This window comes from Achroia grisella, unplaced genomic scaffold (genome assembly GCF_030625045.1).
Source record: "Achroia grisella isolate CSIRO2021 unplaced genomic scaffold, CSIRO_AGI_Agris_v1 utg146, whole genome shotgun sequence".
In the NCBI taxonomy this organism is placed as follows: domain Eukaryota; kingdom Metazoa; phylum Arthropoda; class Insecta; order Lepidoptera; family Pyralidae; genus Achroia; species Achroia grisella.
In genome coordinates this window covers 3012889-3084977 of record NW_026712636.1, presented here as the reverse complement: position 1 = coordinate 3084977, position 72089 = coordinate 3012889, and the positions used below count along the sequence as shown (strand labels likewise).

The 72089-nt window shown below is 32.0% G+C and overlaps 1 protein-coding gene across 1 annotated transcript; it reads left to right on the top strand.

The window, feature by feature from the left end:
• The first annotated feature begins 25309 nt into the window (after nucleotides 1–25309).
• LOC131855643 (connectin-like) lies at nucleotides 25310–56070 on the top strand. The gene is made up of 3 exons (XM_059206941.1): nucleotides 25310–25442; nucleotides 48978–50042; nucleotides 55443–56070. The coding sequence occupies exons 2-3, from the start codon at nucleotides 48992–48994 to the stop codon at nucleotides 55895–55897; spliced, it is 1506 nt and encodes a 501-aa protein (XP_059062924.1). The 5' UTR covers nucleotides 25310–25442; nucleotides 48978–48991; the 3' UTR covers nucleotides 55898–56070.
• The last annotated feature ends 16019 nt before the right edge of the window (nucleotides 56071–72089 follow it).

The window sequence follows — 72089 nt, the reverse complement described above, 5'->3', positions numbered from 1 at the left end:
TAAGTTCATCTCAAAAGTTTCTTTATAATTCTTCTTGTAATGTGTATATGTTCCAAATGAGATGTAGAATAAAAAAATATGTCTATTCAAAGGTATTTATAGTAACTTTATTTGAATAAAGATTATTTCTATTTCTCTTTATGTCACCTTCCTAGTTAAAGCATTTATTTATCATAAGCTGAGTCTGCGGTTTCACCCGAATAAAGTTTTTAGCCTATACGTTATTCTGATGTATAAGCTATATTGCTGTTATAAGTTTCATCCAAATACATTCAGTATTTTTTGCAGGAAGAGTAACAAACATCCATCCATCAATACATACAAACTTTTGCGTCTATAATATTAATAACGTTTTATCTAATCACATACTAAAATATGTAAATATTATGTATATTTGAAAAATCGTATCGTTTTTCTAACATTCGCGTCATTCGGGAAAAAGAAAAGAACACTTGGGGAAGTTCTACAAGCAATTCAATCACGAACATGGCCACTATAAAACTTTTCATACAATGTATAACTAAACACATTTATCACATGCCACGCATCTATCCAGTAAATTCAGCAAGTGAATTATGATCCTGTAATGCACGCTAAATGTTCACGCTTGTTCTTTATGCCAGTCACTCACGCACGCGCCATATATAGAGGAGCAAATGGCTGTATACACTGCACTGAGCAGTTGATGTAATTGTTGCATTAATGTAACAACTTTTGTTACAGTGAATGCAATAATATACACACGTCTGAAGAGAGCGTATCTTCGTCAATTTTGTCTATATTAACAAGTTTAATACGAACTTTTGTTACTATTGAGATTGACGTAATATATTATTGTAAAGATATGTTTGTGCTTGTTTTTTTATACCAGTCACTAACACACGCGCTAAATATAGAGAAGTAAACGGTTGTGTATACTACAGTGAAGAATTCATAGGGTAGAGGGAGATAGAGATAGTATTTTTGATACTGATATTTGGTATTCTCGATATTAAGAAGATTAATACGAACTTTTGTTACTGTTGACGTAATATATTATTGTAAAGATATGTTTATGCTTGTTTTTATATGCCAGTCACTAACACACGTGCTAAATATAGAGAAGCAAACGGTTGTGTGTACTACACAGAAGAATTCACAGGGTAGAGAGAGAGAGAGAGAGAGAAGCTTTGATACTGAGATTTGGTATTCTCGATATTAACAAGCATAGTAGGTACAAATTTTTATCAAGTTGGTATGTTCACGCTTGTTTTATTTGCGTATCACTACGTACGGGTCATATACAGAGAAGCAAATGGTTACGAACTACACTGAGACGTTTACATGGTAATTTTTGTTGCACTTGATGTAATTGTTGCATTAATGTATCAACGTTTGTTACAGTGAATGCAACAATGTACACACGTCTGAAGAGAGTGCATTTTCGTCAATGTTGTCGATATTAACAAGTTTAATACGAAATTTTGCATTAAATGTAATAATCTAGAAACGTCTGAAGACAAGTGTCTTACTTAAAATATTATGTGTATTAGTGTATAAACAACAATGTACACACGTCTGAAGAGAGTGTATCTTTGATACTGATATTTGATATTCTCGATATTAATAAGCTTAGTACGAACTTTTGTTGATGTTGGTTACATAAAAATAATATAATATAGCTACAATCAAGGTAAATCCAAGCTTGTTTTGACTGGTATAAATCAGTCACTCATGCACGTGTCATATATTCCTATATGGAGTAGCAAATGGTTGTGCACACCGAGTATTTTAAATGTTTACTTTTGTTGCATTTAATGTAATAAGGTACAAGCATCTGAAGTCAAGTGTCTGATATTAAATATTATTTCAATCAATTTTGTGTATAATTTATGCAGATAAGTAAGTATTTATTATATTACAAACTTTTGTAGACGTTGAGTGCAATGTCGGTAACTCACTGTTGCAATATATGTAACGTGACCAGACGTCCCGTTTTAAACGGGACTGTCCCTTTTTATAACAACAAGTCCCGGTGTCCCCGAAATTAACCCTGGGACGCAAAATTGTCCCGTTTTTGGAAACTCGGTGAAAATATGTTTAGTCGAGCGGGCCGGTTGTGATGTAGATTATTGTTGATAATTAAGGTGAATATAAAAAAACGTGCCATTTTTATATTGTCTTGTAGACAAGCAATTAAAGTTTTTAAATTAATTTAAATTATCTTTACCTTTAAAGTTTTAAATTCACAAAGAACTATCATATATCATTTTAAAAGTATTTAGATAATGATTAAGACGGCGTGGTTAATTTAATTGACTTATAAAAGGTGGCAATTCTAGCTTGTCTACGCACTCAACGCACCGCTCCGCGGGCCGCGGGGGCGGTGCTGCGCATCGGCAACTGCGGCCGGTGGCGGACACCGGCACTTCTTGTCCGACCGGCATCGACACTTACCGGCTTACAAATAATCCCTCCATTCTAAATTTTATCTGAATCTGTCCTTTGTTCATAACAGTTTTTATATTAAACCTATTAATACAGTCCACTAGTTTCATTGGCTATCCAGGACGTATATAAAAGGTGGCAATTCTAGCTTCTAATTTTGAAAAATGCCATTTTTCTATTTATTCGACGATATGTTCTCTCTTCTAGGTTGTCTGTAAGAGACTGCATATAGCGTGAAGAATGCCTATTGTAATTACTTTTCTATTTACTGTATTTTCTTATTGTTTATTCTGTGTACACAATAAAGAGTTAATTATTATTATTCTTTTATATATGTTACATCTCCCTTTTTACGGGGGTAATACTTTTTTTTAAAGAATTAGCTTTAATAAATTGTTTCCTTTATTGACTGTCTATTAATTGATATAAATAAATGTCCCGTTTTGAGTCAAAGAATAAATGGTCACGTTAAATATATGTTATACTAGCGACCCGTCCGAGCTCGGACGGATGTATTACAAATCTGAATTTCTCGGCTTATTCTATACTGTAACACACATGTATTATATATACAAATCTTCCTCTTAAATCACTATACCTATTGCTGATAATTGTATTAAAATGCATTGTGTAATTTAATAGATATAAGCGAACAGACACCGGCAGTGATTTTGTTTTATACTATGCAAAGTTTAATTATACTCAACATGTCCATTGTGTACGTAGATTGCTGACAATATCTCTGGCTATCTCATATAGGATTATCGCCATGAAGGTGTGTTCACACCTGCTCTTTATGTTATAAACTCACGCACACGCTACATATATATTAAGCTTTGTAGACTGTGGACTTATCGATTATTTCGAGTTATTAACATATGTATAGGTGTACAGCGGCCCTTATCAGATCCATTCATGTTAATGTCCATATAGGTGGTTATTTAACCATGTAATGTACGTAATTTTATAAAATAATCGCTTTATGATCTCAAACTATATTACTGGTTAACAATTAAACTGTATTTTTTTAATAATCCTTTGGGATTACAAGGAAATAAAGTGATTCGTCGAAATAGTGCGAAGCGGACATTTTGTTGTATTTTCTAAAATAAAGTATAATTCAAGATGGCGGCTGGGTGATTACACCACTAATACAGCGTTCGAATTCAATTATAACTGTCATTGATCATTAATCCATACTAAAATTAAAATGCGAAAATGGGTGTCTGTTTGTTCTTTTTTCACAACTAAATATCTAAACAGAACTTAATGTTTGGCTTAACGATACATTATGTTACAAGATGGACATAGGCTATATTTTATTTCTGAACTAGCTACTCGCCCCGGCTTCGCGTGGGTATACATGTATTATATCTTATATATAAAATTCACGTGTCACAGTTTTCGTTCCCGAAACGGCTTGACCGAAATTCTCATTCCGGCTTCTCATGAAATTTTGTGAGCGTATTGAGTAGGTCTGAGAATCGGCCAACATCTATTTTCATCCCCTTAAATGTTAGGGGTAGTCCACCCCTAAATTTTTTATTTTTATTTTTTAGACAAAACTTTTAGTTTCTATTTTTTTATGATACAACATACAAAAATACATACAATCCTAAATTTTCACCCTTCTATCACCAACCCCTATTTTTTTATAGCGTTATTAATTTATATGGCAAAACAAAACGTTTGCCAGGACAGCTAGTATCCTCTAGAATCACACTATCTATTAAAAAAAAACTGCTCCAAAATCCGTTGCGTAGTTTTAAAGGTTTAAGCATACATAGGGACGGACAGACAGCGACAGCGACTTTGTTTTGTACTATGTAATGAAGAACACACAATATCGCGATCAAACGCTGTATATGTGTAATAGAAATTATACATTAATTTTATCTTAAAACTCAAGCTTGATATCATTTATCCACATAGAATATTTCAGTCTCTTGCATGTCATATTTTTTATCACTCTTTGCACTCCTCCAAATGACTAACTTTTGTGGAGCCAAAAGACTTTTAAGTACCCTATATCATTACAGACTAGTCCGACCCCAAAATTTTACTTAATATTGTGGACAAAGTTTTTTAACATATATCTTATATATAAAATTCTCGTGTCACAGTTTTCGTTCCCATACTCCTCCGAAACGGCTTCACCGATTCTTATAAAATTTTGTGAGCGTATTGAGTAGGTCTGAGAATCGGCCAACATCTATTTTTCATCTCCCTAAATATTAGGGGTAGTCCACCCCTAATTTTTTTTATTATAAGGCAAAACAACGTTTGCCGGGACATGTATAATATAACACATATAATATAACACACTAGCTCTGTTCGTGCGTAATTTATTAAAATAAATAAAATTTCTACAATAAAAGTATCCAATGTAAGCTACTTCTTATACCATTACCATTATCTAGACAACCTCGGTGGTCTAGTGGTTCACCACACCGCTTTACTATCCGATGGTCGTGGGTTCGATTCTTCGCATGGTACAAACATTTGTATTCATGAGTATGATTGTTTGTATCGGTCTGGGTGTTTTCTATGTATAATATTTATTTATTTGCAGAAAAATGAATCCTTGTATTTATATCAGCCTAGTACCTATAATACAAGCTCCGCTTATTTTGAATTGTCCTGAAATATTATTATTATTTGCGAGCATAGGTTCCGTTAAAATAGATACAGCCGTTTCAGAAATTAGCAAGAATAGGACAGATAGACAGACAAAAAACAGACAGACGGAGAGGTAAAAAAAAGACTTAAAATAATGCACCTCTTACCACTTTCTGTCTTCTTTTGTACCTTATAGTAATAATAAATGAAAAGAAAAGAGATGCTTGTAGATGTTTAATACAGTAGAGTGCAGTATTAGAAGTGATTATAAAACTTCTTTTTATATAAACGAATATATAAAACTGCCAGTGACTCATTGTAAGTCTCACTTATTATATTTATGTATTGTATAAATATTTAATTTCTTTATTTATTAACTGTAATTTATAAAGAAATAAGTATTTCGTTCTTTATAAATTACAGTTAATAAGTAAATAAATTAAATATATTTATAAATAGATTTTCGTTTTCAACAGTACCCCAATATATGAAATTAAAAGGATCCACATATAAAGGGTCGTAAATAGATGAAACACAATACAAAGACAATAATAAAGCAATTTAAAAACACCGTAATACGGGCCTTGTAAAAAAAATATTTTCGATACAACAAATTATTTACGTACGGATGCTTCACAAAAGGCGCTCCTGCAAAAATAACATAATTAATCTGGGCCATTCCATTATTATTATAAGTTTAAAATGAAACGGGCAAATTGAAGTTCACAAAGCTCTTCTTCCGAGAGAATGATCTTTATAGAATAATCATTGTTAAATTATAAGAGAGCGCGAGAGCGACATTTTTTTTTTATTTGTCGCAGCCTTAATCGCAGACTGCTATATTAACATATATTTATAATAACAATGTCGGTCACTTATTTGTGTTTTACAATTAGTATTACATTTTATTTTCATTGTTTTCAAATTTACTGGCCAGTAAATTTTTAATTATTTTTAACTTAATTATACTCGTTTTTTTTGTAATGTTCTTCAATTTCATACTGGCCAGTTGATTCGAAAATGGTATTAATTTAAAAAGAGTAAATTAATATTATTTCTATATTATCAGATGTTCTACCTACGTTCCTAATTTGAATTCAAATTAAATCAAATTTCAATATTCATATTCCATTTATTTGGGTGATTTGAGGCCAATCGGTGTTGCAAAATATTTGTCGTGCATATTTCATATAATTTTTTGCAGAAAAATGTTGAAAATATGATAAAAATCTGCACTAGCCTTACAGCGTGTAAATATAAACATATTTTGGTGCATATTATATGGACGGTAATTCAAATAATATCTATAAATGGTTATTAACTGTTTATCTGTTTGTAATGATCGTTTGTGATTTTTGTATTCTATCTATAACATACAATTATTGTACTTTCTATCGCTGCTTAGGTTAAATTTAAAATTGCTTGAAATATCCTTCTGTCCACACGTTTCGATAAATTTCTGAGATATTTGTTATTGGATTTAATAATCATCTAATACGAAATATAATTTTTTCGTAGTATGCGTACATATTCTGATGAAACTTGACGTTTGATCAGAATACATACGCGTATATATATTTATCACTAGCTGTTCCAGCGACTTTGTCCGTATGGAATTTAACTTTATTCTTCTAAAATAAAAGTAGCTAAGTTACTCCTTATTACTTCAGCTACCTGCCAATAAAAGTCACGTTAAAATCGGCCCATCCATTTCAGAGATAAGCCAGAACAAACAGACAGACAAAAATTGTAAAAATATTTTGGTGTATGTATTGTATTTATATTCATATGCATGTAGTAAAAAACGGTTATTCCAATATTACAAACAGGCACTCCAATTTTATTTATATGTATAAGATATATATATGATAGATAAGTGGCTAAAATGTCCTGCTTGAATAAATGATTTTTGATTTTATTTAATTCATATTGATAAGCTGTTGTTTGAGTATATATTTATTTTAAAAAAAAAGTCGTACAAAGGACCATCACTCTTCAGCGGAACCCAGAACAACTATTTAACCACATAAAATCGCTAAAACGTTATAACTTACACAAATCCCCCTAAAGCTTTGTAACAATGCATCCCTATTTTCGCGCGAATAGTTTCGTAGGATCGATCAAAATGATTTATTTACGCACAATGAGATTATACATAGATTTAGAAAGGCACCATTTGATGTAGTCTTTACTGCCTTTAATAACGTATTTAATAATCTTAGGGGCGTCGTGGCGTAGTGGGTAAACCAGGTAGTGACTTTGATTCTAGGCAGCCCAAAAAAACTTTGGAACTAAATTATTAACTCTTCGGTGATCTGACACCAATAATATATATACATTAGAAATTGGCGGATTAAAAAATGTCTGTCTATTAATTTCTGACTGATTTTACGATGATAAAAACACATATAACAAACAAATTAATCTTAACGAACTAGGAACAGGTAGAAATGTGTATTATAGAAAGAATAGAAGAATAGAAAATCATTTATTCAAATAAACTTACATTGAAGCACTTTTGAATAGTCATAACATTTTTTTTTTTAATCTACCGCTCATTCGGAATGCTGTCTCATCACAAGAAGAACAAGCAAGAAACTTGTGTGTTGCTCTTTTAAATAATTTATTCTTACTTACAATTTAAGTTTAAATGTGTGAATACAAACCACCGATTAGCACTAATTCAATTAAATACTCAAAAAGAAAAAAAATATTGAATACATAACCAACTGGTTAAACAATTAATAAGAGGAAATCAGTCATAGTGATTAGAGCAGACCAGTCCCTACAAGCAGCACCCGTTCACGAGTATGAGGGATGAGTCAGCCATCACTGCGCTCGACCATATTTTAGGGAGCCCAATGACCCGGCCCACCACGCCGCCACAAGTCTGGACATTTTAGTGAGCATGACTACTCAAAACACCAGACCACGTCATAGCTACTCACAATTGCCATCTGATGTTTATAGTATTCACATTTCACATTAGAATGCATGCGGCAATAAATACAAAACCCGCTACGCTTTCATATTTCTAAAATAATTGAATCAAGAAAGCAATGAGATAAACAAATTATAACGTTGTATGCTAATAAACTAATTATTTACTTGATATGTTGTCTTCTATGAATTCGTCTATCCTGTAATAGGCTTTCTTACATAAAAATTGTTTAATATAAGATTTGAATTGCCTCTCTGTCAGATTTAGTGCAGATTCTGGCAGTTTATTATAAAATCTTACGCAATTACCATAGAATGAATTACTGACTTATTGTATGGAATATCACGGCTTCTACATAGTTTGGTAATTTATTATATTATTAATTGTGACGTGGTCTAGTGTTATGAGTCAGTCATGCTCCCATAAATGTCTAGACGTATGGTCTCGTGGTGGGACGGGTCATTGGGCTCCCGAAAATATGGTCGAGCGCAGTGATGGCTGGCTCGTTCCATTGTCAGTAGTCTATATTAGACTACTGACAATGGAACGTGAAGGAAAAAGAAATTGAAGTATCAAAAACAAGAATGTAATATAAAAGAACTATAAATTCAAATACAAATTTAGAATATAAAATACATATCTGATTAGCCAGTTACAACGTTACAAAAGTTATTAACATTGGCATTAGAGCGAAGATTCATTTTATGAAAATAGAGGAATACATATATATTTTTCTCCCCTTACCTAGTCTTTTTTCTTACTACATGAATAAACTACAACAGAAACACATCACAAGAATGAGCAAAATGCATGTTGCTCTTTTAAGTAATGTTCTGATTTAGATTTTTAAGAATTTTATGTGAATGCAAACTGCCAAATAGCACAGTTGACATAAATAAATAGTTGACTTAAGTAACAAAGTAAATCAGTAATAGTTATCAGAGCAGACTAGTCCCTACAAGCAGCACCCGTTCACGAGTATAACGGGTGAGCCAGCCATCACTGCGCTCGACTATATTTTCGGGAGCCCAATGACCCGTCCCACCACGAGACCATACGTCTAGACATTTATGGGAGCATGACTGACTCATAACACTAGACCACGTCACAATTAATAATATAATAAATTACCAAACTATGTAGAAGCCGTGATATTCCATACAATAAGTCAGTATTCATTCTATTCAATATATATTTTTCTCCGTTTACCTAGTCTTTTTTCTTACTACATGAATAAACTACAACAGTTTCGAATAAAATAATATGACTATTCAAATGTAAAAATAATATCTCAGGACAAGGAGGTTGTGTTATGAGTACTAGACTGCTGATATAAATACAAGGATATATTTTTTTAACACAACATCCAGACCGATACAAGCAACATACTCTTGAATACAAATGTTTGTACAGTGCGAGGAATCGAAACCGCGTCCATTGGATAATAAAGCGATATGCTAAACCACTACACCACCGAGCTGTGCTTATATTACTTTTATTTGACAAAATATTATTTGTATTTCACCAGCCAACTAATACGTGGGATTCATTTCAAGTGGTGAATTCAACACGCGGACAGTTAATAATATCTCTGACTACCTCCGCTAGGTAACAGTTATGTAGGTATTATTATAACCAACAAAGAAATCCGAGATATAAATAAATAAATATGTTTCAACAATACAATGATAACCTTAATCACGTGTAATCCCTTTTGAACAGCTGCGCCGAAACTTGTCACGGCACAACAATACAATGGAGATTTATCTCTCGATTCAGATTACATATATGTGATAAGATTGTGTTGTCAACTATTCGATTGATGGTGCCTATTGACCATTGCAATAGTACATACTTTGTAATTTACACAATTAAAGTAACTAGCGGCTCGTCGAGGTTACTTGTGACCTTAGAGCTGGTAGCTACTTTGCCCAGAGGCTAAGAATGGCTATTCAAAGAGGCAACGCTGCCAGTATCTTGGGTACGCAGCCTCGATGTGCCGCATTGGATTACAAAGATTGTTTATATATGTAATCTAAATATATATAACTCAAAGGTGACTGACTGACATAGTGATCTATCAACGCACAGCCTAAACCACAGGACGGATCGGGCTAAAATTTGGCATGCAGGTAGATGTTATAACATTAGCATCCGCTAAGAATAGATTTTGATTAATTCTACCTCCAAGGAGATAAAATAGGGAATGAAAGTTTGTATGAAACTTTGTCAATTTTAAACCGATCAAGCTGAAACTCTGTATGCATAAAGCTACTATGACGTAGGCATCCCCTAAGAAAGGATTTTGATAAATTCCACCCCTAAGGGTATATATAAACGCGAGCGAAGCCGCGAGCAGAGCTAGTTATTTATAATTTGCTAAATAAAGTGTAGAAATAAAAAAAAATAACTAGCCATTCTATGTCTGCATTTTTTGATACAAAAATCGCGTTTAATACTATTTATTAATATATTTAAACGGGTTTTAAAATTAATAATTTTATAGTAAATAAAGGTGTTTACTTCTCTCGTTGTTTCTATTACATTGGCTTGCATTAGCCGTCACAAACTAAGAAATAAATAACGCGTTTCAAGACAAAATTTCTTGTCTTTCTTTATATACAAGGCAGAAGTCTTAAAATAATAATAATAATAATTACCTAGAACAATTCACACAAGGATGATACCAAACTAAGCAGAAATTGTGTTATGTGTATATTGACTAGCCAGGTATGTTTTTTGTAAATACATACATTAGATTACCGAGGTCATAATATTCAAAAGTTATTGAAATAATTTTTAATTTTTAGTATTCACACCCAGTTTAGCCCATAACTTTGTAAATCTTCTATATATAATATGAACATATATCTATTATTATTATTATTTATGTTATACTATCTACTCGCCCCGGCTATGCCTGGGTGTAGATGTATTATATATATAAACCTGACTCTAGAATTACTCTATCTATTAAAAAAATTCGTTGCGTAGTCTTAAAGATTTAGGCATACATAAGAACGGACAAACAGCGACAGCGACTTTATTTTATACTATCTAATGATATATGTCAAACTAAAATAATGTACCTTCCAAGGAATACCTACCAGTAAGAAATAGAAATAATCTTTATTCAAATAAACTTAATATAAGCACTTTTAAATAGTCAAGTTTTTTTTATTCTACCGCTTATTCGGAATGCAGATTCATCACAAGAAGAAGCAAGCGAAGACGCGGGCAACTGCCGTCATTTTAGAAGATAGGAAATCATTGGATATAAGAATTTAAGTCAAATAACGACAAATTTATTCGAACGTTTGCTTTGAAGGTATTTTTAGATTCAAACATCTTTTCAGGAAAAATCACAAAGATGGCGTCATACTTTGATCTAACAATACACAGATAATTAACAGCTACGTTTAATGGGACCTCAAACCCTCAATTCATAATAAAGGAATGGGGGATGGGTATTGTTAGTAATGTGGCTAATAACGCCATTTTTTTTAACAATATTAATTACTATTCCCGGATATTAAATTCCAGGCTTGTTACCTGGTACGGGCAGAGCGAGCGAGCGCTGGCGGTCGATCGGCGACACGTAAAACTATCGGGGTGCATGAGGTGCGCAGAGCGCGGGACCCTACTTTGAAGTAATAGTTTATCACGGCATCGCCTTAAAACTAGGTAATAACCCCATCGTTAGCAATGTACCACATGTCAGGTTGACTTCCACGTAGTCCCCCTGGAAATCATCGTGGTACATTGCCATTTGCCGAGTTGGGCTAACTGACCTAACTTCATGCTCATTTTATTATCCTCCACTGGTGCCGCGCCAACGATAACCGCCAGCGCATGTTGCATGCTGTATTACTGTAAAGTTTCATTAAAATCCGTTCAGTAGATTTTGTGTGAAACATCCATACTCACAAACTTTTGCATTTATCTATACATATAAATAAAATTGGAGTGTCTATTTTTAAAATTGAAATAACAGTTTTTTACTACATGCGTATGAATATAAATACGGTATATACACCGAAATAACATTTTTTACAATTTTTATCTGTCTGTCTGTCTGTCTGTTTATTCCGGCTAATCTCTGAAATAGCTGGACCGATTTTGACGAAACTTTTATTGGCAGGTAGCTGATGTAATTAGTAGTAACTTAGGCTACTTTTATTTTAGAAAATTAAAGTTAAATTCCACGCGGCGAAGTCGCGAAGTCGAAGTTCGAAGTGTATACCTAGTGATATTAATAAGATTAGTAAAGCGAGAAATATAATATTTTATTTTTACCTGTGCTGTGCCCTCGGTTTCGCCACATAAAATTTATAACCTATGTCTTATTCTGATGTACGAGCTATATTACTGTAAAATTTCATTAAAATCCATTAAGTAGTTTTTGCGTGAAAGAGTAACAAATATTCGTCCATCCATCTATCCATACTCACAAACTTTCTAGTTTATAATATTAGTAATATTATATGTAATCTGCCAAACGAAAGAAACAGTTTTATATTAAACTCTGTATCAATATAGTGACATACCACTTAATGTTCGTTATCCAGTCGCTTTGGCTAGCCATATCGATTTATTGGTCTCTGGGGATTATCTGTCAGAATCTCAAATAATGTAATATACAGTTTTTACTGAATTTATTTGACACAAAGGAAGGTTAAAAGGATTGTTAATAGGGACTAGTAACGTCATTGAGTGGGAAGGCCTCCAGTAAGGTGGATCGACGTTCTGGTCAAGATCGCTGGAAGGTGTTGCGAGCAGGACCGATCGTCATGGAGATTTTTATGGGAGGCCTTTGTTTAGCAGTGGATGTCTTCCGGGCTGAAGCGATAAAGGTAACGCTATAGAATAGAATAGAATACAATAGATAATCCTTTATTCAAATAAACTTAATTTAAGCACTTTTGAATAGTCATAACATTTTTTTTAATCTACCGCTCATTGCTCTTTTAAATAATCCTTGTAAGTTTATATTTTCAAGTCAAAACGTGTGAATACAAACTACCAACTAGTACTAATTTATTAGGGTCAAATATAAATACATAATAAGATTAAATCAGTTGCAGTGATAAGAGCAGACCAACAAGCAGCAGTCGTTCACGAGTATGACGGATGAGCCAGCTAACAGTAGCCCATATTACATGGCTATGTAAGATTTACCTCGCGATCTTTCATGGAAACTATCGATGTTCATTCCTGGTGAGTTCATCACTATGGGCTAAACTGAGTTCATTTTCAGCACTTTATATTTCTTTTGTTACTCAAGTTACTATTTATTTATTTCAACTTTACTAGTGGACAGACACAAAATTCTTAGTAACTCCAAAAAAAAACATTTATTGAAAGTGCAACACGCAAATTTCTTGTTCATTCTTCATGTGATGAGTCTGCGTTTCGAAAGATTAAAATAATCCAAAACATATTCAAAAGTGTTTACATTAAGTTTATTTGAATCAAAATTATTTATTCCAATAAAACATTCTATTTTTAAAAAGCATGTAGTAAAATATTAGGCCTATTACAAATACTGCAGACTAAACTAAAATCGATCCTTTTTTGAAAAATAATAAGAATTAAAATCGCTTATCCTTCACAAAAGTAAAATACAGTCGAATTGTTCCTTTTTAGAGTCGGTTACAACACAATAAGCTTGCCGGAATAATGAAACGCTACGCTTTTACGCTCATATTTACCTAGCAATTTTGTTTTGTTATCTAATCTCTTTATCTAAGTTTGAAGCCATATTAATATTTTTATTACCATTTACCCCAAATATGAGACTTCTCATATAATACTTACACAAACATTACTGACAAAGAAAGAGCATGGGAGAAAAACTTATAATAATCTCTGTATGAAATAGGGTATACACGAGTGCGGCCCCCTGGTTTGGCGTTTCAATGTTTATTGTAAACCTTATTGTGTGGGGATATGAGCTATACAAAAGTGCTTATTACCATAATTTCATAACGAAGGGTAACGAGATTTATAATATTTCATATTTTGATTTTTATAGAGTTTTAGGAGTCAGTATTGAAAGTTTTCGAACCTTATTAAAGTTGGTTGACAGCTTCTCTGATGAATTATGTTAATAGAATTTTATTGGACGTTTTTTAAGTTACTTTTTTAATTTGTATTGTAACTTTTTAGTTTTTTAAGTTGGTTGATACATTTTGTTATGGATTGTGCTTACCAACGCTCGTACACATAAAAATCAAATGTGATTATAACCCAAAATATATTAATAAAGCTACTTAAGACTTGAAAAGATTGCAATATCCCTCAATTTTCAAAAGTTATAATCTTTTCGATATTCATGAATAATTTTTGCATTGAAATGCCACAAAAAAATTATAGGGCTGACCATAATTCGGATACTTCTGCAGTACAAATATAGTATATTAATTAATAGTTTAGATCTCTGTCCACCATTTGAATAATCATTCTGATTTTTTTTTTATTAATGTACAATGCCAACTGCACTAAAATTTGTTTATGCCAAACGTAACACTTATACATTTTTTTTTCTATCATTTCTATATATGTTTATTTTTAACAATTATTCTCAGCATTACCTATGGTTGCCTGGTAGAAAATACCCGTGTTAACTCCGCCAAATGTACTGTGTGCATTAAATATATATATATAAAATGTATAGGTTATACATATATTGTATTACAGAATTCCGCTGGTAACTTTCTTTCCATAGTCATACGGAACCATCGACTAATATTCTGAACTCATCTTTTTATTAAGTATGAACGTACTCATATTTCGCTTTAATGTATAGGATAAGTCCCGCCTTTCATTGTGAATGGGATTATTATAGTTTGCAACCATAATGATGCCATTATAATTTTGATGTCAAGATTCGATTTATCGAATATAAATCATATGTGATTTCATATTTATTTAACAACACACACCCGTGGCTACGCATGATTGTGTTAGATTAATACAACAGATCTGTATACTGTGGGAAACTTTTTATTTAAGTAGTAACTTATTTCTTAGTAACGTTCGGAGTAGAAATCCAATCGTTACTTTCTCTATATACCCAAAGGTAGTCTGGAAGAGATTGCTTAGCGATAAGACCGCCTTTTGTATCAACTAATGTATATTTACTATCTGTACATATAAATAAAATTGGAGTGTCTGTTTGTAATATTGTAATAACCGTTTTTTACTACATGCATATGAATATAAATACCGTACATACACCAAAATAACATTTTTACAATTTTTGTTTGTCTGTTTGTTCTGGCTAATCTCTGAAATGGCTGGACTGATTTTGACGGAAGTTTTTTTGACAGGTAGCTGATGTAATAAGGAGTAACTTAGGCTACTTTTATTTTAGAAAAAATCCTTTTTTTTAGAAGAATAAATTAAAAATCCACGTGGACGAAATCGCGGGTACAGCTAGTTTTAAATATGAATGAACGTACATCAACAACTTTTGCCATATACGTTTTACATTTACATTTACCTACGCAGACAAGTATTAATAATATTAATATCTACTCTAGTTTTTTATAGATGATAATGGAATGGTAAACCTGCTTGGGCCAACGCTCTAACTCAAAGCTCTCGGAACATCAGTGGAGGATGATAAGATGTACATAAGTTCAAGTCAGAGGACTCATTGTAACAAATTTATCAGGAACCATGATGGCTTCCAGACGAAACCGCGAGGTGGGCAACCTTACATGTTACATTGGTACCAATAGGGTCATCAATCCACATTACTATCAATTCATTTTCATTATATATATCTAATCTAATTCCCAGATGTTAATACTGATAACAAATAAAATTATTCTGCTATACCTTGAAATCACTTATTATCAGGCTAACCGTATGCTCGTGTCCTCTTATACTACAAAAGAACTCCACTTAACTTGGAAGATATGAATATTCATTAAGTATGTATTATAACTTTCCTTAGCATTGTTACATTTTAAACAAAACAAAAGATACCAAAAACTTACACCTTTAACAAAACAATAAGCAACACTTGAAACTATCTCAAGTACATTGTTAAGTCCACCAGTGTAACACTTTTGGGTATTACTACAAAACAATGAATAGGTGGCAGTAATAATATAACAATAACAATGTTATTGTTGTAACAGGTAATATTATTGTTTTTTATTATTCGTGTTAAACGCGCTAAGCAGAACTTGTATTACTGGACAACTTACATTAACAACAACTATTTTCAAATATACATAGAAAACACTGTACAGGCTAATCTGACAGCTGACACTATATTGATAAGAATGGGTGTGAAGGATGGAGACCAAGACGACGAGCAAAGAAAACGGCACTGGTATAGTCGTAAAATATTGTGTAATTGACTTATGTAATATAAAAACAATATAATATTATAAAAAACATATATAATAGAAAAGGTATAAAAAATTGTTCGCAACAATGGGGTTATTAGTCCAAATTACTAACAGTCCCCTTTCCACCCTGGTAGCAGTGCTGTTCATATATATAGACGACGGTTACCACTTACCATCAGGTATACCATCACATTATTTGCCATTTAAAATAATTCATAATAATAATAAATAACTCTGGACAATTAACACAGCGCCATCCAGTCCTATGGTAAGCAGAGCTTGTGTTATGGGTACTAGACAACTGATATAAATATTTAATTTATTTTTATAAATAAATACATAATATACATAGAAAATATCCAAACCGATACAAACAATCATACTCGTGAATTCATATTTATATCCATGTTGCAAGGAATTGAACCCGCGACCATCGGAAATAAAGCGGTGTATTAAACCACTAGACCATCGAGACTGTCGTGATAGATGAGACAGAGTTACCCAGACATAAAAACTATATAAGTATAGATAGCATAGAAAATAATATAATTAAGTAATATTACGGTAATTGTTGTAAATTGAGTCATATAACGATAGGTACCAAAGATATCACCTATTTAAATACTAAATTTTATAGCCTATTGATCAATTACCTGAAATGATATTTGGAGCTTATTTTATGTTAATTGTCTTAGGGAGTTATTACACTCTTAACTTGCTACTGTTGTATCTCAAGCATGGTAAGCTTGAGATACAGGTATAATTCAGGTATAGGTATAGAACGTATCTTTTACTGGCAGCTTGTCTGCCATTCTTTTTATAACTGTATAATTTTGATATCTATTTTGTTATATGTCACTTTTGACTAACTAAATATTGTTTTGTTACTCCTTGCTGTGAGCCCTTTTGGGAAGAATACACATTTTTACTAGTATTTGGTTTTTATTAAAATAGTAGTTGTGTTCCCGCTCCAGTAACAGTATCTATATATAGATATAGATAGACTACAACTATAGAGTTGTAGCCTGCAGTATCGGTAGATTTAGTACCTAGTACTTTAAGCTAAGCTAAGTTAAGTATAAAATAGATAAAAGATAATTTACATCGAAAGGTTTTTTATAATAATAATATTTAAGGACCATTCACACACCGCTATATAGTGTCAAGCTAAGCAGAGCTTGTGTTATGGGTACTAGACAACCGATATTTAATACATAGATATGTTTTCATAAATACATACATAATATTATACATAGAAAACACCCAGACTGATACAAACAATTATAGTCATAAATACAAATGTGTGTGTTGTTGTGTGACAAAATTCTTTATTAAACTATTGTTCGGTATAAAAAAATTAATAGTAAAATGCTTAATAAAAACTTCGCAATTCTTACTAATATTATAAATGCGAAGGTAACTCTGTCTGTCTCGCTTTCACGCCGAAACCACTGAACCGATTTAAATGAAATTTGGTACACAGATAGTCTAGACCCTGACAAAGAACATAGGCTACTTTTTAATGCAAAAGGGTTGCAAGGGGTTGAAAGGTTATATGGAAGTATCGTCATTTTACGCGGACGAAGTCACGGGCGCAGCTAGTATAATATATATGGCCAATACGTTAGCAACATGCACCGTGGGAGGAATCGAACCCGCAACCGTCAAAAGTATGGCGGTGTGCTAAACCGTTAGACCACCGAGGTCGTCAAGTTAAAGATACCTGTAAGATATAGGTTAACTTAGGAATATTATTATAAATGCATTAGTTTCACGAAGCATTAAATTGATCTACTAAGGCATGATCCTATATAATTTATTATTTAATAACCTCAAAAATAGTAGAGTATGAAATGTTCTCAAGCTTTCAAAAGTTAAATAAATAATATATAATAATGTACAAGACTTTATACAGGGTAAACCCCACTAAGCTCACCAAACAAAATTATCGAATTTTCCTATAAGACATGTAAAATGATACTTTACCCAAGAGAAATAAAGTATTAAATGATTACTATAACAAAACTAATTAATAATTAAATTGTTTAAAAGTAGCGAACTTTTTAATTTAATAACTTACCAGATTTTTAATAAAATCAGAAGTACCTACAATTTTTTTGAAAATTCTTTCGAAAGTAAACGAATTGCTAGCATAGATATAACTCAAACTTAGCCAAGTAGAATGAAGGAATGGAAATATATATATAGGTATATAAATAAATAAATAATATATATATATATTTTAATGACAGACGACCCAGGACGTCCTGACCTGGGTCGTCTGGTATATTGTCCTGGCGAAGACTGACCAGACGGGCCGACCCCAAATACATGGGACCAAGGCTAGGCAAAAGAAAGAAGAATGACTATTATTAAATTGCATCACCTAATTATTTTTATTTATTTATATAACTTCAATGCTCAAAATACCAAGGTAAGAGTACATATGACGCACTTAACGCCTTACGGCATTTTCTACCAGTCAACCACAGGTTCTGCAGAGAAAAATTATAGGCGGTGTAAATATGATTAATAAAAAACAATAGGTAAAAAAAATATACATATACTAAAAGTAAATACACATGCATATACATACACAAATACATATAATATATATCAATCTATAAATAAATATGAACTAAATATATAAATCAAATATACCATAAATATTCTTCTTGTGATGAATCTGCATTCCGAATAGGCGGTAGAATAAAAAAACCTGACTATTCAAAAGTGCTTATATTAATTTTATTTGAATAAAGATTATTTATATTTCTATTTCTATTTCATAATATATATAACATAGCCTGGCAATGAAATAGTGAAAACAGAGAGAGAACGTAACAAAAGATAGGAAATAGAGACTAACGAAAAAAAAAACTTATAACTTAGAAAAGGTACACACTTATTACTTAATTATCACGATCGACTGTTGACTGGTAGAGAATGCCATCAGGCATTAAGTCCGAAATGTAAAATATAAATAAATAGATAGATAGATAGATAGATAGATAGATATATCGTTTATTTGTTTGTTACTAGTCACACACATAACATGTTCATAAGAATATAAAAATACATAATACAACATAAGATTTATAAAATTGTGTTTTATGTGTGATCTGTAGCAATACAAAAAGGTCGAAGCTCAGCGTGGAACATTGTTCAGGGAACAAAACACTGATTTTCAGCTTCAACCCATTTGAGGGTACGTGAAAATAATAATTAAAATAAATAAAAAATAAAAAGGAGCAATATTATTAGTGATTGTCTGTGTGGTGTGTTTATAATAAAAATAATGTAAATAGTTCAGAGTATAATTTCATATAATTTTAACTGAGTGGTAAGGATCAACAAAAAGAAAAAAAAAAGAAAATATTAATAAGAGTAACATAGAGAAATAAAAAACAATTTTTTTTTTTTTTTTAAGAACCTTTACCGGAGATTACAACCGCTAGCCAAGAAATTTCTGTGGAATGCCTAAAATTTGTTTTTCTAATAAGTATTCTTTGTGATGTTTTTTAAAACTGTGTACGGTAGTCAGATGCCTAAATGGTGGCGGGATGTTGTTCCAACATTTTGTTGCTTGGTAGCGGAAGCTGCCAGTAAATGCCACAGTTCTGTGTACTTGAAATGATAATTTCGAACAAATGAATCTGCATCCATACATACGAGAAGAGAAATTTAGTTTTTATTTTTTAAAGAGATAAACTGGCTGTTCACTTTTTATTACATCGAACAATAGACTAGCCAGGTGTAACTGTCTTCGCGATTCCATATTTAAAATTGAAGCATTGTTTAAATACGGACTAATATGGCTTCGGGGGGGAATATTAAAGCAAAAACGACAACATGCATTTTGCACTCTTTGAGTCAGGCGTTGAGTTCTAGCCAATAGTCGTGGTCCATACACAATGTCTCCATAATTAAATTTGGATAGGATTAATGATTCGCATAGTGTAATACGAACTCTTTCCGATAATAAATTACGAATTTTATATAGGACCTTAAGGCGATAAAAACATTGTTGTACTACATTTAAAATATGCTTTTCAAATCGCAACCGACTGTCAAAAATAATCCCCAAGTTTCGCGCTTCTTCAACTCGTTCTATACTCTGGTCCAGGATATTTACTGTAATATTTTTATTTATTATGTCAGTAATTTGTTTTTTTGATCCAAGAATCATATACTTTGTTTTGTTAGGATTAATAACCAATGCATTTTCTTGTGACCAGGCAGCAATTTTCTCCAAGTCCCTATTAAGTTTATGAGCAGCGTCAGTAATCGCAGCGGGTGTTGCAGAGATATAAATTTGTATGTCATCAGCGTAACAATGAAAATTACAATAGTTTATTGCATTTTCAATGTCAGCACAATAAATAATGAAAAGAAGTGGCCCAAGTATCGAACCCTGAGGTACTCCACGGTCTACCAGCTTGGGCTCCAACACTGAGTAGGAACCATCCAGCTTTTGTATTTTTACCGATTGGTATCGGTTGCTAAGGTAACTATGAAACCATCCCACAGAGTGCCGATCCAAACCATAATATGTCAGCTTAGAAAGCAAAAGAGGTACATTTAAACAATCAAAAGCGCGAGAGTAGTCGAGTAAAGTCAAAATAGTACCATTACCAACATCTTGTGAAGCAAGAATATTATCTACAACATCCAGTAAAGCAGTGGTAGTGCTTTTACCTTTACGGAATCCTGACTGATACTTTGGCAGGATGTTGTTTGTTTCAACGTATTTCAGCAACTGAGTATGAACGGCTTTCTCCAAGACTTTGGACAGAAAGGATAGTATACTTATAGGTCTGAGATCATTAAACTCGGCAGGATTATTAATTTTGGATAAAGGAGTAACCAATGCATGTTTCCATTGACTAGGAACTTTTGACGTAACAATAGATTTATTAATTATGTTGGTTATAATTGCTAGTGTACGAGGAAGAGTCAGTAGTATCATGTCTCTACTCACCCGATCACTACCCAATGCATTAGATTTTATTGCCGAGATATACCTAGCGACATCACTCTCTGACACCGGCTGCAATTGAAAAGTAGCTGTACCATACCTATGAAACTCAAAGTAAGTGAGTTTTGATAAAGACACATTATTTGGTCCAGGTACATTTAAAAAATGTGCATTAATGTTATCGGGGTTATTGAAGAAGAACGGTAGTATGTCACTTTTAGTGGAGTCCACGGAAATATTTTCCTTTAACTTTTTCCAGAAAATTTTACCATTACTTTGTTGAGAGTTTATATGATAATTATAGTAAGCTCGCTTTTCCCGATCAATACTACTGTGAACGAGATTTTTAAGGTCTTTATAATATCTATTATGTACCTCCAATCCTGTCCTCCTATACATTAACAGTGCTTTATTACGCAAGTCAATCATACGTCTGATGGTATCGGTTACCCATGGTAGTGAATGTTTGCCATTAATTTTAATCCTTTTTTCAGGAGCATGTCCATCAAAAAGGAATAGCAACATCGAGTTAAAAGTGTCGTATAATAAATAATGCTTAACTTCTTACAACCAATTCCTATGACGTTCTTTCATAGCAGTTTTATTTACGTAAGTATATATGTCAATTATTATTTAATTAACATTTCGAACTTATTTCCAGTCATGCGTCACCTTTTTTTTTTATGTAAATACTACACTTTCCAAAGGTTGTCTAGAAGAGATTGCATTTAATTTCTTTAATTACTGGCTACTCGCGCCGGCATCGTACGGACATACTTGTATTATACTATATATATGAACCTTCCTCTTGAATACCTATACCTACCTATTAAAAAAAACCGCTTCAAAATCCGTTTCGTAGTTTTAAAGATTTAAGCATACATAGGGACAGACAGCAACAGCACTTTGTTTTATATTATGTAATGAAGATTGAAGTCACTTTCCGAACTTATTTCATATGTGCCAAATTAGATATTTTTTTTTATAAATACTCTATTTCCAAAGGTTATCTAGTGGTTTACATTAGCGATTAGACCGCCTTTTGTATTTAGTTTTATTTTTAATGTTTTAATTGTGTACATATTCTTCTATGATGCTGAAAAATTAAATAAAAAATACATAAAATTTTAATAGTTCCAGTATGTCAAGTGATATTTTGACGACCTCGGTGGTCTAGCGGTCTAGCACACCGCTTTACGACCGATGGTCGCGGTTTCGATTCCTCGCACGGCACAAACATTTGTATTGATGAGTTGTTTGTGTCGGTCTGGGTGTTTTCTATGTATAATATGTATGTATTTACAAAAAAATATCTATGTATATGTATCAGTTATGTAGTACCCATAACACAAGCTTTAGCTAGCTTAACTTGGGTCTAGATGGCGCTGTGTGAATTGTCCTGAGATTATTATTATTATTCCATATAACTTACTCAAAAGGATGTAGGTAAGTTTATTACTTTAAACGTAGAGTTTAATTGACGGTCCGTTAATAATAACGCAGGCTGACATCAAGCAACATCACCCTACCTCATAAATACAAAAGTTACTCAAACAATATAACAACTCAATGAGCTAAAAATGTTGAGATCTTTTAACAGATTATGTACTTTTCTTGACTGAGGGAGGGAGAAGTCGGTCGACGTCTACATTATCCCGAAAACTTGTGAAGCTTTTGCTTCATAGGAACATTTAACCAAAGCTTTATAAATCAGTAAGTACTTATCAAATACTAATCGTATATTCAAAAGTCAATTCATGATCAAATCAAATCAAACCAAATCAAATCGAATCGAATCAAAAATCATTTATTAATGTAGGACAGTGTAGCCGCTTATGAACATAAAATTTTTAGTTTTAATATTTTTTCCTACCGTCCAGTTCAATATACATTTCCAATTGCGAAGAACTGGCAAGAAACTCAACTGAATTTCTATTGTTTTATAAGCCAGTTTGTTTACATTGTGTCCCTATGTGGGTGTCTATGTCTAACATTACATAAGTTATAATCCCATGCATGAATTACTATTGCCATGTACGTTCGTCATTCTAGTAATCATTTAGTGTGTAATAATAGGATTTACTCAATAAATGATATCTTAATAATATTATAAACACGAAAATTTGTGAGTATGGATGTTTGTTACTCTTTCAAACTTTACAGTAATATAGCTAATGCATTAGAATAACATATAGGCTATATAATTAAATTTATATATATAAATTTACCGCAGGTTACAGCTAGTGATTAATAAATAATAAATGGAATATAAAATTAATAGATAATTCTATTCTATTCTATAAAATAGAAAAATCCTTTATTAAAATAAACTTAATTTAAGCACTTTTGAATAGTCATAACATTTTTTTTAATCTACTCATCATCTGCTTCTTCCTTATCCCATTTATTTGGGGTCGTCGTAATATGTTTTTCGCTTCCATTCATCCCTGTTCGCAGTCATTATGTTATTTACTCCCTTTCTTATCATATCATCTTTCACACAGTCCATCTATCTCTTTTTCGGCCATCCTTTTCCCTTATAACCATCCACATTCATATGTAACATCTTTCTTAAAATATTATCCTCGTTCCTACGCATTACATGTCCATACCATGATAGACGATTACTCTTCAACCTCTCCGACACCGGCGCCACTTTCATACTTCCTAATGTATCCATTCTTGTCACACCACACATCCACCTCAACATTCTCATTTCAGTTGCATGCAGTCATCTTTCATCCGTCGCGTTTACGCCTTTTTTAATCTACTGCTCATTCGGAATTAATAATTATATTTTAAGCCACAAAATTAGATATATAAACGTGCCTGAACAGTATTAATAGCTGATATTAACAAATATTAATGTGATAATGAATCTTCCATGTCGAGGATCAAATTTCATAGAAAAACCCATTGTTTTCACGGTCTCCCCATCATAATGCCATGACTCACCACCGGCGGCACCTGCTTACTCTAATGTTATTAAACACTCCACACGAAATATCCCTTTGTACTAAGTAATCAAGCTTTTATATTTGATTAAAATTATAGGAAATTGGTATCCCAATAAGTACGAGTATAATTCATTCATTTATATATAATGCAAGTATAATAATATGTACTAGTTGTATGCCTTGGTGTTGCTCGCGTGATATACTCACGTGGGCTATATAATGTATAATAGCTTTCTACAGGAGAAAGTTTTGTTTCATATCGGTCAAGTAATTTTTGAAGTTCTTAATTTTTTTTCTATAATTTAATACTAAAATTGAAAAGATAATATTCTTCTACAGAATGTCACAAAAGTTCTTTGAACTGAAAAATAAAATAAAAAAATATATAACTATGTAGCGTTTGAAATATTTGTACATAAAAGAGGAATTGTGACAAATCAGTAATTAGTTTATACTTTAAACATAGTTTAAGTCTTAGTGTGAGGCTTTAGTTTGTAAATAGATCGCGCTTTGTGAGAAGCTCTGTATTTATCGTATGGTAGTTTATATAGAAAAATATATAAAGAATAATACCACATGCTTAATGGTCAGTGGATACCAAACACTTACCACATTAGAGGCCCCTAGTAGGTCGCTGAATGTTTGAAAACATCAGCCAGCTGTCTGTAGCCTGCCAGAGGAAGCTAGTTATATAATATTATAATTGGCACTAAATAAAAAAAATGCCAAAACTTAAAAAAAAAACATAAATTTTGAGGTATTTACACAGTAATCCCTCTTAACGCACCCTTTACCAATTATACGACGTTTATTCAGTAATAAGAGACAAAATCTTGACCGTACTTTTAACTTCAAAATCAACTCACGTCCCTTAGTATTCACCCTAAATTAACATCACCTTGCTTGGCTATTTCATAAAGCTCCTATTAATGACTTGGCGTACTTGGCGAGTCCACTCCCCACTAGTCGGGAACTTCCACGCCCCTCTGTCGGGAGCAGGGCTCAGTTGATACCACGCGTAGTTCGCAGTGTACGTGCCCTCGGTGAATAAAGCAACTTTACCCGTAGTCCGACTACCTAACTTTCCCGGCAAACGTCAATGGTGGTTATATTTTGTGCGTGCTTATAACGGAGTTGTGGAAATTAAATTATCGGTGCGTATTTTTACTTGTTATAACTTTATTATGTTACTTAATTTGTATCGTTTAATCATCATATTATATATATTTTTATACAACAACAAATTATAAATCAAGAGCAACATAACATACTTTTTAAATAAAATTGTTTAATAAAAAATAAAATAAAAGGCTTTTGAAAAATTAGTTATCAAGTATTAATTATTGACTGTAAATCTTTGATTTCATATTTATTTGATAAAATTATTCAGAAACGGATTTATTTGTTTATAAAAAATATTTGTTTTTAGGTTATATTAATTTTTTTACAACTTATGATTAATGGTTAGGGACCCTTATTGTTTTTAGGTTATATTAAATTTTTTTACAACTTATGACTATAATTAATGGTTAGGGACCCATCTAATTCACGTTATTTATATAAGAAAGTAAGTTTAGTCAGATTTGTATTTAAAAAAATGTAAAATAAATTAATATATATCCATATACATTAAACATGGCTTAAATACTCTTTAGATTAGATAAAATAGTATGTTAGATAGATCATTAAAGGGATAAATCTTATATTACTATATGTAACATACATATAGTAATATAAGATTTATCTGTGTCTGTGAATATTTTATTGTTAAACTATAGTTTACGAACATGTCCTTAATGCGTAGAAGTTTTAAACTAAAAAGTAATTTGTACAAAACTTATGTATTACTTAAGTTCCAAACTTTATTTGTCATCTACAGTTAGTAAGGAATAAAGTTACTTAAATCACTTTACTGTTTACGTAGTTATTTCTTAACAAAAACATTGTAGATATTATAATTAAAGTGAAAATTTAATTTCCATTAAACATTTTTAGTGTGAATTAAATATCATTTTAATAATATTGAATAATACATAAATATTATTAAAATTATTAATGTAAATTATAAAATTGTTTAATGTAAATTATACTAAATTTCAGATCGATCCAAAAATATTATTTAAAAAATGTTTAATTGGTTTACAATAAAAATTAATTTGTTTGCTTGTACATAAAACCAACACGTACTGAAAAGTTTTCAATAATTCTTTCATATATAGATTATTTATCAGCGATTAAAATACAAGCAATAGCTTATTACAAAAAACAGCAATATCTATAATAATCATGCGATACCAAGACGATGCTCTATTATTCTTATATATTTTATTAAACTTTAAACATATTTTCTTAGTAAACGTCTATTTATTCATTATAATTATATTTATTGTTACTATACTAATAATTTTTTATTAATATTTTCTGCAAAGCATTATGAAGTGGGTGGGCCTGCGAGGTCAGTGCTCCAATCAATTGAACTACCGTTTCCTTGAACATCCGTTTCCCTCTTCATAATCATTTCACTTGCGTCACTCTAAGATGTTGAATTATTCTATAAATAAACTGGACTTGTTGCTAAGTCATTCAATGTATGGATGCTCATGGGCGGCTGTAATCACCATGAAGTGAACCACAAGTTCGTTTGTCCCCTATACTATAGGGAAGTAATGAAGATATATATAATATAAGAAAGTAATGAAGTTAATAACTATACTATCGACTGTTATCGGAAATATGGTAGTCAGAGCCATTGTTTTTGTTGTCACCTCTAAAATAAATAAATGACTCTGGACAATTAACACAGCCCCATCTATTCTCACGGTAAGCAGAGTTTGTGTTATGGGTAGACAACTGATATAAATACTTGAATATTTTTGTTTGTAAATACATACTTAATATATATAGAAAATACCCAGAACGATTGCAATAAAAATATACAAATGTTTGCATCATGCAAGGAATCGAAGTCGCGACCACCGGAAGTAAAGCGGTTCGCTAAACCGCTAGACCACCTAGGCTGCTTTTTGAATGTAAAATTTGAAATTTTCTCATTTTACTGGGTATATTTGTAGAAAGAGGAACCTATAGCCGTCTCTAAGTTAAAAAATATTATAAGTATACTGTAGGTAAACTGGCCAAAGTTCAAATTAATCTCAACTATAAAACTTTATAATTTCCTTTTTCTTTCATATTCCTATAGATATTTCTTACATATACTTATAATGAAATAAATAAACCATGATAATATTTACATATGTTATTTGTAATATATAGTACACATAAGTACAAACGTATTTATGTATATGTACCTTTTTATGTATGTACACTTTTTTATATGAAATATAAAAATATTTTATTTTTATTTTTCGAATCTTTTACCCAGCACATACTCGTAGTAGTACACATACTCATCTAGTTCTAGACTCTACTTACATATTACTTGATATCTATAGACATAATTAGATATCTATACATATAAATAAAATTGGAGTGTTTGTTTATAATATTGAAATAACTGTTTTTTACTACATGCATATAAATATAAATACGGTATATACACCAAAATAACATTTTTTTAAATTTTTGTCTATCTGTCTGTTTTTTCCGGGTAATCTCCGAAATGGACCAATTTTGACGGGACTTTTATTGGCAGGTAGCTGACGTAATATGGAGTGACTTAAGCTACTTTATTTTAGAAAAATAAAGCTAAATTCTACGCGGTCGAAGTCGCGAGTACAGCTAGTATTTTATAAATATATACATTTCTTTATATATATATATTTATATAGGACGAAAAAACCACTGAGAGATAGAAAACAGTTAAGTCGTTAAAAACTTAGCAAAGCAATGTAATTGCACGTGCAGTGTCATGACTTTGTACGCACTTTATATTTAAACCACTTTAATTGCAACATCAAAGTGAGATTAATGCGTACACTCGTGTTCCCCATATTTCTCTACGGTGCGGAGACGTGGACCCTGCGGGATGTAGAAAAGAAAAAGATAGACGCTCTGGAAATGTGGTGCTGGGGAAGAATGCTTCAGGTATCATGGACCGAATTTAGAACAAACGTTTCTATACTCGAAGTACTCGGCATTATACAGCGTCTATCAGCAACAACACAATCACGCATTATTTCCTTCTTCGGTCACGTTTCACGAAAAAGGATGCATCCATAGAGCGACTTGTCATACAGGGCAGAGTTGATGGTACTAGACCCCGTGGATAATCACCCATGCGATGGACCAAATCAAAGCAGCAATAGGCGGTCCTCGTGTGTACCAGAATGGCAGACAGTAGAGACAAATGGCGAGCTGTCGTGCGGCGGATGACATCATCCTCACATCCCACTACGTAATGACCACGACGGTTCTGACAAGAACGAAGCTAATGAGAAGAAGAAGAATTGCAACATATATGTGACATTAGTTATAATATATGCCAATTAACTGAGGTACACTCAATGGATTTATATTATACTAGATGTGACCGCGACTTCGTCCGCGTAAGTTTGTAAGTCGATATTTCCATGTAACCTTTCACCTCCCCTTTCAACCGCTTACAAACCTTTTTTTGGATTAAAAAGTAGCCTATGTCCTTTTTCAGTTTCTAAACTATCTGTGTACCAAATTTCATTTAAATCTGTTCAGTAGTTTTGGCGTGAAAGCGACACAGACAGACAGACAGAGTTACTTTCGCATTATAATATTGGTAAGAATAAGGATTGTTTATTTCCGCTACCATTAGAACTCACTTCAATTCACTTCACTTCATTTCATTTCAATAATATTCAGATTTTTGTTTTCGAATTTGGTCAAAAATTGACAATATTGTCAAAATTCGACATAATTGTAATTTTATTAGTATACGTCAAATTCGAACCCACTTCGATTCGGATCTTATAGTTATTAGTAAACTTACTACCTACTAGTTCTATTAAAACGTATTTAATTTTCTAAACATGTATAAGCTATTTTGAAAAGAATAAGAGCTGACTTTTTGTCAGTTCTTCTCAGCTCGAAAGCACTCCAAACTGACGGTAGATTTGACATATCATAAGTGTATATATGTTATGTATGTACATGACTTTAAACATGAACAAAGATATTTTGATTTATATCTATTATGTTCTAACGTTTAAGTTTAGTAAATATTTTAGTAATATGACTGTGTATGTTGCATAGTCTATGGAATAATATTATTACAGCCGTCTAGCTTCTGTCCTTCTGACCATGTTACGTTGACTTTGGCCTCTAATTTCATTCCTAAATTTCACCCGGCCTTACCCGTTCGACGAACCGACCCCTACTAATTAAATTTGGGTAGTAAGTTGCATAAACTGATAAACTGAAGAGGCTACATCACATATATAAATAGAAATATATAGATAGAGTTATATAAACTTTGAAACTGATAATAACATAAAAAAATTACGAGTTGAATTTACTTCAACATTGTTAAATTCGGTAAATTGCTAGTTTCCCCACCCCATGTCAATAATTGATAATGCCTAACTCATGAGATTACTGTAGTATTTTTCTTCTTTCCTTATTTATTTATATAAACTTTTGATAATGCCTAACTCATGCTTACGAGATTACAATAGTAATTTTCTTTATTTATTTATATAAACTTTATCCATTTATTAAGTTCGTAAAAAATACATAACTAGTCATTAGAGATCCGTGAATCTCGTTTTTTTAACTGTATACCGCGGCGCTGCCTACAAATTTCTTACAAAGTTTACCAAGGATAGTTTAAAATAATTTTTAAACTTTTTTCACGTTTCCTTCCAATTTATACGATGTACACACACATACACATCACACACACACGCAGACACACACAAATAAAATAGTGTGTACAATGATACACACTGCATTAAACTTCAAATAAATAATTCGCCTCCTTTTGAGTGTCATGTATTTGGAAATCAGCCGATCGAGTTGTGCATCCAACTGTATTTACACAAATATACAGATATGTTCGAAACGCATGTATCATGAATTTAACTGACTGACTCAAATATATTGATGATTGATATATTTACCGTCCTCAATTCAATGTTTTGTAAAGAGAAATGAAATTTAAATTATATTACTTATATATTTTATTAATCAACTAGTTTTGCCCGCAACTTCGTCCGCGTGGAATAGTGAACTTAACTAAATGAAGAAAATGTATTTAGTTACATTATAATAAAAAAAAAGTTTAATCGTTCTACTTAAAAAAATACTACACTTTCATACAACCTCAAATACTTTAAATTACTTATATGTTTTATTAATTAGTGCCGACCTCGGTGGTCTAGCGGATTAGCAGCCGCCTTACTTCCGATTGTTGCAGGTTCGAAACCTCGCACAAACATTTGTACTTATAAGTATGATTGTTTGTATCGGTCTGAGTATTTTCTATATATATATGTATTTACGAAAAAAAATATCTATATATTTGTATCAGTTGTCTAGTATCCATAACATAAGTTTTAGCTAGTTTAACTTGGGTCTAGATGGCACTGTATGAATTGTTCTGAGATTATTAATATTTTTGAGATTATTCCTATTATCTTTTCTACAATATACTGATAAGTATATTAATTAAATATGTATCCACATATTCGTGCAAGCGTTTAATAATTTCTGGTCCGACGAAGTTATAACAAGTTTGGTACAACTTTCTTCGAGTTCATAAAGAAAGTTCCCGCGAATTACAACAAATATAATATTAATCGATAACTGATTTACTCGCCAGCCAATTGCGAACAGATTTGCTACATCTATTTAGTACCGATTATCGACGTCGAAAATTATGATAAAACAGAGACAAAGGGGAATCTTTGGAGGCCATTACCAAAAGCGGAGTTCTTGATGACTAAATAAATACATATATATACAAATACATATTAATAACAAATAGTTTAATAAATATTATAATAGAAATAGAAAATCATTTATTCAAATAAACTTAATTTAAGCACTTTTGAATAGTCAACATTTTTTTTTAAATCTACCGCTTATTCGGTAAGCTGTCTCATCACAAGAAGAATAAGCAAGAAACTTGTGTGTTGCTCTTTTAAACAATCCTTGTAAGTTCACATTTTACAAGTCAAAACGTGTGAATACAAACTACCAACCAGCACTAATTTATTTAGGCTCAAATATAATAATAATATAAATAAATTTTATTAAGCCACAATCATGTACAGGTATAAATTCATTTTTTATAAACAATATGTTGTGATTGTATGAGCCTGGGAACTGAACTAGGCACGAGGCCTGTAGACCAGTACTCATCCCTCGGTTGTGCGGTTTTACTTAGATTTACACAGTTAGATTATGGCATTATATAAAAACACAATAAGATTAAAGCAGTCGTAGTGATAAGAGCAGACCAGTCCCTACAAGCAGCATTCGTTCACGAGTATGACGGATGAGCCAGCCATCACTGCGCTTGACCATATTTTAGGGAGCCCAATGACCAATAGTTTAATAATATTTAATAAATAAATATATTATATAGTTAAAAAAAATATAGTTAATAATAAATATAAAAAAAAAATAGTTGAGTAAGTTTCCAATCTTAATTAGTAACTTTCAAGTACAATAATATGATGCAGAACTAGAGAATGAATTTTACAAGAGAATTACACCAAGTAAAAAGCGCAGGTGGCGCCTTCATACAGCTAAAGTACAAATACAGTATTGAGTGATGTCAGTAAGCAAATAATCACTGTGTACAATTCCTTAATAATATAAATTTATTATCTATTCAATACTAAGAAATAGAGATAAACATATATTTTTAATTCACTATGCATATATTTTCATATACCATAACTACATAATAAGCAAGAAATAAAAGGTTCTTTTAATTTTATTTTATTATATACTTATATAATCTTAACATAGTACAAAATGAAAGCGCCTCCGCTGTGTGTTGTAGATATTTTAATTTACTCAACAGATTTCAAAAGCAGTTTTGAGCAGTTGATAGAGTGATTTAAGAGGATGGTTTAGGTATATCTATAGCACATGCGTTATAATACAGAACAGGCCGGTAAATTCAAAGGTTTATAAAGCATACGTGCGAAGTCAGGACGATTCGCTGGTTATATATGAATGTACTGTTTTTAATTTTATGCGTTCATTATTATATATACTACTAAGAAAAAATAGAGGATCTTATCACGTTTTATTTATTTATATTGAATTCCTGATATTTCGGCAGTTTAACCGTGTCTAGTGCTATTGAAATACTGCCGAAATATTGGGAACTCAATAAAAAAATGTGGTAAGATCCTATGATTTTTCCCGTGATTTGTATATATCGAGGATTTTTAAAATACCTTTTTTATTTAATCATTACATGCAAATCGAAATAAGTATTTATTCTTTATAAATTATTTTAGAGTACGTGTGTTTAGATGTGTAGATATGTGTATACCCATCGCTCGAACCCCGGACCCTCCGGAACTAATAAAAGGCTGACACTAATTGGCGTTCAAATCCCTTGTCCCGTACATAGTGTAAACGCTCAGAATCCACATAAAAATGTTGCAGTATTTCTTCTGCCATTTACAAAATAGGGACAGAAATTCGTTGTAATTTACGTAAAGATTGTCCTTCAGACTTTTTTTCTGTATGGAATTCCACAAGCCCACGGTGCCATTACATGGGCCGTTTTTGAATTGTATTGTGTAGATTTTTAATTTAAAAGTTTGTATAGGAACTCATATTTCAATAGCCTTAAGAAATATAAATTAAATGCCCATAATATTTGTGCTAATTAGATGTGTTTATAATACTTGAGTCCCCAATTCAATATATGGTATATTATATCAAAAAGAACGAGATTTCAATAGGTAATTTATTCATTAAATTTATTATTAAAATATGCATCAGTATTCAATTATAATGATAATAATCAATCTGATAAAAGTCCCTAAATAAATAAAACATTATAAAAAAATCATCCTGGATAATTTTCATAGCGCCATCTAGTCCCAAGCTAAGCAGAACTAGTGATATGGGTACTAGACAGCTGATATACATTTATTTATTTCATACAAAATCTATATAGAAAATCTGAACCTGAAATCAAAAAGAAAGGAAGAGGAAGTTTAAAAATAAATTATCAACTTGTCACGTTAAATAAATCACGTGATCAATTTTGTGGTAATTTGTTAAGTTAGTAATACTGGTTTTAGGCGCTATACCTTTACAACTACCCACAGTGTTACTAAAGTAATAAAAAATTAGAAAAAATTAAATTTTTCAAAAACAATTGCAGTACAGTATTAGGATGACTTAGTAAGCATAGCAATGCAAATAAATTCAAAACTCTAAAACTCTAACTCAAAACTCACTAAACCCGAGGTTCCCAAACATTTAAACAGGTTGCGAACACTGATTAGATTTTTTTTTTTCAATATCATATGCTGGTGGTCACTCTATTCTCCCAAATATGAATTTAAATGAATCTGTATTATTGTAAATATGTACAACATTATTATGAGTTTCTTGTTAGTTCTTCTTATCTCGAAATCATTCCGAACTGACGGTAGATTTGACATATCATAAGAGTCTGTAATAGACTTACATGACTAAAGATATTTTGAATTTGAATTTGAATTATTGTGTCGTAGACCCCTTGCCATATTTTTCGGTTTTGATCCCCCATTCATACCTGGTATTGATTTTTTTGTAAATATCTAACTGTAGTAAAGTTTAGTGTTAAAAACATAGAGTAAAAACAAGATGTCCGCTGTCGTAGACCCCCTGCAGTTTGTCATAGGCCCCTGGGGGTCGATATAGACCACTTTGGGAATCACTGCACTAAACCATTACTTGAATGACGAACGTGCATGGCAATAGTTGTTGATGCACGGGATTTTCATTTAATGTTAGACATAGACACCTATATAAGTAAACTTTATAAAGAAACTGGCTTTTAAAAAGAAATAAGAATTGAGTTTGTTGCCAGTTCCTCTCAATTGAATCTGTATACTGAACTGGATGGTAGAAAAAAAGTATAATATAAAAATATGGCGATTAACGCGGCTAAATAGTCGTACATGAATAAATGATTTTTGAATTTGAATGCCTTTGTCAGCTGCTTCTCAATCTTCATTATACATTACCTTATACTTATACGTATTTTATAAGAAATTTTAATCTTTAATAGCGTATACTTTATTACACAGCAATATAATACATGAAATGTATTATATTGCTGTAATTTGTAGCTAAATATAGAGCAATATTCGGACGAGTGGACTCGGACAGAACAAAGGATGTCAGTTGATATGACATTGTAGTCTTTTATCTCACAACTCACCCCCACACACCCCAAATGCTTTATATTTAAAACGATCAATCAGAATATTCGTCTGTATCTATTCGCATCAGATGTTATTTTGGGAGAATCAATCATAGTGTCACCAATTTTTTTTTTATTTTATTAATATAGTAGATAGACTTGCAGTCCAATATTTTTTTAGGTAACTGGAAGAATAAACCAGATTACTCGGTGCCTTTCTGGGGGACTAAGATGGCACGGCTACATTTTTTTTACCGACTACTGGTGTTGGCTCCCGAAAGCGCAGAAGTCTTCTGGTGTCTTTATAGGCTTCACGGAGCGACTTCTTCACCATTTCAATGATTTATTTTCGTTGTATGGCCACTGGTACGTACTCCAGGATTACGTGAGCAGCCGTTTCTTCAGCTTCAAAGCAGCCACGTCAAAGGGGACTGTCAGTAGCGCCTATTGTATACAGGGTGTTTGTTTAAGGGACAGTGTCCCGTTATTATCCCTATCATTATTTTGAGGTTATGCCTATCTAGATTCAGTAGGCGCTCCAGGATATTATTATTTTTAAATTTATATTTTTAGAACTGTTCTTTTATATGTCATGTTTTTTGTTACATTTCAATTAGGCAATGTAGCAAATATTGCCTTTTCAATAGTTCGCAACTAATATAGATATATTTTATTATCATAATCGACGTGTTTTCATGATTTAAACACCCATACAATCCACCGATCCGTTACAATTAGTTTAAAATTAAGAAAGATTTTGCGTTCACATTACAAAATTAAAGTCAATTTAAGAATCTTCCTTTCGTAGTTGGTTATAAATGGACACCTCAAAATTTCGCAGTCTTTACGCCGCACTGTATCTCATAAACTTCATAAAACGCTTCATCAATCATATCTTACATAAATGCTTCGCAAATAATTGGCCTAAGTGAAAACTTTGAGAAGACCATTCTTCAAATTTAACTTGGAAAGTTTGGGAATTCAATGTCAAGATAAATTTATATTGTTCGATATTTTTAATGAATGAATAAACGAGCGAAATCTTTTGTGAAACTATGTCAGAAAATATACAAGATATTACCTCTGTCTGCCTGAAATGAGATAAAAGTACCCTATACGTTACAGTATAGTATAATATATTTGCGCATGTAGGTTTACTAAAATACATCGAAATTGAACATGCTCCAGGATTGTATCGAAAAACAATTAATTTAATTTAATTCTATCGAATAAAGTACAGTTTTAAAATCTAATCATATTAGCGGGATTAAAATAAACAAATATAAATGTAGTAATAAAATTCATCCGTTTTCACCTGTGATTTCGGTTTCACCCACATGATATTTATAGCCTACTAGCTGTGCCCGCGGTTTCACCTACGTGTATTTTATAGCCTATATATTATTCTGATGTATAAGCTATATTACTGTGAAGTTTCATCAAAATCCTTTAAGTAGTTTTTGCGTATATTCACAAACTTTCGCGTTTATAACGCCCGTGTTGCTACATATTAATAAGATGTGTTATTCTGATGTATAATTATAAATGTAGAGATGATGTATAATAAATATTTTAAAGTTTAAAAAAATTCAATCAGTAGTTTTTACGTGATAGAGTACCAAATGTCCATTCATACATACTTGCAAACTTACCTTACCGTCAGTTTCGAAGTACTTTCCAACTAAAAAGATATGACACGAAGCTTTGCTCTTATTCTTTTCAAATTAACTTATATATGATTACAAAAATACAGATTCAATTCTAAATTAAATTGGGGAAAATTTAGTACTTATAAAACAAATCTCAAAGGCCATGAGTTCGCATCTGGTTGATATAAAAAAATAAATTGTGTGTCAATACGTTTCGGACCTAATCCCAATGATGTAAAAACATTGATAAAAACCAAATTAATGTCAGAGACGACGCGGCGGTAGGTTCGAACCTGACGCGTTGGATTAAAATATACTAAAATAAATCGCGATTGTCATTGTACCGACATTTAATAATATCTTTGGTGTATAGACACATAATAATAATGGCCTATGCGTCTGTTATAGACGAATTATGTTTTTTTTTTCTCGGACTACTCTAATGCTGTTGTGTAAAACCGGACGTTAGGGGGCGATTGCAGATGGCACTCCAAACCCGCGGAAGGATTATGGAGCGGCTGAAGGCCAACTCCTGCCTGACGGATACCACTTTAGTCTGAGGGCACCACTAGGGGATCGAACCTCGGCTCAGGCCGTCGTAATTTCGATCCCCGTTTGAATTGGACGGGGGATCGATCGGAGGGGCGCATCGGATGGTTCGTGAACAGCTCTTTTCGTGGCTGTATAAACCATATACACATAATTTTAGTACTTTTTAGGAAAAAAATTGAAATTGAATCTTGTAATAATTCTAGTACAATTTGTTGCTGTATATGTCAATCAAAACTGGCCTAATATAAAGTTTATTGTATCGTTTAATTTGATTGGATGGTGGTGATTAATACAAACCTTTCGTTCGATATTTAAATAAAATATTTGAAAATGAAACTTAAGGAATTATAATATAATAATGACTCTAAAACTAAAAATCTTAAAGAATATAGTTTATATATGTCTATGTAGGTATGTACCTCCATATATGTATACACTCGCGAGCAACGAAAGACTCAAGCTACCTCTGCATTCAAACATTGTTTTAAGTGAAATTATACAACATTTTAATAAAAATTATATGTCATTTGAAAGCTTAAAACCTAAGCTTTGAGAAAAACGATGGGCACCGCTAGAGGTTCCAACCTTGGATCAAATGGTCGTAATTCGTTCCCCGTTTGAATTGGACGAAGGATCGATCGGTGCTGGTTTATTTTTATTTTTGGACTACTGTAATGCATTTGGCCGCAGCTGGCCCTTACAGCTTCACTAGACGATAGGGGGTGAGTGCAGATGGCGCTCCAAACCCGCGTACTTATAGAGCGGCTGAAGGCCAACTCCCGCCTGACGATATGACTTTAGTCTAAAGGCACCGCTAGAAGTTCGGACCTTGGCTCAGACCATCGTAATTCGTTCCCCGTTTGAGTTGGACGGGGGATCAATCGGTGCTGGTTTATTTGTATTTTCGGACTACTCTAGTGCTGTTGACCGCAGCTGACCTTTACAGCTTCACCGAACGATAGGGGGCGAGTGCAGATGGCGCTCCAACCCCGCGTACTTATAGAGCGGCTGAAGGCCAACTCCCGCCTGACAGATACGTTAGTCTAAGGCAATGGTCTTCAACTCGCGGCGCGCTGGCCGCTTATGGCCCGCCATGCGTTTTCTGCGGCCCGCCAACAGCGTAGGTCCACTCTCAGTAACAACAATTAAGTAATAAAAAGTACCTTTAATATAAAATGAAAAATCCTTATAAAAATACCTATGATGCGGCCCGCTGTACAGAAAAATTTTTTTTGGCTCTTGATTTGTAAAACGTTTACGGCCGCTGGTCTAAGGGCGCCGCTAGAGGTGCGAACCTTGGCTCAGACCCCGTTTGAATTGAACGAAGGATCGATCGGTGGTGGTACTTCCAATACTGTATTTATATAATCAGTAGTCTACATCCTTGACTTTATATTGTGTTCCACAAATTTCCTTAGAATAGATTTAATGATATTTACTAAAAATAACATAAATCAATTAGTTAAACACAACATGGCGGATTTTAATCTGTAATAGCCAATTTAAACTTTGGAAAGTTACGAATTACAGTTAGTCAAAGTAATGGGATATAATGGGAATATTTATATCTAACATAATTGATTTACTTGGTTAAGTACAATGTAATTAAGTTATTTATTTACTTTTATACATTTAGAATATTTTGGACTATTTTAGGACGTTTTACAAGGATGAAAGATAAATGGTAAAGCAATAAGGTATTGGTACATAAAAGATATGAAATAGAGAAGGGTCCTCCCCTTCTCCTTTTTATAACTTTTATGATAGATATCCGTACAGAAGATGGATAGATTATATCAAACTCGTAGCAGGTGGAACTTAGACAAGAACTTTTAACAATAGAGACCACTGGAGATTGTTAGAGGAGACCTATGCTTGTAGCAAACAGATATAGATATATATGTAAATAGGATAGGAAATCTAAAATTAAATAATATGTGAATAAAGGCTTTATTATTATACATGTAGAGAGATAATATACAAGTATATATACATGTAGTAGATGTCCTGCCTTGTATGGATCAGAGTGTTGACACGTAAAGACGTGACAATGGATGATAGGCGACTCCATACAACTGAAATGCGAATGTTGAGATTCATGTGGGGTATGACAAAAATGGTCAAGATATAGAATTACTACATCAGAATAAGCATGAAAGTAACGCCAGTATCGGAAAAGGTGAAGAGTAATCTTCTGTCTTGATAGTATGTAATTCGTCGGTGTAAAGAAATATTTGAAAGAAAGTATTGTAAATGAATGAAGTAGGTTGTGAAGATAGAGGAAGATAGATAAAGAGATGGTAGGGCTGTCAGAAAGATGATATGACAAGAAAAGGAGTAAATAACGAGATGACTGCGAGCAGTGATGAATGGAGGAAGAAAATTTATAACGCCAACCTTGAATGAATAAGGATGCAGCAGATGTTAATAAAAACACTACAATCAAGAGCATACACAATATGTGATAAACAATAGTATTGGACAATCTATCCTGTCCTGAGATTATTATTAAAAATGAGTTGCACAATTCACACAACGCCATCTAGCTAAGCATAGCTTGTGTTATTGGTACTTGACATCTATTTCATGTAAATAGATTCAGAATATACATAGAAAACACTTAGATAAATACAAACAATTATAGTCATGAACACAAATATTTTTACTGTACGAGGAATAGAACCCGTAACAATCGTAAGTAAGCAAGCAAGTGGCAATGGAATAACTAAACGTAGTTACCCTCTTATCTGTTTTACTTATAATCTCCTTCACGCCTTCTGCGGATGTTAAATCATTAAAGTGTATAAGAAATTTGGAGCCAAATACTAAAAACATACCTGGCCTTAAGAAATTACAGGTAAACTAAAAAAAAATAATGTGTTTAAAACCATTTCTCTATGGAATGCAGGTAAAAACAGCAGGTAGCGACAAAATAGTTATAATGGCGTATTGGCAACAGAATTGCGGATTTACCCAGTCTTTTCATTGAACAACGTTATTCAATTCTACGAAATATATGCATTGTTGTCTAAGACTCAGTTTTTTTTTATGTTATTGGTAACTGGAAACAAGCTGATAGACCACCTTGATGATATGTCATCAATCAACAAGTACAAGAATAGTATAACGGTTATTACGTTGTCCACTTGAAACACGTGGCTCCCCTTCATGTTCTGCCGTTCCTTGGGAGTCAGATCTCATGTCTCTATAATATTACCCAATCAAAAATAAAAATTTATTACTATAATGTCTATGATGTCATATCATACAATATCTTCTATATTGTCTTGACTGTATAATATTACCATATCTCATCTTTCATCTGAAAAAGATTATATAGCCTGCTTCTTGGCGATTGAAATAGGTGATATAGAAATATTTAGGCAGAGGTGTTTGTACAAAGTTTACTAAAAATTGTTATATACAAAAAAAAATATACGATCTCGGTGGTCTAGTAGTTTAGCAAGTCCCTTATTTCCGATGATCACGAGTTCGAATCTTCGTACGGCACAAAAATTTGTATTAATGAGTTTGATTGTTTGTATCAGTCTGAGTATTTTCTATGTATAATATGTATGTATTTACAATAAAAAATATATCTATGTATTTGTATCAGTTATTTAGCGCTTATAATACAAGCTCTGCTTAAGTTATGATTAGATAGAACTGTGTGAATTGTCCAGGGTAATATTATTATTGTTGGTAACTCCAACAAAATAGTTATTAAAATCTCAATAATTTTCAAACTGAGAACTGTCTGTTGTCAGAGAACACGATTGTCTTTTGTTTCAGTTTCTCTTCAATATTTGTTACGCCGCTGATTATAGCGAAATTATTTTAAAAACATATAATTACAATTTAATTTATAATTTGGTGTTTTGTAATTGGTCACAACGATTACATACACGCACCGCACTTCACCTCACATTGATGTATAATGTATTATATTTACAAAAATTGTTTATAAATATTTCTAACAACACAAGCTGCTTAGCTTGGAACTAGATGACGCTGTGTGAATTGTCCAATGTTCTTATTATTATTAAATGTAGCATTTCGGTATCTCTCACAGCAGCAGTCTACGTCACTCACAAACTCACTGAATATATTAACATAACACTTTCAACGATATATCGCCGCTACAAAGACCCAGATACAATCTCGGGTCTATTTTATCGTTCTCAATGAAACGCCGCCATTTTTACGTTACGTACGAAAAGCACGTCGTCGGTCTGTGTTACTTTAATGTCACATTTCTCGCGCGTGAAAAAGATCACGGCACTGATTTCACATATTTACCTCCTAAATTTTGTCTGAATGCTACAGTTCGTGTTAAAAATGATTTAGATATATCTCTTCAAGGTAGATTAAAACGTCTTAGAGCCGTTGCCATGGTTGTTCTTCTTTAGTTTTACACGCCTGACAGAGTGGTGGTTGGTGGAGTGGCTTTCATGATGATATCTCTTCGTCCTCCTTGGCGACAGAACTCCTCGATTGCTTGCTTCGAAGCTCGCAATTTGTCTCCATCTGGTACGGTTTTTGGCTGTACGAGAACATAGTACAAGACTAATGTGTAGCAGGTTTTAAAAGGTCAGTCCATAGAGTTAGTGATCGACTCCGAAGACGTTTACCCTCAACTGATACTACGATAATTAGATGGATGTAATCTTTGTAGAAAGCCTCTGCTTGATCTTTTTTATACTACGATGCTAGCAGACAAGCATACGGCTCATCTGATATTGAACAGTTACCGTAGCATATTAACGCCTGAAACACCATGGATACTCTTAGCCGAACCTTAAGAAACCTTAATGTATAATATAATATAATCTTGAACCCCAAAAACCCCATGCTGTAGTCTCTCGAGAAAATCTCGGCAGGCAATTAATTTCACAATCTAGATGTACGCGGGAGTAAACTCCTCTGAAACTGCACTGTCCGAGATAACTTAGGATCCAGCGTGTGGGGATAAATTCCCCGTCAATGGCGAGCGGTGCCGCGGTAAAAGAGAACCCTGGGCATTGAGACTTTTTATTTGAAACAAACGTGGATGGTGAGAAATAGAAATAATCTTCTACATAATAAACTTAACATGCTACCAATCATTCGGATCGCAGACTCATCACAAGAAGAATGAGCAGGAAACTTGTCTTTTTTGGTAGAAATTTCGAGTCCAGCTTTCGAACTAATTTAGTTTTTTGATCGGTATGTTCATCACCGAAGAGTTAAGAAGAAAAATGAATTTAAAAGTAAAGTTATTTTGGTGACACCCAGATTAAATCATAACCTACTAAAAACACATCTACACTCAGTAGGTCACGATGCTCGCAATGAAATGAAGAATCAAGAAATAAAAAATAATATGCAAGAATAGTCAAAATCCACGACTAACATTTCTAGCACAACAAAGAGTCCAATAACTGTATTTAAAGCTTATTCAACTCGTGATACCAGTCATAACAATTTTGTTCTTTGAAAATAATTTGCTGTCGAGCCAAAGCGAGCTTTTGATAAAGCTATTCATTTGAATTTACACTAAATTGCACACCTTTTAAGATGTGCTTATCTATATCTATGTAAATTACTGTATCCGGTTTGAGAGAATAGAAATAATCTTTATTCAAGTAAACTTACTCTTAAACAGTTTTGGAATGTTATTTTTTTATTCTACCATCCTTTTCGGAATGCTGATTCAGCCAGAAAGATGGGGTAAAGTAGGGTAGAAATGCAGTTCCATGATTTGACACGTACTGATATGATAGTCTGGATGTGTTGAGTTTATTTCCTATAATAATGGTGCTTTATAAAATTACTGTTGACCCTATAATTCGACAATTTTTTTTATATAAATGATAACCTATATTTTTCCTTACTATAAAATTAATCATTATATCATATAGCATATTCGTATCATATATCGTCGAAGCTAACAATCACACAGAAATAAATATTTTAATATTTATATTAATAGTATGGATTATACTACATTATATATATTATACATATATTATATATATATTATTAAATGGAAGAAAGAAACGTATTACGCCGACCCCAAATAAATGGGATAACGAAGAAGCAGATGATGATGATGATGATGATTATACTAGCAACTCATCCAACCAATCTGACTTTGTAAGAATGCAATTTATATAGTGATTTCTATTTTAGCCGTATGTATAATTTCATTAGCAGCATTAAAAAAACTATCAATAATATATTGAAGTGACAATTGAGTCAAATGTTCTAAAAATATATAATGACATTTTTTTCATTCTACGGTCAAAGAAATAGGTTTACACGAGGGCGTAGATGGAATATAGTTCGGCACAATTTCACGCAAATGGCCGTCATTGGTTTACGTCGTTTTTACCCACGTCAAATCAAGGAATAAGCTGTGTCAGGTATTAACAATTTTTTGCCATAACCTGCCGGAGGTAAACACACGAAACGAGAATTATATTCTGATTATATTTAAAAAAAAAAAAACTGTATAGTCGTAAACCCTCAGGAAAGTTACATTGTTAATTTGGTAATTACCAGACTCTTTTGTTAGCATTGTCGTCTGGTTGACCACCACGCGGTCTCTTCTAGAAACCATCGTGGTTATTTTGTTGTCATTTCATGTTATTATGTTTTCGACTATTATTCTATATTAGCGATTACCAAAAACAGACAGATAGACAGACAAATATTTTTTTTATGTTAGTACCGTATAAACTTTCTTAAGCATTTAGTGAAATGCAGTTAATTTGAAATTACAAGCAGACACTTCAATTTTGTTAATTTCTATAGATAGATTTTTTTTTACATGGGACCATGACTTTTTTGTTACTACAATGTTGTTCTTTGCTAATAAAAATTGCTATTTTCTCCCAAAATACCATATTTCCATATTAACCAGCATAATAGAGCCACTTTGGTCACATTTTTCATAACGAATTCCACTATAAAATTACAGTATCTAATAAACATCACGTTTTATAACCACCCATTCCTAGAGTGTTTCAAATATGCCCAAAAATCGCATCTAATTAAGAAGTCGAACAATAGCCATCCGAATTTACGAACTTTCAATGGAACAATATTAAAAAAAAAAACAAAAGACGAACGCCTCAAGATACTCCCGTTCGCCTTCAAACAAAGGAGTGACAGTTAAACGTCAATAAACATTGTCAGTTTTAATTAAGCGGAGCGAAAACATCGCGAGCTAAAAATCCAAGCCCAATAATCGTTTGAGATGAACAAAAAGTCTTAATACTCTGTTTTTGCACTTGCCAGTTGATTAACTGGCTCCAACTGAAGGATGGCGGGCCAATGTTTTTAATTAAAGACGTAAATGAGTTGGTTCGCATAATGAACAGCTCTTTCCCCGTTGTTCATAAAATGGCATTCTACAATAGTTCGATTTTCAAATAAAACATTTAAAAGTGCTGCGAGCATTCTAAACATTTTGAGAGCATTTATTGTCGACTCGACTGCATTTGTAATCGATTTTCTTTTTATGTGCTAGTCTTTAGGCTAGTCCTAACTAGTATAACATTGTACAATAGTTCTATTTTCAAATAATATACAATCTACGATTTTGAGAGCCTTTATTGTGCTCGATTGTAATCGCGATCGATTTTGTTTCAATATACTATTCTTTGGCCTAATCGTAGAATATACTAAAACTACTCGATTTTTAAAATTAAACTTCTAAAAGTTCTATGAGCGTTTGAACATTTTCAACAGCATATTATTTTCTTTACTAAATAACGTTCGGGATTAATTTTGTTTTCACATTTATTTAACCTAAAGTTATCTAGCTATGATGAAATACTTTCCTTGTCATTTAACTTCATTATCAATATTACTTCAGTGGTTTCATCATCATCATCATCGCAGCCCGGAAGTGGTTTATTTGTCCAATATCCATCTATATTTTAATGACATTGTATATACTTATTTGCATTTAAACAGAATTAAATACGCAAGTTCTGATCTTATGTAATTATTAATTTTTGTTTGTAATGATCATAAACTGAAATACTTAAACTTCTTTCACCTATAGAAGTATTTTAATTTAATAAAAATACGTAATAATGAATAGCACGGTAGAACGCTGATATAATAACGTTAGGTACATAGACAGTAATAAAAATGCTGACGTGGACAGTCGCTAAAAAATATTAATTATTTTTATAGATAGTATAATTCTTACTATATTCACTTCATATATAACAATTACAACCCTTATAATTTTAACCTACACAAACCACGATATGATAGAAGTTAATGAACATATTAACAGTATAAATTAATGTTTTACATAAGTTAATGAAGTGATTAACTTGCTCTTAACAAGTTTCATTGTGAAACTAAAAGTAAACTCCGCATAGTTTGAGATTATATTTGTCTCGGTAGCAGCTTTAACAAGTTTATTAATATTACTTAATGTCACTTTAAAGTTTATTAAGAAATTACTAGACATTCTAAAGAAGTTTACAATGAAATGGATATTCCAGTGGTTAATACATTTGAATTAATATAACACTATGCATATGTAAGGTAGGGAGGTATATTAAAACTAGTTCAAAAACTGCACGTCCAAGTTCCTTGCCATTTCTTCTTGACTTTACTTCATTCCGAAAGAATCAGCGATGGCATTAAAAATATATTTAAATCTTTTTAAATAATTCTATTTAAAAATGATACAATTGAGTAAATTTTTAATAAAGATAATTTCAGTTTTATTGTATTCAACATCATAAATTTTACACGTACTTTTTCAATCACTCTGTCTTATATTTTTTAACGAATTCTTAGAAAGTCTTCATTTTTTATTGTTGTCGTTACTAAAATCTTCTTTATTTTCAAACAAAATATTTGTTATTGCTCTACATTTTTAATGAATTAAAACAAACTTTTAATGTTATTCGTTTTTATTATTGTTATATACTGTTTTAAACTTGACGCGGTCATTATTTTTACTATTTATTATTGTTGTTAACTAACTTGAAACTAGCCTGGAGGTATTTGATGGGTCTGAGTGACAGATATTGAGGGTTTTATAAGGGAGAATACGGGGATAAAAGAAAATGGGACTAATACGACAGCGATATGTAATAGAACGCTACAAATATTCAATTTTTGAATTTTGAAATCATTTTAAAATTAAATAATAATATAAAAACCTATCAAGGAGATTGCTCCATAACTAACTAAAACTTTTTTTCAAAAGTACTATATAGTGACATCATTATGCTATTATTCACCATAAACCTTTTAATGACAGCTCGAGTCTATTAACGCATATTTATTAGATAAATATTATCATTATTTATATTTATTCACCCCAAAGTAATGCAAAATCCCATTCTCATTTCCTCAAATAGGTATGTGATGTTGCGTGCTCAACATAAATTATACTACGTATGTTTAGGGTGTCTCCCTTTATAACATGTTGACCGAAGAATTATTACTTTTTGACAAAAAAAAATGTCAAATCTTTAATATATAACTATTAATATTATTACTATAAATGTGGCTTGTTAGATAGATAAATTATTTATTCACCAATTAGAAATATTTAGCTTAATTGATGTACAGAAAACATGAGAAATGGAGGTTGCTTTATGTTGGATAAAAAAAAGTTAGCATTAAGCTACGAATAAATCTGCTGCTCTGATATTAATATTAGAGCAACAGATTTATCCTATACTGATATTGAGTTGGTTCCTACTTTATGTAGATGTATATGTATATGTACGTATGTTAATATATTACTACTCAGCATAGTGACACTTAGTCACGGTATATAACGGAAGGGGACCTTTTCAATACCATACTAATGTATTGATGTAAAAAGATGATCAAACACAATTGAAGCACTAATGTGCTTCAATTGTGTTTGATCATCTTTTTCTTCATTTTTTATTACTGTGTGTATTAAATATATATATTCTCTTTTTTCTTTCTTCTTTCAAACAATTCAAAATATCTTTATTCATGTAGGTCTATTATAGACTTATGATATGTCAAATCTACCGTCAGTTCGGAATGATTTCGAAAAGACAAGAAACTCAGCTCGTATTCTTTTCAAATAAATGTTGTACATGTTTACAATAATACAGATTCATTTTTAAATTCAAATATGGAAGAATAGAGTGACAACCAGCATATGCTATTTCAAAAGCAAATAGTCTAATCAGTGTTCGTAATCCGATCCGACCAGTCCCTAGTAATGAAGTTTTTTCTCAAATATTAGCGTTTACTTACCTCGCATAATATTCGCATCTCTTTGTAATATTAGGATAGTTTATTTGACGTGCATTGCTCAGCTAAACTTTAAATTCATTACCATTTATACTACGCTCACAGAGAGAATATATCTGAATTTATTAAGCACTTCTGACCAAACCATATAGACTATTGTTTTAATAACCGTGCACTACTCGTACGGCAATTAATTTCCATTATAATAGAGTAAATGGATGGTAAAAAATTGTAAAATATGTACGCCGCCACGCTGACCCATTTAAAAACATTGTTGCCATAATTAATATTTTGTTCAGTTTTATACATTTCATATGTATAGTAAAATTGAATATCAACCGTATATGCATTTTTAAAGAATTGTTCAGAAATAGCACTTTTGAATATTCACATTTTTTTATTTACCACTCATTCAGACTCATCACAAGAAGAATGAGCAAGAAACTTGTGTGTTGCTCTTTCAAATAAATGTTGTTTTAAGTAGATTTACATTAACAAGTATTAGGCTTGCGACAATCAACATAGAAACCGCTCCACACTCAATCTTTGTTCAATCAAATTGCTTGTTGGAAATTGAAAAACTGTTTATACAATTTTGTCTGTACGTTTGTGTGCGCTAATCTTCGAAACGGCTTTACCAATCTGAATGTGAATTTCACATATATTAATATTATAGGAAGCAATTATAACATTTACTGTTTTTGATTCGAATCAATTTGTAAATAGAAAATTTTTATTAACATATTGTTATATTGAATACAACGCGTTTCAACTCTCTAACTTGGGTTGTAAAATCTATTAGTATCTAATGTATAACTAATATATCTATATATATATAAATGAATTGCTGTTCGTTAGTTTCATTAAAACTGAAGAACGGCCGAACGAATTTGGCTAATTTTAGTCTTGAAGTGTTCGTGGAAGTCCAGAGAAAGTTTAAACGGTGATCTAATATGAAGAAATTGCATGTACAATAGTAAAAACAACAATTATATTTTCCCATACAAACTGTTGATACCTGTCAAACAGGGTGGGGTAACGAAACTATAAAAAACATTTAATTTTGAGAAGGAACAGAGTTAGCGGTATCAGCTAGTTATATATATAACCTTATACATACATTACAACTGTTACTCTATGTGCTTCTTCCTTATCCCATTTATTTGTGGTCGGCGTAATATGTTTTTCTCTTCCATTCATCCCTGTTCGCAGTCATCTCGTTATTTACTCCCTTTCTTATCATATCATCTTTCACACAGTCCATCCATCTCTTTTTCGACCTTCCTCTGCCTTATAACCATCTAACCATATAATCATCCACATTCATATGTAACACCTTCCTTTAAATATTATCTTCAAATACAGGTTACCACTGTGTGAGTTATATTTTATATTTAGACTGCGCTATATTTAGATTAGGTACGTGAGTTCATCCAATTAATGTAATTAATCCATTTCATTAACAAAGATTTACTTTATGTTCGTAGGGGCGTCATATGGAAGAATCTAGATGTGTTGTATAAATCACCATTGTGATTCATTCTTTTTTTTTTAATTGTGATATAAAAAAAACTTTGACACAATAAGGATGTTTAAGTATAATATACTTTCTTACTATATTGCTAGGATTAGCAAATTACAGTTTACTAAGAGATTATTTATTTATCTACATGTGATTTTAACATTGTAATAATAAACATGCAAAATATCGAATCTGTTTACTTTATAATATTTGTATAGATAATAATTATTTTACTCCACAAGAAACTATATTGTGATTTATAATACGAATTTACAATTGACACCATAAAAAAACGTTTATGCTATAAAATAGAAACTTCCAGATGTTCCCGAGTTACTCCAAGTAATCTCCTTTTAAGCTCTTTTTAATTGTTTGCCTTTACTTGTTCCAGATAACCAAAAAGCTATGGAGTCGGTCGTCCAATATTTACTCCTAGCCCTAGTTTTAACTTCAGTGCAAATATCCTACACTGAAAGCCGCCTAACTCAACGTCGGGATAAATCTGAAAGAAGATATCACGCTGGTAAAAATAAAGATAACGTATGCGAAATAACGGACAGGGCATCGAAAGTGCATTGTTACTGTGAGAACACTGAAATTAAATCCGCTAGAAGAGCAGATTGTTGGGTCTTTAATGGAGGCATTGAAGAATCTGACCCAATATGGTCTAGTTTTAACTCGCAACCATTCCTCGAAAGATTAGCCTTCAATGTACGTTCTGACGGAGCTCTCAAATTCATTCCACTGCAAGTAATCCATCATTTGAAGAGATTACAAAAACTCTCCATTCATTACGCGACGTTCAACAAAATCGAGAAGAGAATTTTCTATAACATGACAACTGTGCGAGAAATCATTTTAATGAATAACAAAATAACAGATTTGGATTTCTCCTCATTTGCGAATCTTCCGTTGCTTGTTAATTTGACTATTAAAGAGAACAAAATAACAGAAATACAAAAGGATGTTTTCGTTGATTTACCGTCTCTTAAAAATTTGGATTTGTCCTTCAACAATATTCATTTGGTACACGACGGTTGTTTCGGACATCTAACTACACTTAGCGATTTAACATTAGAAGCGAATTCAATTAACACACTCACTAAAGACACTTTTAGAGGTTTGGCTAATTTGACAAGATTGGATCTACGTTCCAACAAGTTGTCAGCTATAGAAGATTTGACATTCACGGAATTGTGGAATTTGAATGAGCTCCTCTTAGACAATAATGAATTGAAATATTTATCTGAAAGGGCATTTGACGGGCTCGCTCTACTACAGAAATTGTCGATGACTGGAAATAAATTGACGGCCATTAATGAGGGGCTTTTGGAAGGTGTGCGAGGACTTGAGTTATTGGATCTGAGGAACAATGGAATAGTAACATTTACATATGACACCATTAAGCCAATAATGGAGAATTTGAAAGTGAAGACATCGGTGCTTTACCTAAGTGGTAAGTGGAAGTAACTTATATTTATTATTGTCTAGTTAAAAATCTCTTAATGAGTACCATTAGTGTAACTAAAAATCTATATAGTTTATACATCTCTAATCGCCTATTTACCAAACAGTAGAGATGGATTTAGAGATCTTCCTACTAAACTGTTAGATTAAGCTAGACAGCTTCGGTAGTCTAGCAGTTTAGCATACCGCTTGACTTGGGTGGTCGAAGGTTTGATTATACGATTATTTTATCTCGCACGGTGCAAACATTTGTATTAATGAGTATGCTTGTCTCTATTGATCTGGGTATTATCTATGTATATTATAAATGTATTTATATACATGTATTTAAGAATTTCTAACAGTTGTCTAGTAATCATAACACAAGCTCTGCTTAGCTTGGAACTAGATGGCCCTAATTGAATTAAATCTACGGTAGTTATACCATACGAAGTTGTCAGAGGCATTGTCAAATATCGATATAGTGGCGACCGTATTTGGCATGCTTATATTACGCTTAGAAAGTACACTTAAATCCAACGAGGCAGGCGTCGGCCAAATTCGAACGTGCGACCTTTATCTAAATGGAAATAGTAAATTACTACATCTCGATCTACTAGGTACTACAGACTCAGTTAAAAAAAGTTTTTTTCTATCCATTTGGCCTTAACAGTAGGTTTATATTATAATTACCTTCTTACTTTAACGACATATGTGGTCTAGCGGTTAGCACACGAACTTGCTTCCGATCGTAGTGAGTTCGAACCCTGGCACGCTACAAACATACTTGTGTATGATTGTTTGTATCAGTTTGGGTGTTTATTAAGTATATTATGAATGTATTTACATCGGTTGTCTAGTCCCCAATAACACAAGCTCTGCCTATCTTGGGACTAGAAGGCACAACTGTGAATAGTGCAGGATTATTATTATTAACATTATTATTGATGTATAATTATTAAGGGTTTATTTACTACAATTTATTTACTATTGATATTGCTCTGTGTTTGTGTGCGCTGATGAAAGCAATTCAATAAATAGATCCCTGGCAGTTGGTAAATATTTGATTGATTATTATTTTTAAGAATGGCTCCGATTAGTTTATAATAATGGGGTTGACATATCTGAAAACAAAAACCTCAAAATAAATTTCGATTAAAAAAAAAACATTTCTATTTATAAATTTAATCACTTGTATTAAATTTAATCATTTTATAATATTCTATTACTACTAAACTAGTTAAGTATTCTAAAAACTTGTACACAAAATCCCAAGTGGATAAAAAATGTATTTTTCGTTGAACATAAAATAAATCCAACACAATCGCTTGTATAACATAGTAGGTATAAAAAAATACATTGAAAGGCTCAAGGCAAAGAAAATACATTTTTATTGTACGTATGTTATATATAATATAAGCAGTTATTATAATAATTCTCTCATAAAAACCTTACAATAATCTGATTTTTTCATATTTCATGTGAAATTTCTCTCTCAGACTATATGAACAAAGTAATATATATGTATTTTTTGGTGTAAGTCGTGTATCGGCTTATTACGCGGACAAGCAACGTGACACGTAATCTATACATATAAATAAAATTGGAGTGTCTGTTTGTAATATTGAAATATCCGTTTTTTACATGCATATGAATATAAATACTGTACATACACCAAAATAACATTTTTTTACAATTTTTGTCTGTCTTTCTGTCTATTTGTTCCGGCTAATCTCTGAAATGGCTGGACCGATTTCGACGGCACCTTTTTTGGCAGCTTATGTAATAAAGAAGAACTTAGGCTACTTTTATTTTAGAAAAATAAAGTTAAGTTCCACGCGGACGAAGTCGCGGGAACAGATAGTTTTTATATATAAACATATATATCACTATAACGACACAGTAATTAACTGTGTTGTTATATATATCTTTATATATAAAAATTACGTGTCACGTTGTTTGTCCGCGATGAATTCCTAAACTATTGAACCGATTGCAAATTTGATTTGCTCATTGTGTGCAATTTGATCCAACTTGAAAGATAGGACAGCTTACATCTCAATTTATAGACGCAATACTATTTTATTCAAGAACCTCAGTCAGAGCAATGTGTGGCCGAGTCAGCTAATCTTATATATAAAATTATCGAGTCACAATGTTAGGTACCACACTCCTCCTCAACGATTTGACTGATTTTTATGAAATTTTTATATGCATATTAAATAAGTTTGAGAATCGGCTACTAACTATATTCCATACCCTTAATAAGGGTTGTCCATCCTTAATTTTTTTTTTTTTAACAATTTTTATTTTTATTTTCTTTTATAATGTGGCATTAAAAAATGTAACAATAATTTTTCAACCTTCTACCCTCAATCCTATTTTTTTATATCAATTTTAATTTATATAGCAAAACAACGTTTGCGTAGTCAGGTAGTAATAGATAAAATATACTATATATCCTCTGTGATGGGTCAATCTAGAAAGTTCTACTCGCAACACGATTTCCCGCCAAATCGGTTGGACCGATCTGTTGAAGCCAGATAAATAGCTCCGTAAGGGGTAAGTTTATTTAATCGAGGCTTATAAAATTCTATAGACCATATTCATCTAGTGGCTTACAATTCTGACTTAGAAAGGAAGAGTACGGGTTCAAATCTGACCGACACCAAAAAAATTTGAACCTATTTATAATTCTGACTAACTTATCGCTTGAGGGCTAGTTTGTTTATTTATTTAAACTTTGCATTCCATAATTTTATAGTAAACAGTTGGTAGTTAGTAAAATTCAACGTAGATCAGTTATGGACTCTGACAGCAAGCGGAAGAGAAGAGAAGTTTAATCGGTCTCATAAAATTCTACAGAGTATCATATCCTAGTGGATTACTACTCCGATTTAGAACGAAAAAGCGTAGATTCAAATCTGACCCATACAGATAAACAGACTCATTTATATGTTTGACTAACTTTTCGGTGATTGAAACTCCGTTAACAAACCAAATGAATGAGAGTCAGTTGTAGACTGTCAAGTTGAATTCAAATATACATAAATAAATTGGAGCATATTATCACGTGAGCGTATCATCACATACTATATTTTTTTTTAATAACCCAAGATAATAATAATAATAATAATATCAGGATAATTCATACAGTGCCGTCTAGTCCTAAGTTAAGCTAGTTAAAGCTTGTGTTACGGGTACTAGATAACTGATACAAGTACATAGATAATTTTTTTTTGTGAATACATACATATTATACATAGAAAACACACAGACCGATACAAACAATCATACTAATGAATACAAATATTTGAGCCGTGCGAGGAATCGAACATGTGACCATCGGACGTAAAGGGTGTGCTAGACCGCTAGACCACCGAGGTTGTCAATCATCGACACAAGAGGATCATTCATCATGCACCATTTTGTAGAGAGGCATCGATAGACTAGCTCACTGTCTAGTAGGATTCAAATATACATAACTAAATTAGACAATAGCACGTGATAAGGAATGATTCTCATATCTTCATAATATACTATTAACATCTTTTTATAACCCGGACAATTTACACAACGCCATCTAGTTTTAAACTAAGCAGGCCTTATGATATGGGTATCACACAACTGATAGAATTCTTAAATACTTTCTTTTTTGTAAACACGTACATAATATACATAGTAAACACCCAGACTAAAACATCGAACCTGCGACCAATGGAAGTAAAACAGTGCTAAACAGCTATACCAACCAAAGACGTCACTTTATAAATGCAATAGTCTTGGAGTTTGTTACTGAATCGTAGAACGACTGAAGGTTAACTCTCGCTTGACGGATTACACTTTATTCGACGCTAGCTATTGTAATTTCATTGTGTGGAGAGAAACACGCTTTCGACTCGAATAACGGAGTCATTTACTAACAAAAATATTGTAAAGCATCAAATAATGAATACTCACCTATTATAAATGTACAATACTCGACCCTTATTAAGTAAAGTAGACAAGTTATTTAATAGTAAATAACACATTGTGCTATATATTCACAGTATACCCATGGGAAGATAAATAACTATATTTTGTGCAAACAATGCTGCCTACCCTACTGAGTTCTAATCCCCCATCAAGCACCCTTCACGCATTAAAGACAATTAATGAGTGTTACAGGCGCCCTCAGTAAGCCAACAATGTGTTTATAACTTAATTCTGAATGAAAAATGTCTCGCTAAAAATCATACTATTGTAATAAATACAATAAGTATAATACAATCTAAATATATAGATAATAATATTCTTGGTATATCGTTCAAAAATATATTTATTTAATTAAAAACAACATTCGTTATATTTGCAATTAAAAATAATTATTGTGTGGTAAAAAGCAGGATGGCTTTATGCGCACATAGGGTCACTATTATATAGTAAATATGCTGAAATGAGTACAAGCATATAATATAAAATTTTATAAAAAAAAAGTAATCTACCGACAATAGCATGAATCTATGTATTATAATATAAACAAATTTAATATATATATTTTAATAGCAGTCAGTCCATTTTATGGATTGTCAGTAATTGTTTATAAATAGATAAAAGAACAGTCATCTCAATAATAAAATATATACACAAGATTTTCGAATTTATTAATAGATTTTACTAAAGCTAAAATCAAGTTTTTTAGTTACACCTTTATATAAAAGTAAAATTTCCTTTATGATTAAAAAAAATGTATTTCTATACACGTTTAGTGATTATCTCTATTATTCAGGGAGATGAAGGATGATTTAAATCAGATGTAGATGAAATTTCTATTATTTAATAGATAGATTTAGACTCACAATTGAGTTATTAAATAACAAGTTGAATTGAATGAAATAGATGAATTAATGGATTTTGAAACGCCTTTACTCCTCAATAAGTGTTTTACATAAATTGCATTAATTTACTAAATCTCACTTGCAAACATTATCAGCAAATTTAATTTTCTAATCAAGCAGTTAATTGAAACTGATTGTATGAAACAAATTAGATAAATACTGTTAGGACACTCACAGTAATTTTGCTCAAAATCCTCATAATACCCAATAGTTTCGAGATTGAAATCTAATATTTAGTAGCAATTTTCTATAAAATAGCAGTTAATAATTGTCTAGAGGTTTCTTACTACTAACGAGAGATTTAAAGCAAATTTGTGCGAACAGGTTGTTGTAATAAACATCGAAACAATAAATAAAGGAAATTTATGCAAAATTCAATGAACTCGGGGAAACTCTTAAGAAATGAATTATGGATAAAGTTAAGATAGTAGGCATTCAGAAATTTGATCATTAAATTTCTTTTAGTAGCGCGCAGGTCTATTATTCTGTGTCTGTTGTTGAAGAGTTGCAAACTTAAAAGTTTTCTGTTACAGGTAACAAGCTCAGGTGCGATTGTCGGCTAATATGGATTCAAGTACTTCGGAATGAAACAGCTAGTGAGCCGCTTAAAGCAGCTTTAGATGATGTTACTTGCATAATTGATGCAGATGAAGCTGATTCCACTAAAAATATAGAATACAACAATGGCAATACAAAATTGGATGAACTTTTCGAAATTATATCAAATAGCAATGCAAATTCTAATGAGGATGAAGAATTAAATCGTCTGCATAAAGTAGAGACTACAACATCAACTATTATCAGTCAGTTAGCAGTAGTCAATATACCTGTAGAATCATTACGTTGCGCAAGTAAATTGGCGCAGAACAGTGAAGATTCATTAATGCTTTCCTCGAAAGACGAAAATTATTGGAAATCAAGCTCAAATTTTAAAACATGTAACTTATATTTAGTGTCAATATTATTAATAAGTAGTATACTATATTAATTTTATATGAAATTATGAGAACAGTCAATTTATTTAAAAAGATAAAATGTGTGGAATCCAATTTAAAGATGCAAGGTACCTGAATGAGGTCTAATATCGAGAATTCGAGGACCAAGATCTTTATATGTGATGTCTTTATTGTTTATGTCAAGATACAGTTAGACTAAGCGACTGATTGATTATTTTTCCTCGACTTCCCCTGTAGTCTCTATTTAGACTGCATATGATAGTATTATTTCATACGTTCTTTTAGTCTCAGCCTAATTGTTCCTATATTCCTACTATTTGCTTGCCCTTGATATTATTTTGGACTAACTCCATCTTCAGGTTGAACTAGATTGAAAACTATCTATTTGCTACGATTCTTAGGAAGCTCATGTAAAAAGCATTTTATCAAGTATCTGATTCGAATAAGAACACTTGGAACTGATATATTAATTGTCTAGAATGTAAGACGAAATAATTTGCTAAGATATTTAATTAAATTATTTAGTGATAAGTATGTTATTTCCAGTTTTAAAAACCACTTTATTGTTGCACCAGATTGGAAAATAGCCTGTAAATGTAGGACAACAAATAAACGTGAAAATAAATGCGGAAACTGTCGATAAATTTTTGACTACAACCATTTGGCTGACATCCAACTTGTTGTAATTGTTGATAATATTGAACCATTAAATACAAACAAAACTTGTGTAGACATCTTCATATGGTTGTGGAGCAAGATATTATGTGTTATCACTTGAGGATGAACCCCAAATGCTAAAGCACAAATATTTTAGAAAAAGAAAAGGTTAATTCTAACAATTAACAATCAATCAATCTGCTTATCTAGAAAGATCAATGGTAATAAATCCTAAATATATTATTTAGGCTGTACCTACAATACTGGGAGAATATTGCATTTTTATAATGTATATATGATTCTTTATACCTATTTTAACGTTATATTAATTTTATTTTTTAACTTGTCAGTTTATGTCTACTAATCTACCAATTCTGTAATCTATTTGATGATACTTTTACACTTATTGCAATTAGTTCAGTAGTATAAGATACGTACTAATTTTTTATTTTAAAATTAGTCACAAATATAATTGAAATATAAATTAAAAAACATACCAATATGAAATGTGTAGAAATCCATTTGTCAACTGTAAAACTGGAACGATTAAGAAGAACTGTTCATGTGTTTGAAGACTATTATTCCAAAAAGATATAAGAAGAAAAGTTAGCTGTAATTTAGTATGTTAAACACATTATTAGATATAACAAATTACAGCTAAGCTTTCAAAAGAAAACTATATATTATCTTTGGTCTTCTATGCTATCTCCCAATCACAGATTATAACTATATTATATTATACTTCAAAAGATATCAGCGATTTTCCTATATAGGTATGAATCTGTATAAATATAAGTATCGTTTGTGAATATTTTATGATTGTAATACTAAGCTGTAAATATAGAACCTAAATTGTATTATGTACTTATTAAAAACTTTTAATAATTAAACCGTGTGTTATTTGAATCAATAGTATTTATTTAACAGTTTACGTATTAAAAACTTTTAATATTTAAATATAAAGTTTATTGTCAGTTCTTCTCATCTCGAAATCATTCCCAACTGACGGTAGATTTGACATATCATAAGTGTCTGTAATAGACCTACATGAATAAAAATATTGTGAATTTGAATTTGATTTTGGTATAACACTTTAGTTTGTAATTTTCTTCGCCGACTGTAATTTTTTTAGGTAATAAATACACTTTAGTTATTTATATTATCAACCGGGTCTTAACACGAATAATTTAATGGCAAATAACGGTATTTACCTCTCCCGACGTTTCGACTAGGTTGCACTAGCCGTGGTCACGAGCAGACTAGAGTAACAGTAATGTCAATGTAGGTAGCTGACAGCAGTCTTTTCATCTACCGTCAAATACGTGTGTATTTATTTGAATTAATAGTATTCATTATGTAATTTGAACGGCAAATAAACAAACGGTCCGCTTGATGGTAAATGATAACTATTGCCTGTATATATGAACAGCACTACCGACATCACGTTATTATGTAACTCTCGTCATACCACTCATACATTGCTACTCCAACGGACTAAGATGTCAGGTCTCTTAACCAGTAATTTTATTATTTACCCACACGCTACAACAGAAACACAACTTACAAAGTAACCTACTTGGCAGCTAATATAGGTGAGACCGAGGCATCTGACTTTTTACAGTATGTCGCTAATAAATATGTACTACACGGGCTTCGAATCCGCGTCAGTTGAACGCTCGTCGATTGTAAATCGTCAATGGAAAAGCAGCATAGTAACTACAAACATAAGTTCGTCTTCATCAAAGTCATTTCTGAAATCTATTATTCTGTCATTCAAAACGGAAAAATATTATCAAACTCGACTTTTTCTTCCAACTGTCAGAGCCTATTGAATATTTGATACTCGTGATCAAATCAAATATTAAATACATCGTTCAATGATCGTTGACGTATTATAAATTAGATAAATAAATATTAAGAATACTAGTACACTCGCACAACTTCGTCTGCATCATACTTACTTCACATTTATCATTAAATTTCACCCAATTTAGATATCCTTTGAAATTTTACCCTATGTGTTATTTTAATGTATAAGCTATACTACAGTAAAGTCCCATCAAAATCCGTTCAGTAGTTTTTGGGTAAACTGTCGCGTTTACAATATTACTAAAATTCTTTCCTACTTTAGAGAGGGAATAAACAAGAAATAATTGGGACACATTGAATGTTTATCATTTACTTCGTTAATTAAGTTTAATAATTGTAACGACTTCAATAACCGATATCGAAAAATACGATTCCAATAATTTCAATCAGTTCCCAAGCTCACACAATCACAATTATTTACGAAAATGTTAATTTAAGTCCTGTAAATAGGTATGATTGTAGCGAAATAAATTTATTTATTTATTGTTATATTTATTTAATTCTGTAAATATATACACAAATTTGCTGTTTTAAAGTATCGTTTAGAAAACATTTATATGTATTTTTAAGAACGGGTATAATATTTTTCAGTACGGAAGTATGTTTCAGAACATTTTTTTATAACACGATAATTAATTTAATATTGTGTTATATATTTTGAATTGCAAACAAGCGTGATCTATATAATAATAATAATATCTCAGTACAATTCACACACTTAGTCCTAAACTAAGCTGAACTTGTGTAAGGGTAACTAGATAACTGATATAGGCGCATTTTAATACATACATAATAAACTTAGGAAACATCCAGATCGATAAACATTCATACTTATGAATACAAATGTTTGTGCCGTGTGAGGAATCGAACCTGCGACCATCGGAAGTAATACGGTATACGGGTCAATAAATGTGCATTAATAGCATCACGGATGTCGCTAGGAGACTCTATAAAGTTGTCTGTGTGTACCTCAGTCTCGCCTACTTCAGCTGTGTTTCGGTTATAGGATACTATTTGGTAGTGAAATTTCAGGATAAGAGGCATGACATCATAGTACCTTAGAATGGCAACGTATTTCAAATTAGTATCTCGAATGTCATGTGTTAATGTGATGTCGTAGCCTGTTCACGTACATAGGCAATGGTTACCGCTTACCGTTTCATAAGCCGTCAATTTTAGAAAAGAAAATAATCGTATCATTTGTAATAATAAAACGAGCCATCAGCTTGTTTGCTAATCAAATTACATTATAAATACCATTTACATATCATATAGGCAATTCAAATCTTATATTAAACAATTTTTATGTAAGAAAGCCTATTACAGGATAGACGAATTCATAGATGACAACATATCAAGTACATAATTAGTTTATTAGCATACAACGTTATAATTTAATTTTCTCATTGCTTTCTTGATTTAATTATTTTAGAAATATGAAAGCGTAGCGGTTTTTGTATTGATTGCCGCATGCATTCTTATGTAAAATGTGGATACTATAACTATCAGATGGCAATTGTAAGTAGCTTTGACGTGGTCTAGTGTTTTGAGTAGTCATGCTCACTAAAATGTCCAGACTTGTGGCGGCGTGGTGGGCCGGGTCATTGGGCTCCCTAAAATATGGTCGAGCGCAGTTATGGCTGGCTCATCCGTCATACTCGTGAACGGGTGCTGCTTGTAGGGACTGGTCTGCTCTAATCACTATGACTGGTTTCCTCTTATTAATTGTTTAACCAGTTGGTTATATCACAGATAATATAAGTTATATATTCAATATTTTTTCTATTTGAGTATTTAATTGAATTAGTGCTAATTGGTGGTTTGTATTCACACACTTAAACTTAAAAATGTAAAGTAATAATAAAATTATTTAAAAGAGCAACACGCAAGTTTCTTGCTCGTTCTTCTTGTGATGAGACAGCTTTCCGAATGAGCGGTAGATTAAAAAAATGTAATGACTATTCAAAAGTGCTTCAATGTAAATTTATTTGAATAAATGATTTTCTATTCTATTCTATTCTATATACCACTGAAATAGAATAGAATGGAATAGAATTTATTAACTCGTTTTATACAGTAATAACATAAAAAATACAAGAATAATTTACACATTAAAAAAACAGGGTCAATGTGGACCACAACTCAGTATAATGCTGGAACATAGTTTCATAATCTTGTCCTGTCTAGAATTGTAATAAGTTGTATAATAGAACGTGTATCTAAAATATTACATTACACTACATTAGCGAGCTCCTATTAGATTTGGCTAGGCAGGGAAAGAAACACGAGCGGTGAAGGTGAGTGTTGATGTATATCGACAAGGGGCTCCTTAAACCTACAACCGGGTCTCAAGTTCCTGGAACTCTTTAGAGTTTCTTTCTCCATGGACTCGGCAACAACATGGTGAACGCCAAGAATTGAATTGAAATGAACTGAAACTTGGAAACAAAAGAAATGAAAAATGGGGTGCCAAGAAGTTCATCTTACAATAGCATTTCTTTATTTATAATATTTATTACAACATTATTTAAATAAACATGGCTGTGTAATAAATAACATTTACTAAATTATCCTCATAAATCCACCTCATGTGTAAAACGTATGACCTTCTTTCCAGGAGTTTCTGTTGACACGAAATTTTAATGAACGTTGTTATGTACCGATGCCTTTAGGTACTGTGTACTCAAGTTTTGCACATGTAATCATTACATAGTATAAAATAAAGTCGCTGTCGCTGTCTGTCCGTCCCTATGTATGCTTAAATCTTTAAAACGACGCAACGGATTTTGAAGGTGTTAATTTTAATAGATAAAGTGATTCAAGAGGAAGGTTTATATATATAATACATGTACACCTGCACGAAGCCGGGGCGAGTGACTAGTAAAAAATAAATCAGAAAAGTTGCAAAAGAATATAAGTAAAATAAATACGGATGGGCTTGTTATGTAGGTATGAAATATGAAATGTTAATTGGCGGTACATTTCCGACGTGTCGTACTGTATGCACGTGTTGGCACTGTTTTTTTAATAGATAGAGTGATTCTAGAGGAAGTTTTATATGTATAATACATATATATATAGTACATCTGGGCGAAGCCGGGTCGAGCAGCTAGTGTATTTATATATAATATACTTTTTTATAGCATAAGAGGCAAACGATCTTGTGATTCACCTAAAGGTAAATGATTACCGCCGCCCATGAGCATCTGCAACACAAGGAGAATTGCAAGTGCGTTGGCAGCCTTCTAAGGAGGTTGGCCTCTTGAAGGTTTTAATATCATATCTGTTTGGAAATAGCACAATGTGGTAGTGCGTGGAAAAAGGTTCTAGTAAAACGCACGGTGGAGGACAGCTTTTATCCAAATGATCAGAATGTTATTTTAGATTCTGGGTTCGATGGTTTCGATGTTGAAATTCAGCAGCTGATATTAATCCAAAGAATTCTTCATTTAAATCGTCAAAAAGTATATGCGAAAACACTTATCTATTGGCTTCAAAATAAGGTAAAAATACGAAACACATCCAATAATATATTTTCGTTTTTGTTGTCAATTGAAAATTTGGGGAGACACTTCCTTTTCTTTCATATTTGACAGTGATAGAGTACCTAGTTAGGTACGTCAATGATTAATGGTCAAATCCGATTCACGTCTTCAACTTCTCAAAGTTGTATGGTATTTTTACGCAGACATTTTGCTGATTGGACATTTTTTATAAAACTTGGAATGGCAAACGAGTTCACGGCCCATCTGATGGTAAGTGGTAACTGTCACGTATGTGTATGAACAGTACCACGGACATCATGCTATCAGGTGTCGCCCGTGACAATTTTTCTTTGGCATTCCGAATGGCAAAAATGTTATACCTTCTTATACTATATATTTTTTTCCATCATACTCGTGAACGGGTGATACTTGTGGGGACTGGTCTGTTCAAGTTACGAACACTGATTAGACTATTTGCTTTTGTAATAGCATATGCTGGGGGTCACTTTATTCTCCCAAATTTGAATTTGAAAATGAATCTGTGTTATTGTAAACATTTATTTGAAAATAATACGAGTTGAGTTTCTTGTCAGTTCTTCTCATCTCGAAATCATTCCGAACTGACGGTAGATTTGACGTATCATAAGAGTCTGTAATAGACCTGCATGAATAAAGATATTTTGAATTTATCATCTTTCAATATAAATACATATTTACAAAGCAAGCTGCATGGCTGCTGAACGTTACCCACGCAAATGACTTCGTAATATAACTACTTCAGAAGAAAGAAGAATAACAAAAGAGATCTAGAGAGAGAGAATGAGTGGAAATGGAGGTAATGAATGCTCTAGACGAATCTATGTAAGTCAATCATAGCGGCGATGTATTGCAAAAGTCACTAATAGAACCTATCTAGGTTTATTATGGTTGATAACAGCAGAATGTCTTTTCTGATGAAAATATAAAACTCACTAATCTTTCTTATATGGCGTAAATTTTGTCACAAGCATAATAGTTATATGAAACAGTAAAAGGCAAATATAGTATATAAAAAGAAGTAAAAAATAGGTCATATAAAGAGGTACCAACAACGTGAATCCTTATATTCACGTTGTTGGTTGGTAGAAAAAGAGGTATACATAAATCGAAGAATTTCGCTTACCATTTGGTCAATAATTGTCATTACGATCACTCTCTACTTATTCCAATAGGAGACAAGTGTAACAATATGTATATAAATACAACCGAAACTACTTCTTCTACATTCAATGCCTCGCTATTCACGGGAAAAGTCTTTCAGCCGAGATCTGGAAGGCGCATTTTCGGTTTCTTTTTTTAGTACCTGAGTGCTATAAAAAAAATATTATATATATAATACCATGTTAAGGTTCTGACTATGAAGTATACAGCCATAGTCTGGTTGCCGAGTCAACATTAGGCTTCCGAACTATAATCTGAACTGCAATATTTGCCTGAAGATAGCTCATTTAGAGGCAAAACACGTGTCGCAATATGGGTGGAAATCCAATAACTGTCGAAATCTGATCACTAATAGGGAAGATCATAATGCTCCCAGTAGCGCTGGTCAGGTTTCCGCACTGAATATTAGTGGTCTTACAAATGCTAATGGTAGCAAAATTAGATAAAATAATATAAATTCATTAACTAATCTATACTATTATAATAAAGCTGATGAGTTTGTTTGTTTGAACGCGCTAATCTCAGGAAGTACTGGTCCGAATTGAAAAATTTTTTTTGTTTTATATAGTCCATTCGATAATGTCGAGGAAGGCTTTAAGCTTATGATATATATATATATATATATATAAGTTAAAAAAAAAATTATAACCAAGCGAACGTAGTCCCGGACATAGCTAGTGTGTAAATAGTACGCAAATTATTGAAAACAGTATGAAGATTTGTCAAACAAATAAGACACAATTTCAAGCACTTGCTCTAATACTTTACTAAATATAACTTCTGCAACCAAATTATACCTAATTTCTGCTAAATACCATTTGACATTTTACTGTAGAATGCAAATGTAACTGTTTATTTTATCCTAGATGAAAAAGATCTTATCTCATCTTAATTCTAGAATTTGCCCAAAGAAAAGCAGATGCAAAACTTCCTGAAAAAATAAGGTATCTTTACAACAATAGTAAGTAGAAAAAATGTAAGTGAGAGTTTTCTTACTCTAAAATGTTCTGTTTTAAAGTAGCTACCAGTATTTTACACTCTTACTTTTTATCCCCTACCATAGACAAGTTTAGTAGTTACTTTTTTTATTATTTAAAATTTAACAGACTCACGTAATTTTCTGAATACATATAGCTTCTCAAGAACAGGTAAAATTATTATTATGTATCTCTAAGTATATATACATTATTTTTTGTTTATCTTTTACAAACAACGCAAGTGGCAAATTGGCAATCAAACATTGGATGGTTAGGGGTCACCATAATCTATGAGCTCTGATTAATCTCTCTCTTATTACTATGACTATTATTACTACATACTCGTAAGATTTTTTACTGTGTGCTGCTTTTATCATGACGACAACCTTTGCCTATTATTATAGTTGTCAATTTTAAGTCTTAATTTTAGGTTTCTTATTCTTACATTGGTTCAGCTTTGATAATTTTCCATCTTTATCTCTTATTTTAAGAATACTTGTAGCAAATTCTAAAATATAAATCTAATTAATCTAATTAATCTTCAATTAGTATCGAGAGGTTTTAATTTCTATAACTATGATGTTTTAGTGTAAACATCGGCCAATCGTTTATTTAAAAGTCACTTACGAATATTAACAATTTTATCCAGTTATGTTACCCATTTCAACTGAAGAGAACTGACAACCACCTCAACTGGTATATTTTTTTATGTTATTATTTTATACATTTAAATTGTCCAGGTCATAGTAATGACAGCTTGGTTCGCACCGCAGGAATCTTCTATCCACACATGCAGGGAATAGGTTCTATAAGGCACCTTCAACCTAATGCCTTCGGGATGAGCTACGGACCTTAAGATTGCTGAAAGAGAGCTGACAATTTTACCTAATTACACAAAAAAGGAGAGCGTGCGGGATTATATTATTGATTGCCACATGCCTCCTCCTCATTAATGTGTATTCATTTAAAGGTTCTTTTTTATTCTTCTTACGATGTCTGCGTTCCAAATGAGTGGTGGAATAAAAAAAATACACTATTTAAATTGCTTGTTTAAGTTTTTTGACTAAAGATTATTTCTATTTCTATCAATATAATTAACATCACTAGTTCATTATCGAGTCGTGTTGGTGAGTATCGAGTGAGAACAAGTAGTGATGGAGCCTGTGATTCTCATCACAGCGGATGTTAATGCGTCCCCCCTTGATGACTTCCATTTACCTTTATTACACCTTCTTAAGGAAATCTCTCTATCGCTACACAAAAATGAGTTTTGGTATAACTCATTTTGCGAGGTCTAATTTTTTACATATTTACCTTCTTGTTTTAATGTACTGTGAAAATTTGTAGACAGATTTCAAAGAGCAATTTCAATGTCGAAATTTCGAAGGTTAGCGATTTTTTAACCGACTTCAATAAGTAGAGTCATGCCAACTGTTACTAACACAATTCTTTTAAGTATGTAGAGAGTTTACTTTGATAAAATTGTTATTAATAATATAATATTATTATATTACTAGCTACCCTTCCTGGCTTCGCACGGTGTTATATTATACATATAAACCTTCCTATTGAGTCACTCTATCTTCTGCTAAAAACTGCATTGAAATCCGTTGCGTAGTTTAACAGATCTAAGCGAACAGACAACGGAAGCGCCTTCATTTTATACTATGTAAAGATTTAAGGTTGAAGACAAACTCCTGCCTGACAGATACTTTAGTCTCGAGGCCATTCGTGGAGGTTCGAACCTCGGCTCAGGCTGTCGTAATTTCAATTCCCGTTTGAATTGAAAGATGAATCGATTGTCGGGGCATAAGTGAAGCTTGTATATGATTATGTATGAAACTGTGTTTTACTATTACATGGGTAATAACTATTATTATCATTACATAGTATAAAACAAAGTCGCTGTCGCTGTCTGTCCCTATGTATGCTTAAATCTTTAAAACTATGCAACAGATTTTGAATCGGACTTCGATATTTTTTTTAATACATACACATGTAATATACATAGAAATCATCTAGAGTGATACAAATCCACATATTGATGTGCGAAGAATCGAACCCGCAACTATCGAAAGTAAGCCGATATACTATACCGCTAGACCATCGAGGTCTTCAAATACAAATTACATCAAAAACAATATATTTGTTTCTTTTCTTTTAGTTCTAATCCATAGGATACACATTTAGGATATTAATTTAATACCTACACAAATATCATTACATACTATAAAATAAAGTCGCTGTCGCTGTCTGTCCGTCCCTATGTATGCTTAAACCTTTAAAACTACGCAACGGATTTTGAAGCGGTTTTTTTAACAGATAGAGTGATTCTAGAGGAAGTTTTATATATACATATAATACATATATATATGGTACACCCGGGCGAAGCCGGGACGAGTACCTAGTGTATTTATAATATACTTTTTTTATAGCATAGGAGACAAACCTTCCACTTGAAGGTTTTTATGTATAATACATGTACACCCGTGCGAAACCGGGATGAGTAGCTAGTTAATTTATAAAAATCTATTAATACCCACTCACAATCTTAAAAGTAAGTTTATCGTTTTCCGCAGTTAAAAGGAAAATTGACGGCCTCAATATCGAAAGTCAGAAACGACTAATGATGCCATTTGTAACATAGAAAACGGACTTGTTACTTTTCTTCAAACATCCAATATAACTAATATGAACTTTAACAACCAACGATTAGAGTCCCATTTAGCGTATTCTAGATACAAGTTAATGTTAATTTGTTATTCTTTACCCGTATATATCCCCTTCAAATGATCTGTTGAGCCGAAAACGTTTCCGCTTGGTAATAAGGCCAATAAATGATAAAGCGGATATATTACGAGTACGATGGGAGGGCATTCACTACGTCTGACTGACTGCAGCCAGGGGCAACTAACATAACATGTCCTTTTAGCCTTGAGGGAAACTTTATTGCACCAGATACAGAGAAATATTAAAAAAAATAAATATTTCTTTTTTTAATTATATTAAAAAAATATAAAAAAAAAAATAATTTTTTATTCATTTATTAAAACTTCAATGCAGATACACAAATATAGGTGCATATGGTGGACTTAACATCTTGAGGTATTTACTCTCCGTCAAACATTTGGCAGACATGTATAAGAGTAAAAGAAAAGATAATTTTGAATGTGATTAAACATACATATATGAGCGTTTGTATACATATAGCCCATACTATTAATAATTAATTACACATATACACAATATTAATAATAACTAGTACAAAAGCGGTCTTATTGGTAAACAATCTCTTACAGACAATCTTTAAGTAGAAAGTTGAAGCTGTCCTTTTAATAGTAATGTATTTAAAGATATATAGATAACAAAAACAATAAAATATCTCAGTAGTTTAATTTTCACAGACACTAAACCTAAAAACATTATTTTAAGTATAGATTTTCTATTTTGTATTGATCATTGAACAAAATGCAACTAAACATAAACATTTTATTTACTATTTTAATTATTTCCTATATTTGGTGCAATGTTGGATGCTATAAAGCGTAAAAGGTTGCAGTACCTTCGACATATAATGCTGAAATCCTGTATCCACGAAGACCGGGCAGACGCCTCACATCATGGCTAAAGAACTTAAGACACTGGTTCGGGGTTATCACCAGATCCCTGTTCAAAACTGGTTACGATATTGATCAACCTCCAGTAGGATGCTGAAAGAAGAAGAAAAAAGAAGATGATTTGGTGTAATAAAGAGTATAAATAAATAAGTCTAGAAACTATTGATATTCATCGTAGTGGATACTAAACAATGCATAGCTAAATAAAGAAGACATAATAGTGAACAAGCAGTCTAGTTTCACATCAGCCCGTCTCGACGAGCGGGATCTTCTGTTGCGTTTATTATTTATGAGAGCTGACAACTAACTTAACCTGCGGTTCCATTATACAGATTTTCATCGAACACTGACAGTTAATAAAAAAAAATAGTTTGACGCTGTCGGTGGTCTACCGGTTTAGCACACCGCCCTACCTCCGATGGTCGCGGGTTCGATTTCTTGCACGGCAGAAACATTTGTATTCATGAGTATTATTGTTTGTATTGGTCTGGCTGTTTTCTATGTATAATACGTATGTGTTTACAAAAAAAATCTACGTATTTGTATCAGTTATCTAGTACCAATAACACTAGCTCTAGCTAGCTTAACTTGGGTCTAGATGGCACTGTGTTAATTGTCCTGATATTATTATTATTATAATAACTACAAAATTTCGTAAATTTTGAAAACATAAAAAAATGTATCGTAAATTGGTTTTAACCGAGACAAAAAGTCGGCTACGTCCATTCATAATTCGTTTCACACACGTTACTACGTTACGAGTACGTATGCTTTTTTTTAATAATCGCAGGAGGTCGGCAATCGACAAGACTTAAAAGGCAGCCTAGGTATATCGAAAATTTCACTATTATTTTTATCCAACGTTTTCAATTGAAGCAGTCTACACTAGATGCTGGTAATAGCATCGAAATGGGGGGAAGGGGATTATTAGTAATGTGAATTACGCAATGGGGTTATTGCTAGTAATGTACCAACTCAGATAGACCTCCACGCGGTTCCCCCTAGAAATCATCGTGATAAATTCCTGGTGAATTTGTCACGATGGGCTAACTGACCTGACCTCATACTCATCTTATCATACTCCACTGGTGCCCCACCAGCGTAAACCGTTAGCGCAGCCAAATGTACCATTCCATTATCATCAATAAAAGAAAATACCTCCGAAATATCTAAATTTTGTCAATAAAAATTAGATTTGTGCCGAATAGTTCATTTGTCAAGGAAGGCTTTAAGCAACAACATTACGCTACGACCAATAGAAGCGAAGCATCAGTGAAAAATGTTGTAATAACGGAAAAAAATATTCATATTTGCTTCTGTTGCGAGCGCTGCGCGAAACAACTTGCGGCACAGTATTATTATGAATTTAAACAGTCAGTGGCAATCGCAGTATCGAAGCCGCACCCTATGTTTAAAGTACGAAAAGTAGTCTTGCTGTAGCGCTCTATGAAAATGCTGTACAGCACAACTCAGACGCTATACGTGTAGTAGGTAGTACGTGCTGTGGGGGATTATATGCAAACAAGGTCTCTGCTTATGTTTACATTTTATTAATAACGTTTATATAAATGTATTATGTATTTTTACTTAATGCATTTATATTATTTTGTTTAATTCCGCTATCATTAGAATGTGTGGGAGAACACATATCCAATGTAGGAACCTGACTATCGCTACTGGAAGCGTTAACAGCAATAGTTATCAAATTCCGATTTACATTATTAAATATTTTGTTTATTTGCTAATTACTTAATAGATTTATATTATTATGTCTAATTTCTCTACCATTAGTATTTGTAAGATTACAAATATTCAGTAGAGAAACCTAACCACAGCTACTGGAAACATTAGGATCTTTTTTATTGATGATTCAAATTCCGATCGTAATTATATTTACATCAATATTGCGAGACGTGTTTTGCCTGTGAACGAAGCTTCATCATGCACTAAATAGAGTTTGGATATAGCTTGGAAGCCTAGTGGTGACTGTTCGTCGACCAAATTACGCCATATCACGCTGAATATCTGTTTTCTCAAAGATGCTGGAATTAAACAAAATAATATAAATTATTTTTGTATTTCAATTAGTAATGGACTTCGCTAAAATATAATCTAATTCGATAAAATATGATTTATTCAGAAAGCCCGAAATAATGTCAAGTCTACAACTAAACTAACCATTTTTGTTTTATTATACCAATATTATTTATATGTCTTTATTTGTTCTTATTTAAAAATCTAGTCCTCGAAAGGGTTCGATATGCTGACTACTGGGTTTGATTCGATAATTTCTTAATTAATTATTTAATTATAACTTAGTAAGTTACTACCTACATAACATTCCTGTGTTTGTAAAAATAGTTTTTTTTTATTCCACATTTTCAATATTGATATAATGAACACAAATATACGAATAAAACGCAAAATTAGCTTATTCCTTCATATTCATTATTTTTCCAGAGTGGTAGGTAGATATCATTTGACTATTGAAAAGTGCTTCGACTTATATTTAATTAATTTGAAAAAAATTATTTCAATTTCAACCAAGACAAGAAATAAAGAAATCGCTATCTTTTACACGATTACACGTGTGAATAGAAGAAAGAAAGTTGTTCAACTTACAGCTCTTTTGAAAACTTTTCGACTAAGATATTCAAGCCGATGCCACCTGGAACGCCGATGGGCTGCTCGGAGGCCCTTAACTCTTTAAGCTACCCAATTACTTGAATTATTGAACGAGAAACTTTTAAACAGAGCTCTAAGTAAACTCGTTTAAGATTAAGCTCCAAGTATACCACCTGATAACTTCGCTGAGTTGTAGGAAGCACTGTATTAAGTGATCCGTTTAAGTAGGTCACGTAACTTATTCATTTTTACACGACTGTCAAAGTGAAAAGTTCTTTTTCTATGTAAATGAAATGGCGCACAATCCATCCACCACCACCTGATGGTAAGTGGTGACCATCGTTTATAGTCATGAACAATATCAGGGCATTATTTTGACGCCTGCGATCCTCCTTGCCGTCGTCATTCTGGAGGACAAAATATTACTTCGTACTCTGTTAAGATTAGATTTCATTTATACTTTTTTGTTTTCTAAATGCAGCCATGTTAACCCGGTAACAATAAGTATTAAAACTAGAGTCATGATCAGCATCAGGGATAAAATAATGAAAATAATAATCTCAGGACAATATACACAGCGCCATCTAGACCCAAGTTAAGCCAGCTATAACTTGTTTTAATAATACCTACTAGATAACAAATACAAATACATATTTTTTCCGTAAATATATACATATTATACATAGAAAACACGCAGACCGATACACAAAAGTCTATATATATATGTTTATGTCAGTTATCTAGTACCCATTACACAAGCTCTGCTCTTAATTTGGGACTAGATGGCGCTATGTGAATTGTTCAGGGATATTATTATATTTACTGTAATACATTGACTGTAATTCTCTACACTCAGAATCATTACATATTATAAAACAAAGTCGCTGTCGCTGTCTGTCCATCCCCATGTATGCTTAAATCTTTAAAACTACGCAACGGATTTCGAAGCGATTTTTTTAAATAGATAGAGTGATCAATAGGATGGTTTATATGTATACCCGTGCGAAGCCGGGGTGGGTAGCTAGCAGAGAATATATACCACTAAAGTTAGATGACACCACACCATCTACCTATACAATTTTGGAAATGAAATACAATGCCTGAATTTTAGAAATAAAATACAAAATTGTACACGTAGTTATTGCGATCATTCTGTATTTCGTATTCATACTGTGACGCAATCGAACGCTGAACGATCAAACTAGGCTGCGGCAGTTCCGATCGATTAAGTAATTGCCTGATGATGGCTCGTTTAGAAGCAAAAAGCGTGTGCCATTATCTATGCAGACTACTATATATACTTCTTTAAATAGTATATAACAAGTCGCCAGAGCTGTATGTTCGCTTATATATTTTAAATAACATAACGGATTTTAATGCTGTTTTCAGAAATAGATAGAGTGATTCAAGAGGAAGGCTTATATGTATAATATATGCATATTATACATATAAAGCTTCCTCTTGAATCACTCTATCTATATCCATATTATAGTATAGAACAAGCCGAGAAATTCAAAGATTTGCAATACATTCGTGCAAAGCCAGGCGGGTCAGTGATAATATTATAAATTTATTTATTTATTTATTTGTAGACATTACATCAATGGTTGTAGACAAGACAATTAACAGCAATCCCTGCACTAAGCTCAAGGTTTGTGTCGCAGGAATCAGAAATCCTTAATTACAAAAACATTAACTTAAAACAGGCTCCAGTTCATCGAGGTACAATATTAAACAATATTATATCGGTACTTTACAAAGAATAAAAAAAAATATTTAATAAATTGGACCACT

Coding starts and splice junctions, on each gene's coding strand:
- LOC131855643 (XM_059206941.1), top strand. CDS start 48,992: ATGGAGTCGGTCGTCCAATATTTACTCCTAGCCCTAGTTTTAACTTCA. Junction 50,043..55,442: donor ATCGGTGCTTTACCTAAGTG/GTAAGTGGAAGT, acceptor TTTCTGTTACAG/GTAACAAGCTCAGGTGCGAT.